The following is a 71,610-nucleotide window of genomic DNA, read 5'->3' as shown; positions in this document are numbered from 1 at the left end:
TGCGATGCCGGGCGCCGGTTCTCGCGTTACAGAAAGTGACGCGGCTTTCTCTGCCCTCGTCTTAGTTGCCTGGTGCTGCCGCGCTCCCTGCTAGCCAAGGCCTGGCTGAGGGCAGCGGGTTCAGTTTCAGGCAGGCTCCTCTGTCCCCAGGAGAAGGGAGGGCTGGCGAACTGCTTTCTGAGTCTCTGCTGGAGGGCAGAGCTGTGGGTAACCAGGTCCGGCTTCCACAGTTCTCAAACTCCAGAGCCTCTTGTGTGTGCCATCCACAGCCCCAGGTTTCAGCATGCAGTGATGTCTGGTTATCTTACCACAGCATCAGATTTGGTTTTGGTTCTTTGCAAACTACTGTTGGAATGGGAGGAATCCAGTCACAGAGGGGTATTAATGGCTGCAAAAGGTTGTCCTCAGAATCTCTAACTGTACGAAATCAGGTATCAGGGCTGTAGTTCATACAGGAACACTATGGGCCTTTGGGAGGGACAAAATATAGAAATTTCAGCCTCACCTACCTACATGAACAATTTTTTACTTTTTGCCCTACCTCCTTTGTTTCTACACACCAACCCTCTTTTTTTTTTTAAATTCAGGGTTAGGGATAGGGGGGTCAGCAGGGCGAGGACGCGCTGCCCAGACATCCCCTGGGTGTGGTAACACTCCCCTTTGGAGGCACCTCTGGGGGAATATGTTTGGGGAGGGATTGGAAGATCGAAGGTGGTGATGGGACCTAATCTGCTCATGGACTCGGGCAACAAAGTGCTCTATGACAGCCAGCCTGTAGGACCGAAGCACAGCTCAAGCAGCACTGTGGAGATTCTAAAGCAAGTTAACAAAAAGGCCATCCTTGCAGGTCCAGCCAAGAGCCCTACCTACCAGGAGGTCAAAGAGATGCCTGGGAAGTGCTGTGCAATGAGAGGGAATGGTGTGATCCTCTCTGACTGTATCTTTAATTGCATAACGTAATATTCCCCCACTGAAAAACTGGTCTGCACACCCTCAAAACAGAGACAATGGCAGGGGGAGCCCAATTCACACCCTGTCCTGGCTACTCCCAGGCCCATCCCAGGGGCCACTGGCCCATCAGAGGCCATTCTTCATGAAGCCAGAGGAGCACAAGGGCACAAAGGCAGGTGGGAACCTTAATTAAGGACTCAGAGGAACAAACACCCTGTTGAGGCCTCTCCCAGGTCTGCCCCAGCAGGGCCTAATGCCCAGTGTCCAGGTGTGAAGACCATCAAATGAGTCAACACTAGAGCACTTTTTGGACTGGGGGGGGGTTGTTGCCGAGGGGCATGGGGGACATTAGGCGGGAAGAACATTTCAGAATTACACAGAACTTACTATGAGATGTTTAGGGGAGGAACTGGAAGCAGGGAAAGGCAGGGATTGAGGTGAATTGGGGAGGAACAAGTGTAGTGTCCTATTAAGTTTCCTTCTTGCTCTTTCCTGCGATGAGAGTTCTGTATTCTGTGGATGTATGTGTGTATGGGGATCTGAGTACAGCACTGGGAGTCAGACAACATGTCAGGGCCCATGGGCCCGTGGTACAGCAACTGGAGTGAGTGCGGGTGTGCAAATGAGTGTGTGAGCACTAGTGAAGGTCAAGCTGGACTGCCCAGCCAGTAGGTGGAGTGGCCTTGCAGCCAGGGGTGTTTATAAGGGTGAGACCATGGGGCAGTTGGCTACTGGGACCCAGGGGAATCCTGGCCAGCTGCTGGAGAGACTGTAGGGTCTGGGGAGTCTCAAGGGGTGAGAGGGAGCATGTGTTCGTTTAAGGGCAAGACCAAAGGGTGGTGGCTACTGGGGAATCGGGGTGCCCCAGCAAACACTTGAGTCTGTGAGTGACAGAGTGTCCCTAAGGATGTGGCCATGGTGGGGCTGGCTGTTGTGGACCAGGGGAGTCCCAGCCAGCTCTGCGTGTTTGGGGGGCGAGGGGCTGAGGTGGTCTGTGCCAGCAATTGCAGTAGGGCTGCAGCCTCAGGGACTTGTATGTGCCAGCAACTGGGGAGAGTCAGTGTCTGAGCCTAGCTGCTGGAAGGATCCATGTTGTTCATATGCATATGTGCATATATGTATTTTCACTAGTGGACCTCCAACCTGCTCAGCCAGAAAGGGAAACAGGATGAGGCTGTTGGTGTTGTCTGTGTTTGTGTGAGGGATGTGTGTGTTTGTTTGTGATCAGTGTGGCTGGTCACGTATATATTTACATATGTGGCATATGTGTGTTCTCTTGTGTGCATGTGCCTGATGGGAATACACCCTCAGCCTTGCTACTGATGGAATCTGTGGACATGGAGCTGCGTCGGCCTCACCACTCTCAAGTGTTGGATCTGGCATGGTACATTTTCCTCCAACATATATTCTGTTTCTAAAGTTTAAAGCTTGTATCTGAAAGATTCAATGCAGACAGAACTACTAAAGATTTAAAAGCTGATACCTGTATTGGTGAGAAAGGCAATAAAGTGTGCAGATAATTGCTTATCTGTCAGAAAGCTTTACATGTATATATAAGGACTATTTATAGACTTAACCTTATTTCCTCATAAGCATTTTGAGAGAACCTGAAGAACTAGTCAATGCTTCCTTTATTACTTTCTGATCTTTAGCAGGTTTTAAAAGCCTTTTCTCTGTTTGACATAGGTAGCAAGGTGGAAGACCAGCATCTACAAGCCCCACCTTGAACTGAATCAGTGCAGTACATCCAGTTTCTTGCACAAGTTTCTTCACCAAAACACATCGGAATTTTCTGATGTTTTCCAGTTAAAGTACCGGGCTGAAAGAGCACTGGGTAAGCTAAGAGTTTCACTTTTCCGTAAAGCTCGAGGTGATGCCTGAGTACTAGGGAGCCCAGCCAACAACGTGTATTCAAAATCAGCTTTTATCTGCCCTTTCTTTTTTTCTGCAGAAACAGAGGAACTTCTTTTATGATAGGGGTACATTTTGTATGGATGTAAGGAAGCAGTCCCTGAAAAGAATGATTTGGGAACAGGTAGGTCTTGGTTTCAGGTAACATTGGGAGGCCACAGGGGCTGAATTGGAGTTCTGAGGCACAGACTAAGAAGTGAAGTACCAAAGTGAGGGATAGGGGATACTGCTGAGTGTGGAAAGGAAGTACTCAGGGCAAGGATACAGAAGTGTTGGGTTTGAAAGGAAACTGGTTGAAAACATTTGTTGAATATCTGATTTCCATAGTCTTGTGAGGGAATGGTATTTGGAGGAGCTAAGAGAAGATAGATATTTAAGGTAAGGCTAAGAGGCGTACAGTCTTTAGGAAGTGAAGCTAAATTAAAATAAATAATCTGATAACACTAGAGGCTGTTAATGTCTCTGTTCTGAGTTACAGCATGCTGTTTCAGAAAGTTTTGTCTTGAAGATATAAGGTGGTAGATATTCCTCTGTACTTCTACAAATATTGTTTCAGTGGCTTACTAATCATGTAGAAGGCGGGATGCATTTGAAAAGAAAACTGAAGGAATTGGAGGTAGGCAGGAAGGAGATTGTTACGGGGAAAGGAGTCAGCTAATAGTTAATGCATTTGAATGCAGAATCATAGTTTCAGCAGTGAGAAAACCTGATCTACAAAGAGTTTCATTTTCTTGGATCAGTTTTCACTTGAAATTCCCTGAAATCCATTTGTTGGCCATCTTTCCTGGTACGTATGGTTATTGGATCAAATAAAATCAAAATGTAAGTTTACCTACTTTATCCGTTTCTGTAATGTCTTCATTTCAGATTTGAAACTTGGTATTTTGTATTGTTGGACATTTCAAATGACAAGTGAAGTTGTGGATTAACTCCATTTACACACTGGTCTTGATTGATCCCAAAATTTGTTTTGTGCATTGAGTTGAGGAAAGTAACAGAAATTAAAGCCTAAATTTACATTATCAGGATTTGTTTGATGGTTCAGCTGGCTTGGCAAAGTGAAATGCACAGAAATGGATCACAGTATTAGGATGATATGGTTTAGCATCAGTACGTAGAGGGTATGGTCTCTATTTCATTCACTTTGCTTTGGGTCAGCTCTTAAATTATCTACCAAACCCAAGAAAACGGTGAAAGTGTGAAGCCCAGTATAGACGATACATTTGTGAGCCTCTATCATTCTTAAACAGTCTCAAAGCTGGTTTTTTTCATTACCCATAATGAAGAAACTACGTGAGGGGCGTCTGACTGCTGCTGAGCAAGCCTTTAATGAATACCAAGAGGAGGTACTTTTTAATAGGAGAACATTAAAAGATGAACACTAAATACTAGTAATAATACAATAGTCCTGTGCCAACCTTTTAAATATATAAACAAACTTGACCACTTAGGAACTGAATGCCATGTTCCTGCAGATTTTGAATGTCCTTTACTCATAAAAATGTTTTTATCAGATGTTATTTTTTCAGCTTTGGAGGCTTGTAATAAAACTAAGCCACCTGAGCGAGATTCAATGTGACTTGTTAACAGACTGGCCAAGCCACAGGTTCAGTCATGTTACTTAATTTTTTCAGTCTCAGTGAAAACCATAGTGTGAATTTTCACAGAAAACTTATTGGATGAATGCTTATTTTGTAGATGCGTGCTTTTTGAGTAAAAAAAAGAGCAGCCTAATGTTAAATCAAAACTATCGCAAAACTGTTATTAGAGGGCAACACTTCTCTTATTTGCTCAAGTGCCATAAGCAAAAAGGCTGATTTTCCTGCCTCAATAGTACCTCACTGCTAGGTATGAAGAATGTTGCTGTAATATGGTATGGATGAACACGAGGTATGAAGAATGTTGCTGTAATATGGATGAACACACTGAATTAACCTATGAGTTGATCCTTGGCCTTTGTTATTCTTCTTTTGGGACGGAGGGAGTTCCTGCCTCTGCTCTCACCCCAGCTGAAGATGCCAGAGAACTAAAAAGGGAGATGTAGGGGCAGTTGTTTCCTGACAGGAATAGCTTATGGTTTACAGCCTTTTTGTGAAATGGCAATAGTAAGAAGTATTTGTGTCAGAGCCCGATAGTCTTCTGTCAAAAAAATAAAAATAAAGTTGGCAGCAACCTATTTAGAGTGAAGGTGCATGAGAGCTACCGCACCTATTCGTGATGCTGTTACTACCAGCGCTGTTTTGCAGAGCTTTTTAATTTGTCTCTAAGAAATCAGTGAACTTCACTGAGAATGCCAGCATCTGTTACGGGATAGATTTCTCTTAACGTTCAGAATCCTTTTCTGATTTTCCAACTCTGAGGAAGTTTAAATGGCAACACAAGTGAATCTAACGGGAAAGACTATATTTACCGGCTTCCCTGATTTGTTGTCCTGACCTTGAGCCTATGTTGGAGGATATGGATTCCTTACGAATACATTTCCTCAGTTTTCTCTTTGGGGAGTACAGATGATATAAGACCTCTTCCATTCATAATGAAGTAATTAAAGACAAACAGCTTTGGTCAGCAGAGCTGGATAACTTGCATTTAAGAAGTTAGGAAAACCCATTGAAGGATTCTTATGACCAATAACATCGGGCACTAGAAAAGTTTAATGAGAACGCTAATGTGCCAGTAGTTAAAAATACAAATGGGACAAGCTGGGTAATTAAAAACCTGTCAGCCTGACTTTAATCCCAGGAAACTATCAGAACAGTTAATACATGCTTCTGTCAGCAAGTAGAGAATTAAAGGAGGGAAATATAATTAATGCAACCCAAAATAGGTTTATGGAAAACAAAGTCTGTCAAGTAAGTGCCCGTAGAAACGTGGGTAGAAATCAGTACTAAGATTGAAGCCAGAACTCAGCTGCCCTCTTCCCAGGGAAGACACTTGCCCCAGGGCTCGCCAAGCCCCCACGTCCAAACAGTCACTGAAACACCTTTCCTTCTCTTGCCCAGTGGCTGCCTGGTACTGGAAGTGCTGTCACCTTCCCAGGTGTCCCCACCCGAATGCTCCTGGTCACTGTGCATACCCCCAGGACTACGGGGGCCTGAGGGGCCGTCAGCCTGCCTCTGCACAGCCTGCACTTTGAAACACCTCATCTTACTGGTGTGATAACAGGAGTGCCCCTCGCTGGGAAGGCACACGGCCTGAATTGAAACCAGCGACATTACAACATCAGCCCTGGCCATTGCTGCCCTTCGCTAGGACAGCCTGATGGCCAGCAACTTGCGGGGGTGGTGGGGTCTTAGGCCAGGGGCTACCCTTCCCGGGGCACTGGAAGCCTGGATTTTAGAGACTTACAAAAGCCACTGTCTTCACATATGTTGGAAATAGTTACAATGATTTCACTTGGTATATATAAAAAATCAATGAGTACATTTTGTGTAGTCTAATGTTTCATCTTCCCCTGAGCATGAAAAAAATACACAGGCAGACAGTGGGCAGATGAAAACCAGCTTGTGCCTGCCTCTATCAGCTAAGCTTTTCCTACAGATCTTGCTTATCTGTATTTCTGGATTGGGAAAGGCACACAATCCAACAGGAAATTATCTACATAATCATTAACCGCTTGACCATCTGGTTAAACCAAATGTTACGTGATCTGATTCCCGCTTGGAGACTACTCTAGGACCACACCCATTGGGGCAATCCTCATATCCCTGCAAAGCGTGATTGCAGATGCCTAGTAGCACTCCCCACAGCTGATTTCTTCCACTCACTCTAAGGCACCAGCCTGCGCATTTCACTTTTTTTTTTTCCATATGTTTTTTAAATACCAAGTACAGTGTTGCAAAGCTACTGACAAAATGACAGCTGAAACCAGAGTTTCACTATGCCCATCTTTCCCTCCCCTTTTCCTGCAGGTATGCAATTTTCAAAGAGACCTGCAGAGGCTATCATTTAAACCACTTACCTTCCACGTCCTGACTTCTCTGCCTCCTGATAACCATTTTAAAACAGTGTTTGCACTTCTAAGTTTGTGTTCGTAATTTATGGCCTGCCTTTTGCCCATGACTTGCTTTATCTGATAAGGTTTAGTCACTGGATTCTCTATGCCTTGGGTCTGAAGTGTTGCAATTTGTTTTGTTTTCCAGCTGAAGATAAAGTAGCCATCTTGCCACTATTATTCATCCCAGGTTCCTTTTTCTTACATGTAAAAGACGTGTGGCAAATTCAGCAGTCTTTATATTCTGGCAAAATTGTACTTGTGAGGAAAACTCCACTTAAAGTCAATGACAGTTTGGATACAGATTTCCCCTTACTCAGTTTTTAAAAAAATGTAATTTCAAGAGAAAATATGGTTACATGGTTTGAAATGTGTAATGTGCTGAGACTTCCCTTTGGAAATAGCATACTTGTAGTCTGTAGATCAGACTTCATATTTCATTACAAGAAAGGAAAGAGAAGATGTGATTTAATTGCAGTCATGTTTATTTGCAGTTTCTATACACACTTTCTAGGTAATCAAACTTTTCCGACACATTTTTTGAGAGGGGTTCACAATGAAACTGTCACCGTTTTTACTAAAAATAAATACAAGACTTAAAGTGTTGCACAGCTCTAAAATATACAAAGGCTTGGATTTAATGTAAACTTTGAAAACATTTTACAAAAGAAACCATCTTTGCAACAATTTAAAAAGTTCGTATTTACAAATATTACAAAAATACAAAATGGATGCAAGTCCATAAACCATTGTCTTTTCTGCCAGCATGAACTGGTGCTAGTACCAAAATAGTTACACTGTAACCTTCTTAATTTTTTTTTTTAAATTCTTTAAGTCATAACCTACAGTATTTCTCTATCTGCCACCATTGCAGCAAATGCACTCAATCACTGACCTTTGGCAAAAGCAAACATATGCTTTATTTGCTACAACTATTCCATGTCCTCTATGCTGCCACAACAAAACAAAAAAAAAAAAAGAAAAAAAAAAGGGGGGAAATGTTATTTTTCAGCACACACAGCTGTATAACTTCAGAAATCATTTCCATAACATCAGTGCAAACAACGGAACAGTAGGTTGAAATGACGGTTCACCAGTTACCTGATGCACGTACTGTACCCTGTCTCAAGAGGTGAGTGATGTTCCCTTCGCTCTACAGCTTGTCCTCCGGTGCCTTAATGGCACACCTGCAACACTACGGGGGTCCCTGACATTTGTTTTCCTCTGACTCCCACGTTTGTGATGAACTCTTTTCTTCATAGTGGATTTAGAATCTGTCTTTATTTGGGTTTCAATCTGTTAAATATAAACTAGGAAATTAAACACAAGAAGAAAGACTATATTTTAATGGGATTGTTCTGTGGCCATTTCGTACATGAAGTATTGCCTCACCATTCCAGTCAAAATTTTTTTTTAGTGTGTATATATATTTATTTATGGTCTCTACAAAATCATTGATTGGTAATAAAAAGTGATATCATCAAAGTCAATTCAGCTATTCTCCTTACAGTTTTGAATGACTGTTTAACTCAGGACTATCAAACATATTGTAAAAGGGCTCCTGGTAAATTTTTTAAGGAAAATGACTGAGATGACAAACTAAGGATTTTCTGCCCAATATTTAAACTTCCTTATGTTCTCCAGAAAGTGGTTTGTTATATGCTAAACGTTTCTTCTTAAAACATTCTCATTCATTCATTTCACTTGTGTTCAGACTTATTTTCTTAACTAACCTACGAATGTGATTAGCCTTTTGTTTCCAAAACCTTGTTCCCATCACCTTTTTGAAAACTATTTTAGACTTTTAGATTATTTAGACTTTCCGAATTTGCAGCCCTTCAGCTACCACCCCTCTTCCCAACGCACATACCACATGCACAGCGACTTGACCTAGCACACCGAACGTAACCAGGCTACACAGGAGGACGGTAGGAAACCCTGAATAATATATTTCTTGTGGTAAGCGCTAGACAAAATCAGACGTGAACCTTATGGGGAATAACATTTGGGATTTTTTAAACCATTCTGACTTGCTCAGACTCTTTAAAATTGTAACAGTTTTAGGTAGAACCTTCCTCTTTAAAACACGCTTTGCCCGCTTTTAAAAACTATCAGCTTTATGCATTACATGATTAAAAGCTAAAAAAAACTAGTAAAAACCCATTTCACACATCCTGCTTCCCTATCCTTTACTTATGCTTAAAGCCAGCTTTTAGTTGATTTCTTTAGTACCAAAGTACGCTCTTTCTGCCATCCTACTCGACCTGTCCCACTGCACACCACATTCCTCCTCGCACTATTTTCTCTGCACTAACCTTTCCTCTACTCCAAACCATTTCCTACAGCAATCAACACCAACTGCATCAATTTTGGACAAAGAAGGCCGCTTTCTCTGCGTAGCACGGACAGGGCTACATCAATGGAAACCGTGGTGGCTCAAAGCCCAACGGAGAATCAGGTCTGTTAGTTTTATTCTGTTGAAAAATTAAAAGTATAAAGCGACTCACGGGTTAAGTTTTAAAAGTACATGTTCTTGCAGTTTTAAGACAAGAAAATTCAAGTAACTTCAAGTAATTCAGCTTTTATTTCCCTGCCTTCATTGGTATCAAAGCAGCTGCTTTGATTTGTCTCCTTTCCCACCCCACCCCAGTCCCCCACCCTGTTCCGCGTTTCTGGTAAACCCAGACAAGATCCCAACTGTACGTGGCTGGCACAATGAACCAGAGCTTTCCCCTTCCCAGCTCAGCAATGAATATAAATAATGCATACACATACCTATTTCCCAGCTACTTTTTCACAGTGTCATTTTTGTAAATATTTAGGTAGCATGAATCTCATCAGCACAAAGAGAAAGCTTCACTGAAAACTCATCGCGGATATTTACTGATAAATCGAAAGCGCTTCTTGCATGCTTATAATTTATTTGTTTCCTTTACAAACCAGAAACTAATTGTGTTTAAAGATTATAGTTACCAGGTTATGACCGTGTTATGCATCCCAATAGCCTAATAGGGATATGAAAGTTAAGTACTATTTCTTCTTGCATCTCTCCTCTCTGAAGCGATCCCTGCTAGAATAAAGGCCCAGGGGAGGCTGTGGGATGGGACCCTTTGGGCCTTTGCCTCAGACACGACTTTGTTCTGTCAGGAGCACGCTCACCTTCCCCACTGATCCTCACCATTACCCTCCCCGCTGCGCTTTCCAGTTAGCTTCTTCGGAGCTGCCTTAGAAAGACAAATGGTTACTTTAAGCCCATCAGAGTCAGCCTTTCCATTTCCTCACCTAAGGCAGAGAATTCCTCCTTTCCACTGCTCAACGTCGTCCTTCAGGCTTGTGGTACTGAAAGTGGTTATCGGTGGCCATGTGAATTTTTTATGTTTGATATGAAAATGGTATTCACAGAATACAGTTATTACATTTGACTTCTTTTGTCTTCTATAAACAAAGTTGTTATGAAGTAAATCGTTTGCCACATGTCCACTTTCTTGATAATTCTATTTACAAATTTTTATCAAAAATATGGTATTTACATATGTTTTCTTAATTTCTTCTAAATTTTGTTTCAGCTCATTTTAGTGTAGAAAAATACCAATCCTTAAGAGCATTTTCTCTCTCTTTTTTTTTTTTATCCTTAGGGAAGCACTACAGTGAGGGATTTGTTTCTAGATGGGCAGCTTTGAGAAAAAAAAAAACAAACCAAAAGTCACTTTTAACTCTATGGAATGTGTATAGCCTTGAAATCTACAGTGACAACAGAAATGAGAGTGGAACAAACCAAATGAAGCTAAAAGAAACCAGAGCAGACATTGCATATCTTCCTACTTTAGAAAATGTAACTTAATAAATAGCTACAGCTGTAGTCCTCTGTTTCCCCAGCGTCTTACAAACACAAACACATTTAAGCATCGATATTGCCCTGCAATTTTTTTCTTTTTTTCTTTTTTTCTTTTTTTTTGACTGCTACAGCATTGGCCTCTTATATTCACATCCTTACAGAGCCCCAGTGGTGTCAGCAGCCCGGCCCTGGCACCCGTGCAGCCTACGTTGAGCTCTGAGAAGACCGATCATCGTGGGGGCTGCCGTCCGAGTTCTCTGTCTCTCCTTCGGAGATGGCCTGCATCGGCGTGTTGTACAGCCTGCAGCGCACGCTGTACCGGCTGCTGCTCGCTGCTGGTGGTGCCCGGGAGCGCCCCACTCTCGAAGATGCCGACATGGGAAAGCTCTTGGAGGAGAATCCTTCTGCGTTGACCCTGGGGGAGCAGGGAGAGAGCGGGGACAATGCATCGGGGCTCACCGCGGGGGGAGACTCCTCTAGGCTTTGAGGGGCATCCGCCGTCAGCTCTCCGGGAGACTTGGGCAAAATAGGACTTTTCAGAATTTCCGTGGCAGACATCCTGTAGCTGGAATCAGATCGGCTGCCCTTCTTAAGGAGCAGTAATTTAAACTCCTCATTGGATGTGTTGGACTTTTGGCATTCCTTTTTTTTTTCTGACTGCTTAGGGTAGTGCCCACACTGCCGGCTGGTGGCATGTTGCTGGCGGGCAGTGTGCTGCTGGCAGGGGGCTGGCTGCTAGTCCCAGATGAACCTCTTAATCTGTTCCTTACAGAAAGGTCTCCAGAATCCTTTCTCCCAAGAACTTTCCTTTTTGATCTGTAAAAACACAAAACAACACTCCTTCATATATTATCTTTGTAGAATAACACTTAATGTTGGTCTGGAGTTTCGCAAATTACCGTGCTTTCATGTTAGTTAGAGTTCTCGTAATTCCTCTATCAAATATTGGAGACTAGCAGTGACTAACAGCACTTGAAGCTGTGATAGCTCTTCTGCAATGAATGAGGCACTGAGCCACACAGTCCCTCTCAACCTCACCCAGCTTTTCCAAAGCAATGTGTGCACAATCAGCTCTTTACAAAGATGACAATGCATACAGAGTCTTAGAATCACAGAATAGTTTGCGTTGGGAGGGACCTTTAAAGGTCATCTAGTTCAACCGCCTTGCAATGAGCAGGGACATCTTTGACTAGATCAGGCTGCTCAGAGCCCCGTCCAACCTCACCTTGTTTCCAGGGATGGGGCATCTACCACCTCTCTGGACAACCTGTGCCAGTGTTTCACCACCTTCAGCATAAAAAATTTCTTCCTTATACCTAGTCTAAATCTTCCCTCTTTTAGTTCAAAGCCATTACCCCTTGTCCTATCACTATATGCCTTTGTAGAAAGTCCCTCTCCAGCTTTCCTGTAGGCCCCCTGTAGGTACTGGAAGGCCACTAATAAGGTCTCCCTGGAGCCTTCTCTTCTCCAGGCTGAACAACCCCAACTCTGTCAGCCTGTCCTCATAGGAGAAGTGTTCCATCCCTCTGGTCATTTCTGTGACCCTCCTCTGGACCTGCTCCAACAGGTCACTGCCTTTCCTGTGCTGAGGGTTCCAGAGCTGGATGCAGTACTCCAGGTGGGGCCTCACCAGAGTGAAACAGAAGGGCAGAATCACCTCCCTTGACCCGCTGGCCACACTTCTTTTGATGGAGCCCAGGATACAGTTGGCCTTCTGGGCTGCTCTTAGGTAACAATAATACTCAGTGTAACCTATTCAGTATCAGAAATCTGTAATTTCAGCTGTGATTGCAAATTTCAGCTGAATACAAAATACTGTCACATTGAAGAGATGCCTTCTCGTCATTCTCGCTACAACGACTCACTGACCAGAACAGAGCTAGTGGGCAGAAGGCAGGAACCACTGCAGGTCGTTTTCACTGGAGACACATATGTTTATGTTAGCGAGAACGGCCTGATGTTTTTATCTGTAAAGCATCCTACACATGGCATGGAGATACACACCAGAACATAATGAAGCGGCCTTTCAGAAAACTAAACTCATTAAACTAAAGAAGGTAGTTTCAGGACATTGACTAACCATCCCGCAGCTATTGTTAATGGGCAACTGTGCAGGGTTGCATGTTACCATTCCCCATTGCCGCAGGGGTAGGTCACCTGTGAATGACTGCAAACAGATCCTCGGTAGTGCGGGGTTTGTTTGGAGACACAAAGACGTCCTCAGCGTCAGCCTGCAACTCCTCACTCAGCGGAGACACGATGGACTCGTCGCTTGGAGAAGACTCTTAAACAAGGAAAGAGGCCATGCCATGAGTCAGACCCCCACCACGCTTTGCAACAGCACCGCCCACACGAGGCACCAGCTCCGTTCACAACCGAGTGGCCAATACCACCATACAGACTTTATCCTCTAAACATTGTGTACATTGCATGTTGGAGCACATAACGGGGGCACTGCTAAGGACTGAACCCGGGGTCTCCCGTTTACTGTGTGGCTGAGATAATAAGGCTCCTCTGTACCCAGGGTTAGTGCTCCTCCCTTTTCTCTCTTCATCTGAAATGCAGCACAATGGAGGCAATAAACTTCAGAGAAGTACACTCTGAATACACTGAAAAAGCGTAAAATATCTTTGGGCTGGCTGGCCAGCCAGCTAACAGATCGTGGCAGAGGGGGGCTCTGTCCTTAAACCTATATGCAGATTTGCGCCTCCAGCCTGCTTCTTGACTCCACCACTGGTCACGCCAGAGGGCAGGTGGTAGGGTATAACACAGAAAGAGACCACCACTGACCTTTCAGCGAAGGCTCTTCCACGCCGCCCGCCGTCTCGTCCGCCCTGCCATCATCAGAGGCACTTCTGGTTGGGATACCTGATGCGATACCGCTTTCCTGCTTGCAACTCACTTCGCTGGGTGAATTCGCTGCTGCTGCCTCCACTTCGTAGCCAATATTCCCAGGCACATGGTGGCTTACATCGGGTTGGTGCTTAACCTGATCACTGACAGCCGCCCCCTCAGCTTGACTGGGGCTTTTGCCCCCAGGCCCGGCTTCCAGCCTCCCCTCGCTGCCTGCGGAGAGCTCCAGCTGAGCCTGCGCTTGCGGAAAGTTGTGCTCTGTTTCTCCTCCCTGGCCGGGTTTCTTTCCTTCGTCATCACCTACAAGGACAGCTGAGCCCTTCTGAAACCCATCCGCGGAGACGGCACACGTCTGATTCAGAGTGCTCTCCGGCAAGCGCTCAGAGGCCAGCTGTGTTTGATCCTTCCCGGGTTTGATGTCAACCAGACCCACGCCTGCTGAAGCTACAGCTTCTCGCTCGCAGCTATTCTGCCCGCTGAAAGAGGAGCTTTTCTCTAAAGCCGGCTTTCCAGGTCCCCCTTCTGCTGGGGAAGCATCGATGTACGACATTATGGCCTCCTCTGTGGAGTACTGGCGTGATACTGGTTTCTTAGCTAAGAGTGGCCTCATTTTGCCCAGAGAAACATCGGTTGCCATCAAGGCGGTCTCCTGTATGCAGAGCAGGTCTGGGGTGCTGCCTTTCTGTTTCCCCCCGTCAGGCTTGTTGACTGCCCGCAGGTGGACAGACTTGAGAACGGAGGGCGTGATGGCGAGGGCAGAGGGAGGGCTGGGGTGCAGGGCTTCCCCGACGGCGCTCTGCTTGCCGTGGCTGAGGGCATGCAGCTGGTGCCTGTGAGCGAAGGGCTTGCTCAAGACGTTGTGAAGAGCACTTAGGTCGAGGTGAGTAGGAGGTATAATCGGAAGTTCGAGGTCTTTGCTCACTGAGGCCGTGCTGTCTTTCGGGAGCGGCTGCTGCAGCGACGACTTCCTCTCCGGTACTTTTGGCTTCCTCTTGCTCCCCCCTGGAGACAAGGGTCCCGAAAAGAAAGCCGTTGGAAAAGAAGAGGTGGGTGTCTCCGACTGGCTGGAGTACCCACTGGAGGGGGAGGCTAACCCCGCCAGCTTCTCAGGGGAGGCCAGCTTAAATTCGTTATCGACGGAGGGGAGGGATGGAGTGGTGGCTCGTGACCCGGACTGGGACGTCTGGGATTCGGAGCTTTCCGGTGACTTGATGCACTCTATGACTGTAGTACCCGTAGCGGTGCTGGAATTGGACAAGGACCTGTAAGGATCGCTGGATTTCAAGTCGTTCAGAAGCCAGAGGTCTGCATAGTGAGGTTGTTCAGCACCTTCGTCTTTAAAGGAGGGGATATCGGCGGTGTCAAACGGAGTGTCCTTTAACCCACCGTCACCCTGGTTCGCCCAGGGGAGCTCCTGCTTGGCTGGCAGGTTGGGGCCTTCCACTCGGGAAGGTGTGTTTGAAAACTCAAGAGGCAGCTTCATCTCCCTGGCGGTGTGAGAGACGTGCTGCCCGCCACCGATCTTTGGTTCTTTCTTGTCAGGAAGGTCGGTGCTGCCCTCCGATTTCCTCAAAGACGAGCTGCGTTTTGGTGGGGCTGGCTTTGCCTTTGGTTTCTTCAGCGAGATGCTCTGCCGTCCCTGCTTCCTGTGGCCTACACACTCCTGCCAGGCGCAGTCAGCCAGGCTGGAGGTCACGCTGCCGGTCTGGCCGCTCTCGGAGCCCGCAGCTGCATAGTTGCAAATATAGCTTTTATTACCCTTGAGACCGCAGTCAAAGTGCATGGAGGTATAGTATCCTTCGGTATCCACAGAAAAGTGTGAGCTAGTGTCTGCCTTGTCAGAGGGGGTCTTTTCGAGGAAGCTGTCGTAGGTGGCCATGCTGGTGAAGCTGGGGCATCCCAGGCTGTCGGCCTTCAGGCGCTCAGGGCTGAAGTCCTGGCGACAGGAGGCGTCGTGGTGATGGTGCAGGTAGTTCCACTCGCTGTCGCTCGTGTTGCTGTTGTTGGGGTCATCCAGTAAATCTGCCACGGTGGAGGTGAAGGAGCTCGCCCTGTGGCCCCTGACCTTGTCCACGTGGTCACCAAACTGCTCTGTGATGAAGACGCTGGAGTCCTCGTTGGCATTGGGAGCGGTGTTGAGCGACAGCTCGGAGTCACAGTGCGAAGAGCCTGTCAGCGGAGGAGAGGCGGCAGGAGGAATGGTTTCAGACGTCTGGGAAGGACACGTGGAGCTGCTCCCACTCCAGTTGCCACTGGAGGACTGGTGGTCATCTTTCTGGTCCATGTGGCTGCTGAGCAGCACTCCTGCCGTGGAGATAGAGTGAACAGGGCTCCCAAAGGTGTCCGAGTTGGACGAAATCTCGCAGCTGCCTGAATCGGCCATCCTTGACAGCCGTGACCTCCCCCTCTCACCGATGCTGTGTTCGGGGCTGTGCAGATGCTGAGGACAAGTTAAACCAATGGGCTGGTGCTCTTGTGAACCCTGCTTGCTCAAGACCTCCTTCCCCTTTTTCGGGATCCTCTCCTGGCCGGCTAGGAAGCGCTCTGCTTCGTACCCTGCACTCTTGGTGGCGGCATCCTGATGTCCCTCGCTGGCCCTGGCGCCCTCGCGAGGAAGGCTGCGTGAGCGGATGCGGTTGCTGACAGCGGCAGCGAAGACGGCATCCCCGTTGTCCGCCAGCACCAAGATGTTGCCGGCGGAGTGCGAGAGGGAGGCGAAGACGCTCTGCCCCCTCTGGGCGCGGATCCGCCGCCGGGAGGGAGCAGCTATCAGGATTTCTTCCGTCTGGCACTCCGAGTCCCGTGTCCCCGACCTCCTGCTGCTGGAGCCGGAGAAGTCCGGGTTTGCATGCACAATCACATTGCGCTCTCTCGCCACCGGCGACTCGTCTGAATCTAGGACACACGGAAAGCTGGGTGAGTGGGAGTCAGCTCCACATTTCCTGGCGCGAGACGATCCGCGGAGCAACCCAAGAAGCATTATCTGCTGTATTCTTTCTTTTTCTAATCTTGCTGAGCATTGGACCAAATTTAACTTTGCTATAAAGGCAGACCTCATCCCGGTGAGGCAGGGAAATTCTCCTAGTCCTGCAATGTGATCTCAGGTCTCCTATTTCTGCAATGTGATCTCACACAGAACTGATCTTGCTGTGGTAAATATTAAGATAAATATTAAGTTTTCAGTTTTTGTCACTCTATTTCAACTAGTTAAAGGCAGCTTTCAGGAGTGGCTGCTGGACAAAACACTCCCTGAGCTTCTAAAAGTAATTCTATTTTGACTACCTGACTGTTCAGAATTTCCATTATCTGCTTCTTTACTACCAAGAATATTTGCAAGGCAACAGGATCTTTCTTTCATAGGTTCTCTGGTTGCTTATTCCCTATGATAAACACATTCCTTCTGCTTCCCATCAAGTTTCACAGCAATGGACCGAGATACCAGAGCCCTCTTCAGGTGCAGATGATGAGAAATAATGATCCCGTTAGCTTCGTTTTGGGTTAATACCAATTTTACACTGGATTTCCCCTCAACCAAGTTGCTTCTAATTTACCTGGGACAACAACTGAGGTAAGCCACTCAATTTTGGGCAAATATCCTTGGCAATAAAGAATGAAAGGAAGGAATCAAGGGCAAGTGTGATAAATAAAAGGAACATTTAGCAAAGTTTTCTGTAGGGTACCAGCAGCTGTCTGCAAGATGGATATCCAACTGCTCATCTGACTGAGTTATCCGGCTGTTGTGACAGCTCATCATCACTTTGCTGAGCAACATCTGTCAGTTCTTTACCTTAAGCTCCCCTCACACAAGAAAAAACTTTCACTTAATCTAGTTACTTTTTATGCACGTAACTATGGGTTCATAACAGAAATAAAATGGAAAAAAAAAGAACTGATTAACATTTACACAATAAGAGCTGAACACGTACATCTATATTACTCGGTAAGGCCCCCGGTCCATCAAGGCCATATGGAGTAATATAGCTTTGCTTACTGTAGTAAATAAAAAAAACCAAACCACATCATTCCCAAACTCCACAAGCATTTACACTTCCGAGGTTTTGTTTCTTTGGAAGGCTGGCTAACAGCTCATATCCCTGCAATTTAAGTTGGTTAGAAAGCTATCTACGGAAAATTTGTATTTATACTACACCTATTTCTTGTTGCACTCTTCTGGGGATGCCAGAGATGGTTTTCCTCCTCCTCAACTTTCGTCTCCGCTGTAGTACAGATTGTGAATGAACAAGAGAGCAGCGAATACTAGCCTCTCTGTCAAAACCAACTCCTGCAACCCATAAATAGGTCTCATTAGCCTTTAGAAATAGTAAACAAATTTTCATGGCTGGAACACAGTGGAGGTATGTGAGCTTGGATTAAGCCTGTGAATAAACATAAGGGAGCCCTTATGTAGCTCTTATGTAAATTGTATCACAGTATATCACAGTTTTACATCTAATTCCAGCTCCCCCTCAGCAGCCTGGTCTGCCAAAAATAACAGAAGGAGTAAAAAAGAAAAGAAAAGAAAAGAAAATCAGAAAGGAAAATAGAGTTGAGAGCTCTTGGTAACAGGGCATCTTTCTTATAGCTATTTATCCATCTGTCATAGCGACAATGACAGTAACTTGTCTGCAGAGAATAATCTGTTCAGCTATAGCCTGACTTATTTTAAGCAACTAAGCATAAGAAAACAATTTAAGGTTATAACACCATATTGCAGTAGTTGGGTGCTTCTTAGGAGACCAATATGCCAAGGGGGCTACCATTTCAAAAAGGAAGGAGACAGCTAAAATGGGTCCAAGTCCCCGTGCAAGTTTAGAGAGCATTCGTCATGATGATCACACATGGCCAAAGGTAACATTAATGGGCAGCTGCTATTTATTTGTGTGCATCAGTAAGTGGCCTGATTTTCCCAAGTGCTCAGCACATGGCGGGATGTGTGGGAGTCCACTCTGAGAATGGGGTCACGCAGTCAGTCAAGACCCTCAGTTTGGATTTAGGAGCCCAAGTTCATGGGCACCCTTATTTATGACCACGGCCACACAGAATAGGCAGGAATTCCTCATTTTCTTTATGTTTCCATGGCATTAGCACAGGGAAGCGTCTTTCACTTTGTTTTTTACACTGTATCGCCAAAACAAAGTTAAAAGGAGGCCCACCAGAAGACCAGTGCCCATCTGCGCTGGCTTTTCACACAACTGTACACCTGTGCTCTCTAAAGTTGACATGGGACAGGTCAGAAAAAATGTGCCAGGTCCATAAAAACACTAACATAAGGATTGCTGGTACAGTGGTTTGTAATCTTAAGAAAAACAAACAAACTAAATCAAACAAAAGGAAAACAACAAAAAAAAATCCTGATAAGAAGCTCTATTTTAATAGCGTATAATTATAGAAAACATAATTATACACAGACATACACATACATATTACACTACATAACAATGTAAAACATTAAAAAGTAACTTTCTTGTAAAAGTTCTTCTTGAAATCTACTACAGTGAAATAGAGGCTTCAGACAGATGTCCTGTAACCACCAATGCCCCTGGAATAAGCAGAGGAAGAACTTTCTTTAATATGGAACGAAAGTGCCGTAAACTCCAACAACAGTCATTTTCAAAAAAGTGAACATTTCTCAGGGTTGGGAGAAGCTTAAAAAAACAAAAACAGAGAACTGAAAGCAAACTCTTTGAAACAAAAAAATCAATCAGTCAGCATGATTGCTGGTTTTCCAGCAACTGTGAGTTAGCCGAACATGCTCTGTGTGCCAGATGCACGGGGGTCATCTCCGAGAGGAAAGTGGAAGAGGGTAGGTATATCCTCCCCGTGACGCATACAAATTATTCCCATTAGTGCTAATGAGAATGATACACATAAACATCCAGAAGATTACATACCATTCTTGATCTGTAAAACTGATCAGTGGGAATTTGGTTCCAATGTATGGCAGGTGGAGTCTAGGCAAAAATGGCTATTACTGGAAAAGTTAACATTGGTCCCAGACCTAACTCACCTCTGAACTGCATTAGGTGACATTAGCCATGTTAGAAAGCTTACAGCAGCAGTCAGGGTCCTATAGTCAATCTAGAAAGAGCATCATTCAACACCAGCTTTACCTCATGGAAATGTGCCGTACTATCTATGACTTTCCGTGGGGATTTCTACTGGCAGTGCCCAACCTGCCACCTCAACCAGCCGGCTCCCAACCGGCAGGGTCTATCCAGGCAGCTCTGCTGGGTGGTGCTTTCCTCCCATGTGGCCCTGGTTGGCTAAAATCACCATCCTGGTGGTGGGGACACCCGCTCCTGGCTGCCACCTCCCCGTCTGGGCAAAGCTGGCAGCACGGTGTAGTGTCACCTCCACTGCCAGCGTGGAGGGCAACCAGGACTCCGCTGCTGTCACCAGGAGTATTCATGCAGTTGATGGTGGAGCAGATGGGGATCACTGTGATGCTGTAGGACAGATGTGCTGCAAGCCCAAAAGCCCAGAGCCCCTCGGCTGGGGGCTGAAGGTGGACTGTGGGCATACAGCCCTCCCCAGCACCGTGGTGAACCCCGCAGCCGGTCTCGCAGGAAGGCTGGGCACCATGGATAGACACAGGAACGAGCAATGGGATGTGAGGGGCTGTGACCCCCACCCCCCTCCCCCAGTCACTGCGAAAATACAATTAAATACAAATATTTTCTCTGGGGGATGAAGGCTAACTGAAAGCTCCCTGTTTTTTTCCTGATTGTTCATATTCAAGTCTATAATGGTGGAAATCAGCCAACTTTGTGCTCTTACATTAATCAAAACTTGGTGCGAAATATTAGTGAGGAAAACTCAGATCAACTTTATGTTTACCATAGCCCTCTGGAAGGAGAGAAAGAGAAAAAGAGAAAGAGAAAAACAGCCTGATTTTTGATTCTGGAAATAAGTCATTTATCACATTTAATAAGTGATATACCTGCTGCTTCTATAAACAATTTCTCTTTCAAATAAATCTAGTCAAATGTATCCAAATGTTATAGAAAGAAAAGAAAAGGCCATTACTATACCTTCAGCATAGCTGCATGTAAAGAGATCTCAGAGCGATGGTTTGCATGCTACACAGTCATACCTCGCATGTTTAAAGCACTGCAAATAGTAGCCTACATTCTCTAGTTTCTCTTCTCCTGCTACACATGATAATCATATGATTAATTTTGATGGCTTTCTGCATTATTTCAGTCAGCTACATTCAAAAAGTTATTTGAGGTCTTTGTAAATACAGACTGTAGGTTATATACACAACAAAAGTACATTGTTTATACAGAGAACCAGTGTTATGTTATACTGTATAACATGACTCCGAAAATATGGGCCAAATTAATCCTAGATGTGGCTTCAGTGACTCCAACGGTCACACATGAGGGATGAATTTAGCCCACTGTCTTCCAGAAACTAAATCCTCAAGCTAGGGTCTTTGACCCTAGACTGCACAATCCCGTGACTTCAAATAAATTAAACAAAATAAGTACTTGACCTCCCTTGAACCATGCAATAAATACAAAAAGAAATAGAAGAGATTTGTACCAGTGACATTGATGGGGATAATGCAAGAAGAAATCACTTGGGCATCTTGTTTCATTTTCTCCTCTGGAGTTGGGAGAGGTAGTGCTTTACTCCAATTGGTTTGTTTATCCAGTGTAGAAGGGATATTATGTATTGGATTTTTCGGCCTCTGCCCTAACATGACATCTGTATCTTCGTCCTCTGGTGGATGGGACTGCAAATGAATACATTCAAAATCAGTGTCTCCCACTCCGGCACACGAGGCTAATTTTGAAACAAAGCAGACATACAGATCAGAAATCAATTACAGGGATGCAAGGAGGAACTGCTCTAGCTAAGTCACACAGCATAAGCTATTCTCCAATGGAAAAATAACATCCTGCTAATAGGAGAAAAATACCTCAACATACTGAAAACGAGTCAGCATATTCACAGTGACATTTACGGAACATCTCCTCCATTTGTGGGTAGCTGTTGCAAGCGTGCCCTCAATTACCACCAGCGTTAGACATGTGGGTCCTCATTTGCATCCGCAACCTTCGAAACACCCAAATCCGCTAATTACTAGCGAGGACTGGCCCCATATAACCATTCATCGGAGGACAAGCATCAGAAGGCCCAAAGTTTTAAAGAAGACCCCTCCGTACTTCAGAAAACCATTTGCATTTCATTTTTACAAACTCAGACCGTGAGCAAAGAGAAGTTACAGCCACCCAGCAGCTACGTGGTGGGAAGCGGCAGGCGTTAACAGTGCCAGGCTGGCGGGACAGTGGCCAAAGTGAAGCGTAGCCACCACCAGAAGAAATCCAAAGAGTTATTTAGAAACCATGCACATTTTTACAGCATGCTATGAGAAGCGCTAGATACAGAAGATAAAGAAACGGAAAGAAAAGTAAACGGAGTGGAAGAAACACAGATGGTTTGTTTTCTTTTGGAAGAAACAACAAATCCCCCAACAAAACCCTGTCTCGCAAAGCTGGTATAATTTCATCTAGTAAAAGAGAATAAATTAAGCGTGTTTCATGTGGCGCTGACTACCCACTTGGGTTTGGGAGTCTCTTTGTTTGCAAAAAAAAAGTTTCTGTTTTGTTTGGAAGGGATGGAGGGGAGAAACACTTACCTTTTTCTGCCTAATTTCCCTCCCTTTTTCCATTAATACATTCATCTATAAGCTGTGACAACTCTTCGTCCAGCCCAAGACGTCCGTCTGCCTCTCGGTTTTTAAAAATGAAGCGCAATCCCTTTCAGGCCGGCTTTCTCTTCAGTCCTGAATTCCCAGCTGCTTAACTACCAGCCTTCCCCCTCATGCCTGCTGTTTACACTTCATTTGCCAGTTTTAGTTTCGGTAGCAAACACGGTGAAGATAAAATATTGCTCCCCGGCTCCTTGGCAGGGCGTTGAGCAGGCGGGTGTTGAACACCGCAGCATCACCCCTGGGCTGCCATTGTACTTCTGCCATTCCTCCGCCCGGGCTCCTCACAAATCCCGGGGGAATTAACCGTCTCAGGCTTGCCAAACAGCATTTACGCCCTGTCCCCAAAAGCATTTAAGATCTTAACTCGGCAGCTACTATTTAAACGGTTGGAGGGCACTTACTTACCTTGCCAGCGTCACCTCCCGCAGCACCCCCAGACCCGAGACAACACACGCTTCCTCCTCCTCCCACCCGCAGAAAAAACCCTTTTCCCACGTAGGATTTCAGTCAAACATTGCAGCCTTCTTTCTGCCTGCAGCTTTTGTGCCGATCCCCAGCAGACGTGAATAGCTCGTATAAACTTCAAGCACAAAAGACTTTGTTTCCTGTCTATCCCCCCAAAAAAAAAGTTACATGCATGCATGCAAAAAAAAAACAACCCTTGCACACACGCACAGGGACACACAGACACACACACACGGATGCACACACACACACAGAGGCTGCATTTGTTGCCGATTCCTCCCCTGGATGACAATGAAGCCCTGGACAAAGCGGGCGAAGTGACCCTGGCTGCCAGAGCTCCTCCTCTCCCAACAGTGGCATCACCAAATGGACAGAGAATAAGTACCCGCTGTCGTGCTGGCATTGCCCCAACAATTTCTTACCGTGTAGGGGAAAAAAAAAAAGAAGAAAAGGGGCAGTTTGGCAAAAACATTGCAAGAGAATGAAATGCAATCGCTAACGCGATTGAGTCTGTCCCTGTTCAGGCCTTCTAAAGGAGGCGATAGGAGGAGGCGGCCTCGTGGCCACGAGCTCCTGAAACCCATCCAAGATGAAGAATGAAAGAGGAGGGGAGAAAAGAAAAAAAGTCATTATTGTGTCTTACTGACATGAGAAAAATAGAAAAGGCTTCTTTTAGCACAGTAAAGTTAGCAAGTGAAAAGCAAGCAAGAGGCAGGGTTAGGATCTGGAAAGGAGAAGAGTGGGACAGGGCTGTTAGTTGAGGATTGCTTGTTTTTCCAGTACCTTTCTACTCCAGGGGGTCATGTGGCAACACTCAATTGGGGAGGGCGAACGGGTGCTGTTAAACTATAAATGTGAAATGTAAAAAAAAAAAAAAAAAAGAATAATAAAAAATTAAAAACATACACAAAACGTTTCTGGTAAAAGCACATCATTTTTGTCGGATAAATTAGCATCAGAGGCAAAACAAGCTGAGACTTCCACCCTATTTCCTACTGATGGGTTTGTTCCCCAGAACAGAAAACTTCTCTACAAAATGCAGCTCAAGCAACTGTGCCCACAGAGTGGTTTGGACCCCTGTGAAGTCTGCACTGATTTTTCTTACTTGGATTAGACAAAACTGCAGTGAAATTGGTTCAACCTCCTTGTACAGACATGCTTAAATTGTCCCAAGAATGTCTTGTATTGATTTGGTAACTCACACTGTGTACTGCCTGGAGCTGAAGCAGTGCAAAGTACGTATCCAATTACATTATAAATGATCTATTTCATAATATAAGGGAAATTTTTTGCATGAGGTATTTAAGCAATATAAATAATGCTGGTCCTGGGGGTGATTTATCAAATACATTGATTTCTAAGGTTTTCTGATGTTATCATTACATCTCTAAGGTTGTGACCATTGTGCCAGGGTGACAATGGCCAATTGGCTTTTTGTCACTTTTTATAAGGCTTGAAAGGAAAACCAGCGATGACCACAGTGTCCTGGGTCTCGCTGAATCCCTGCATCTCCGAAATCCTCTGGTGAAACTGGGTGGTTTGTTGCAATGTCCTGTTTTCAAAACCAAGGAATGAAGGATGACTTCTTTTGAAATAGGAAATAAAACAGAAGAGGAGATAAAGAAAGCAGGCCTGTTGATCACACTGGAAAGCTCTAGCACATGTTTCTCGGTGGGGGTTATTATCTCCCCCTGCATTAGTTAGCAGACCTGCCAAATAATCCTATGAACGTTTTTCCTCTCAGTCATTATCAATACTGCTCTGATGGATGAACCACAAACCTGTTTGAAAGACTTTGCATTATATGGTCTTCTCTCAAAAAAAAAAAAAAATCTGTGGTGAATCTCAAAAGGCCTAATTCTCCATCTTGTCCTACTCTCTTCCTAGATAGGCAACACCTCCTACTTTGCCCTGGTCCCATGGGCAGGACTAAAACCTCAGGAAGCCTCCAAATGAGCTGCCCATAAGCTTTACAGGAGAGCAGAGGGGGGAAATCAAAAAAGGTCTGTTTCCAGTTAACATTTCCAGCAGGTTAGTTTCTACCCAGGTCAGTATACAAAACCAGTTTTTCCAAGCTGGGAAAAATCCTTTATTACAGGAGAAACACCTCTGTTCATGCAACAAAGGCTGTGGAGATACTTAATACATCAACCAGTTCAGTCTACTCTTCAGATACCCAAGGACGATTTCACCCTTGGTCCCCTGGCCGAATTTCCAGTTACCTGCTATGAGCAGATCGACTGCAGTTAACAGGATCAGGCTTTGAACTCAAATTCAACTTCCCAATGGAAGGTGTCGGAGGATCTCTGGGAAGGGTCAAGACAGGGGGAGACAAATGCTGCTGAGGCGACAAGAGTTCAGGATACGAAACTCTTTGCCATGTCCCACAAAGGCCTGTGATGGTCCTAGTCAGCGCACAAGGAGAAGAGGACGGGAAGGACCTCCTACCCCAAGCTCTAAGCACAGCTACATGCACAAGCCACTCAGGGGCAAACCTCCCCAGGAGAAACAGTGGCACCTCGACTCTGGTCTCAAGTAAGGTCTGGCTACACATCTGTCTGTCCTGTCTGTGCAGGGCTTTCCTACCTCCCCTGTGTGCTGCTCTGCCTGATGCCTCTGAGAAAACACCCATCCAGTTACACGTACCCCCAGCCATCACTTGATGTGCCGAAATCTAAGGTCCCTGTTTAAGCACATCAGGAAAAACTTCTTAGCTAGGTTCCTACCATGAAGAGGTAGGACAAAAATGGAGGCGAACAGCAAAATTTCAGCTCCTGCTGTCAGCAGCGCTCCTGAGAAAGCTGGTGCCACAGCTACCTTGCCAAGGGGTCCCGAGGTCACCTACTGCCTGTTCCTGCACGGTGCCTGCTGCTGCGCAGCCGAGGCATGCTGGGATATAGCAGCAGCCTCAACATTTCGACACCTCCATGATGGGGGAGAGAGTGAGCTGCTGCTCTTCAAATGTTCTCGTTCACTCAGAAGACCAGAATATCTCTAAATGTCCTGAGTAAACACACAATTAAGCAAGAAATTATTATTATATACCCAAGGCTGTTCTGGTTTGATGGGCAAATCTGCAGTTAGGCAGTTTTCAAAGTGAATTTCCTTTGTGTGGGTGTGCTTGGCAAATAGCAACGGTGATAATCAATCTGTTAAATACAAAGCCAGAATATTTTAAATAGGCATTTTTCTTTAATGGGCTAAGACTGCTTTGAAACCAAACTGGTGCGTAATTGCTTGAATAAGGATTTATTCTGCAGTCACGGACAAATGAGAGCATCTTTATTTTCTCAGCTATCCCATCAACTTCAGTTGCAGAGGTGCCATTGTGCTCGTGAAACTGCTTTGCAGTAAAAATCTTGGTTGCATATGCACGTGATCTGATTTCTCAGTGCTCTGTGTCTCTTCAATGTGAAAGTCTTTGGTTTCTGTGCACTACAGAAAAAAAGCCAGATGTCCAAGTCTGAACCAGTCAACAAGGCTTCCCCCATAGAGGAAGAGAGAGCAGCATTGCTGCAGGGCAATTCAGCTCACCTAACTTGGGGTGAGATGAAGCACCTCGGAACACTCTCCCCGCTGATTTTAGGAAGAGCCTAGTGTTACTTGCAGGTGCCTAAGTCAGGACACATGATTCACCCTCTTAACGAATGAAAATCTTAAACGCTACCAGTGCAGTGACAAAGAAGCAATTTAGCAGTCGACAACCTCGCTGGCCTGACAATTTATGGGCCTGCCCCATTTACTGTCCCAGAGCTGAGATCTGGAGGAGGAAATGAATGCGCCAGGAAAGGGACAAAATGCCACTTAAGCCCCTCTTCTGTTTTCCAGCCCCCAAAGCTTTGAGATGTTGTTCGGGATCTTCATGACATAAGGGAAGACTAGTGCAAGAAGCATCATTTGCATTAAATCATGTACCTAGCCTGCCTTACCTATAGTGATAGCATTACTGGAGATACTGGGATTTCAAAGTTAGTGCACAGGGCGTATTGAACACAGTGCAATGATGAGGGGAAAAGCATAAACCCAAGAATAAAGAACAAATTTTTCTTCAGGTAAAGATGTCTCAAGAATGCTAAAGCCTCATCAAGAGCATTTATCCTCAACATGTTTGTCAAATTTAGGCCTGGCTGAGTTGATTCCTTCCCCTTCAGCCGTGTTTGACCATGTAGACAAGGTGTTATCTCACAGGACATCTCGGTGGCTGAGTCACAACCCTCAGCAGCACAGGACCGGTGCTGGCAGTGCTGACATAGCTTTGGCGAGGGCAGGAGGCAGCTAGCAGCACAGCGGTGTTCTCCAGAGGATTATGTCTGGCTCCTGCTGCCTAAAAGTTGCAGGTAACAAAAAGTATACGGCATTGATATTATTTCTGACTTCAGGCTTCTATAGCACCAAGTGGGGGAGATTTCCTTCCCAGGATGACCTTATGAATAAAATGGGTGATATCCACCCAAGCAGAGCATCAGCATGAAGCTTCAGCATCAGCAAGCTTCAAATACGGTCCATTTCCAGCAGCAAACAGAACATATATATGCAGGATGCTTTTACCCTACATGAGCACAGAAATAATATGTAGTTATTAACAATACATCGTGACTTCACATTTGAAAGCAATTATTCACATACTGGAAAGGTAACACATAGAATAAGTGTGAACTAGCGTTTAATCCCGCATTTGTGTGAGTCAAGTACTGACTCCTTTCTGTGGCACTGGGTGAAACCTCCCTCTTTCCATTTCCTGCTGCTTCATTAACTCGCAAGGAGTTAAGGAAAATGGTATCGATTTACATGTTGGAAAAATTAAAGGTCTGGTAAAAGGAGAAGAAACACTAATAAAAGGTTAGCAGCTCTCCGGTGTTTTCAGAGCACAGTTGACTACTTAATTAGAAATTAAAATTCGTATCTGTATAGCAGCTTTCTTATGCAGTCAACTGATGCTGAAGAGAAAACAACGGGAATACTTCTGGTCATGCTATTTCTGCTGTAAAACACAGCCCTGCTTACCTGCTTGCTCCCAACATTTATATTTCCATATGTTTCATTCTCAAGTTTTTGTTTTACCTGCTTGTGGGTGTTTTCTTTTCTTTTGGAGCATCACAAATGTGATCTGTTAAAATACTGACAATCCTTTAACGATTAATGTACTGCTCCAATGTTTTGACAAGATAAAGACCAAAATCAGATGTGTTTTCTGACAGAAGTCATACCACACACGGCATTTCAGCAGAGGAAGGTACAAAATAATAATCCCACGATACAGGGTAATAGGTATTAGGCTCATTGCACAAATAGCACTATACAAGTTCATTCTGATGAATAATGCCAGGTAGGTTTTATTTTTAAAGTTATGGGCAGGATTTGCTCACAGAAAGTACATAGCCCAGCTTGTGCCTGGCCCTCAGTTATTTTTTACTGAGGCTTTGTACAGTTTCAGCACAAAACTGTCTGAAAGTTAATACATTCAGTTGTGTTTCCCTTTCCTGTACAAAGCACGCTAAGGCAGACCATAGAGAATATTTTTGAAATGGCAGGAATAAATTACCTAATGCATTATTTTCTCTTCACATTTGCTCTAGCTGAGGTCTCAGGGAGAGCCAAAGCCTGGTTGGAAAACAACCTCCTGCTTCTTGTCATTTAGATTTATCCCTCGTTCTTGTCCCTTAGATTTCTGCTCAGAGTACAATTATGAACAAACGGACACTGAACTTCATCCAATTGTGAGTGTGAATTTCCAAATATTATTAGTTCATTGCCCAATATCTCCCTTGTTTTATTATAACAGCTGTGTCAGGAGGGGTTTGAGAAAGTATCACCCCATGACATTCTGAACTTGAGCACTGAGATTTCAGAGCCTGGCTGGGTGGACATGGGGAAACCAGAGAAAGTAAAAATGCAGAGAAAATGACAGAGGAGGCTGAAATGCAGTTGGAATGACACAGCATCTTCACGCTCACTGACTGGCCTCAGCAGTGCTACAGGCAGGGTTGTCATGGGAACATGTGCAAAGACTATTTCCCTCATTTTCCCAAGTCCACACCTTCCTCGTACTCTCCTCAGATTATTTTGGTTGTTTTTTTATTTTTATTTTTATTTTTTCTTCATTGGCAAAAATGCCTAAATGAATGATACTTATAAATGTGTTTGGTTGTATAGTTCTTCTGTGCAGAGAGAGACTAAGTGTGCTAGAGTTTTTCAGCTTTAAAAATGAATGACTGGGATGGATAGGAAAGAAAAATCAAGTCTGCAAATCATGTCTGCCCTCAGGAGGGGCATGGAGAAAGGGAATGAGGAAGCAGTGCTCACTGTTTCTCACAGTCTAAGAACTACAAGGGACATGATGAAATTATGAGGTATCGGGTATGAAACAAACAAAAGATACGTTTTCATACAGATTGTTGAAGTCATTGTCACAGGATGCTGTTGAGGCCAAAGGTGTAAATTTGCTAAAAAAATGATTAAATAAGTCTCAAAATCAACACAAACAGGTTCCTTGGTGGCTGTTACTCTGTATTTGATCTCTGGCTCAGGAGCTCTGTAACCAATTTCTGTATGAAACTGGAAGGATAAATCATAGGGTAATATATGGCATAAATCATGCCCTGTTCTTATACTTTTTCCTGAAGGATCTCCTTCTGGCCTCTGGGCTAAGTGGATCTTTCATCAGATAAATCAGGGCAGTTCCTGGAACAAGAGTAGACTATAAAGCTAACTCCAAACTTGTCGTGCCCAGGACACAAAAGAGCCTAGGACACAAAAGAGCCTATGACACAAAGTCATTTCTATTTCTCTACTTCTTCTCCATGAAGAAATGACCTTGTGATGGATCAGTCCAAAATGGCCCTTCAGACCCATTTACACTGAAATTAGTCGCTTTGGACTTGAATTCATTTGGTCTGTCTTGCAATGTGTGGGACTTTGGCATCTTCCTCCCTGTAAAAATAGTCATGCTTAAAAGTGAATCTTCGTCTGTTGCGGTTGATTTTCTCTAGCTTTACTCTACAGTATGCAAGATCTTTGGAAAAACTCATAGCCACCTACTTGGTAGCAATTAAACAGCAGACAAAATGGACCAATGTGGAATCTTTGGCTGGTCTCAGACATAGGTGATCTGTTTTGTGGTAGCTTTCAGTAGTGATAGTTCTCACAGGTCTCAGTAGTAATTTGGACATTTCTCAAAATCAGGCTACTTATTTCAGTGCCTTAATGCAAGTGTTAAGATAGTCAAATTGGAAAAATCAGATCCTGTAACTTTAAAACAATTTCTAGCTTCTCATTGATCCCTTGCCTAATTTATAAGAAACAATCCCTTTCCTAATTCATAAGAAATACAGAAAGGGGCTTTTATTGTTGTTTAGTATTGCTTTCACCAATACCTTTCCAGTGCATCAGAAAAGTGGAATACAGAACAGACTGCTCTGCCACGAATAAAAATTCTTGTGGGATTTAATATCTTGAGTTCATTGACAAATAGATGATACAATCAACTGGAATCAGGTATCGAACATTACCGACAGCCCCTGAAGCAGATACGCATTTGCAGATGTCAAAAAGCTTATGCCAAAAAGGGCGAGCTAGCCAATAACAGCACTCTCAACTTTCTCTTGTAATGATATCATTAAGTCGTGAAGGCTGGCACAATATCAATTAGTTATTCATTGTTGTAGCGTCTTGTAAAAATCCCCAAATAACCTTCTGCCAGACAGAGCATTCATCTGCAGCTTCATCGTGCCTTGTTCTCTCTTTTTACAGTTGCCCCACGAACAAGGAGTTCTCGTAGAAATGGGTCGAGGCACTTTGAAGTACTCTGGCCTTGGCATATTTGCAATTACCAAAGCAGAACATCGCCAGATGCCTTGAAATCGATAGGACGACAACCTCCAAGCAGCTCTTGTTTCCTTCTCCTCAGGGGAACACTGAGCTTGGTCAGCTTCCAAAAAAAGGGCCCAGTATGGGTGGGCACAAAGCTTAGTATTTTCCCTCTTGAAAAGAAAAAGGTGGACTTGCTGATAAAGCCAAGACATCTGCATTCAGCATGACTTAATTCTGCCAACTAATACAGGACTCAGAGGGTCGCTCGCTATTTATTATTATTTTGTGTTCTGCAGATGGAAGTAATGTCTAAAACATACTGGTTGTTTTCCAAGCACAGCAAGGATTCAGGCCCTGCGCCACTGAGTATACGATTTCAAAAGACATGCCTTGCTCCCTATCTGATACTAGCTAAGAGAGCTTTGTTCAATATACTGTCCAAACTATTATCCGTAACTAACTCTGATCCATAACGGGGGGTCACCTCTCCTTTACCTTTCAATGACCCTACAATAGCACTAGCTTTGATGATGACTTACAAAGAAGTAACAGGTAAGCCTGTTTCTCCTTTCTGTCTTCCAACTCTTTTCTATCTATCAGGATATCTTCTTTCAGTTGAATCATAAGGCCTGCAAATTTAACCAGTTCAAAGCCTGCAGTGCTGGTGATGCTTGCCTTGAAATTACGTGGATAACCAGCCAAAAAGCCAGAACAGTTTAACTAATCGAAACCTGGTCATGCATTTTATGCTTTCAAATGAGAAACAACTTTTTCTGTGGACTGACTAGCTGAAGTTTTGGTCCCTGGACAGGTGACTCCTTTGCCATTACAATATTTCCATATGGTTAACATAATAGATTAGGCTGAACGTACTTAGATTTTTAAGCTAAGTAGGTGACGATTCAGTGACTACACACTTATACTGTGCTCACAGGTGTAGCATCTCTGCAGATGCCAATGTCCCTATACCTGCAGATGCAGGGCAGATCTACCCCTACACTGAGGGCTGGCATTAGGCATATGCATCACTTAAAAGTCAAATCCGGGGCTGATCTGTGGAGTTTAAGCTGGTTTGAAGAATGCAATGGCTCTTAGCACAGGGTGGAATTTAGCTACTATGGCACTTTCATGGGTCAAACACCCAGAGGAACAGAGGTATCAAAGTTCTGCTGAAACTCATGGGAATTAGGGACACAATCAGAGATAAATTTCTGGATCTGGTGAGTTTCCTTTAACAATGATAAATATCATATTGTCAACACTAATTTGATTTCAAATTAGTGCAGCGGGGGCAAGTCAGCACAGACATACAGGACCAGATCTTCAGCTGGAGTTCTTGCTTGGCTGGCTGCAAGGACATGTGTGAGAAATGAAGCATCTGAAAAAAACTGCATGGAGGTGGACGCAGCAGAACAGGACCATTGCCCATACATACGTGGAAACTGTAGTTCCGTGTAGCTGGAGAAGTGCTGCTGAGCCTATCTGCACCCATGTGAGCCTCAAGCCAGCACTCAGAGCCCTTGAGTTCTTGGCTTCTGGCAATGCTAATGCCAGGGCTGAAATTGCAGCACTTTCTGAAAATACAGGAGGGTCCTGGAAGTGCTACCTACATCAGGAGTGGAGAATGTGAAGGGCTGTCGAGGAGTGTGTGAACGACTGCATATGTGTGCTGGCCACAGGCAAAAAACAAAAGGTTCCTAAATAGAAATGTGCGCTCTGGGACTGGGTGATGGAAGCTGCAACCTGAGTTATGCTACTGATGAGTCTTTAAGGTCCGCTCTATTTTACCTGCACAGGTTGGGGCAGGGGGTAGGGGCACTTGTGAAGCACCGTCACACTTAGGTCCCACAATGCTAATAACGTGTTGGTGTATGATAGCCATAACGACTTACTGGTAGCAAGTGCCGGTCCTTTATCGCTTGCCTCTTTTGACTGCAGATCGCAGGGAAGGGAGGAAAGGGGGGAGCCACCACAGCGATGGGGCCTTGGACTTTTTGCTCTCTGTTATCACCTCGGCTTCGATGTTCTGTTTTGGAGGAGAAAGAAGACATGAGTCTTTTAGAGTCTTAAAAACATGTGAAGATCTCTATTAACAGCACAACAGAGATGCGGACAGGATGTGGACTCCAAAGGTGAAGGTCCTCCTCTTCCCCACTGACTGGTACCTATGATCCCTGTTGCAACTGAAGGGGAGGGGCACTTCCTGGACATCCAAGCCCCTGGAAGAACAACGCTCATACAACACACCCCAGTGTGTGCACTGAAGCTGTATTCTCCCCAAATGGGATTTATACCCTTTATCCCAAGCAACAAAGGAGCTACCTTCTAGGTGCTTGGGACCCGAGGCCTGATTCCCAATGGGAACCTGCGGCTCCTGTTGCCCTGAAACGTTGGGATGCAGTAACGTCTGCACTCTACCCATATAAAATATATTCCTCTGAGGGAAAAGAAGGAAACACAGCCCCAGGCAGGATTTCCTTCCCTGGCTGCATGGCAGCACCACATCCTCAGCATTGGCTTGATATCATGAAGCAGCAGCAGCTGTGTGTCCTGGCATGGAGGAAATCATCCTGGAAAAGTGAAGATCTCTCCACCCCAGGCCCAGAGGAGACTTCCTTCCCCACGGGCTCACAGTACTCAGTCCTTTTCCAGCATCAGTCCCATCTCTGAAACATTCCAAGTGAATGGAAGAATGCTCATGGACTTCCCATCTCTAATTTTAGGTGACAGTCAGATAATTACTGTTTGCACGAAGTGCTGCTGGAAGGGGATGATTGATTCACCTGATGCACATAGCTACAGTCCAGCCGACAATGCTTGCTGCTAGCATAGCTGTTTTCTGATCTAATGCTTAGTTTTAATTACTCCTGGTTAAGTAGATAAAGAGATAATGAAATTCTGATTGAAGAAATAGGTCAGGCGCAATAAACATGTTTAGGGTAAATTTCCGATTATAATTTCACTCCAATATATGCTGTTATTTGCAAAATAAAATAAAGCAGCACATGCCACGCTCCCTGCTGACCCTGCACACCTGCCATTAAATGCAGAGGGCAGGAAGTTGCCAAAACTGAGATTTGTAACTTTAAAACGATGAGGCATTTTCTGACAGCTGCCTTCCCACGCCGCTGTCAGGATTTCTCCTGCCCACAAGATGGCAGGCAGAGATCAGCCTGGTCCTGGGACAACTGCACAGCAGAACTGTGGAGAACAGAAAAGCCAACTTCTGCTCTACTCCCAGCACTACTCTGATTGCAATTTGGCTGTATCACTCTTTGCGGTGCTTTGAAGACATACTGCACCCACAGCGTGTTCCTGAGCTAAAATCTGCAGAGAGGGTCAAATGCAGTAATTAATTGGAATGTTTATCCAGCCAACAGATGCTCTGCAGATCCGAGTAATCGATTATTATTATAACCTGATAACAATAATAAATGAACAAGGCCATGATGGCTGTTGGTGCAAAGCACTTCCAACACAGAAGGCTGCTACTCAACATTTTAAGGGTGACCTGCATCGATTTTCTCCTTCCTTATGGCACAGAAAAAAGACAGGCTTGTTTGCCTACTTTTACTTGCTTCCTGGGAAGAATTTTCCCTTAGTTAGGTCCCCAGTGAAAACAGACCTTCCCCCATCTGTTGCCTTCCCTGTAGTGTGCTGTTGTAGGACCATCCAGACGTTGGCACCTAGTAAATTCCCTTTATGGCAGGGATCCAGGAGCCTGGTTATGACCTCGATTGCTCCCACTCCCTCCCTGTGTTGCACGATCCAGTTTTGAGGCTACAGGTCTCCAGTTTGTCAGGTGACGTCAGGAGGTGTTCCCTGACCTGGAGCAGGGACACCTGCCTGACCCTTCTAAGTTGTCCATGGTATCACCAGGCTTTCAGCTGCCACCCTTGAAGGATGCAGGTCTCCTCCAGTATTGTGCTCGGAAACACCACGCAGACAGCTCAGTTTCTTTGGAGACTCTGTAATACCACTGGGCTCCAATTTCAGCCCTTGGGAAGTTAAACCTTATCTGTCCTGGAGCTGAGGCATTGTTTAACGTATGTTTAGCAGAGGGAGACAAGATGGCCTTGCTGAAACTCTCAGTGCCTCTATCCTTTTGGGATCAGTGCACAGATTTGCTCACACAATTGAGACATACCCACTTTAATAGAAAAACATATAAACAAAGAATGTAAAAAGGAAGAGTATGATGTCCTTCTCAGCTCTACTCTAGTAATCATAAACAAGCTGAAGAGGGGATAAGTCTTTTCTACCGCTAAAATTACATCTTCAGCTTTATTTCTTCACCTGAGTCTCTAAGTCCCAGTGAAGACCAGTGCCCACAGGCCTGTGCCTGTGGCTGAGCACCTCACTGCTGCCTGGAGGGGACTGTGGTGAGGTGTCATGTGTGTGGAGATGGAGACAGAGATGATGGAGGTGGAGGTGGAGGTGGAGATGGAGATGGAGACGGAGACAGAGATGGAACCAGAGAGTGCACAGACACCTACCTCTGCGCAAGGCTCGCAGATGCTGCTTGGCGTGGTGGTGCAGCTCCTCCACACAGGGCGGTCTGGTGGAGGGGAGGAAGATGTTTCTTTGCTGATGCCAAGGTGCTCGGTAATAGACACTCAGTTTGCTCTCTGCATCCAGGTTGGAGACAGCTGTAGGATGAAACCAGAGTGGAAGGTAAGACTCCCAGTCTCTCTTACATCAACCTAGCCGAAAAGCAAAGGCTCTCCCTTGGAACAGCGGTGCCAAGAACAAGCACTGCGGATGTTACAGCACCTCTCCTCCCACCAAATAACTGTGACCATTATCTTCTCCGTGTTTCCACACCACGTTACACCACTTAGCATTTAGACAATGCCCTTTTGCCAGATTGCAGATGGCTCTATACAGGCAAGTAGGTGCAAGTCTACTGTATTGGTGTTAAATATATGGACTGAAGGGATAATCATTTTATGGATAGCAAAATGAAAACGCAAAGAAGCTATGCAACCTTCCTACAGCAACATTTTGAGCAAGGGCAGAGGAAGGAATGGGTCCATTCTCCTGCCAATATGCTCTTTCACTGCATCATGTTACACACGACTAATTTCTGACACAGGTTGCAAGCTCGTTGCCTTCCAGTGCGTAACAACTGAGATTAACTGCCTGCCCTGCTGAGCAACTCTAACTGTCATCTATCAGAAGAGAGAGGGACTTCCGAGGGTCGGAAAACTTCAATTCCTCTGCAGAGAAATCCCAGAAGTCTGCCTCTGAAAGTAACATGAACCAAGTCCACTAAAACTTTGAGAGAATTTCTTGGGAGCACTGGGACCTGGGGGAGACATGCCCAACCTCAGTGTAAACAGTAGCCAGTTTTCCAAGGGACTAAGCAAGAGAGGAGGGCCATGGGGGAAGCCAGCACTCTGTCCTGGCTGGCCGCTCAGAGCAGGCTTGTCCCACCTGTGCTCAGCAGCCCACGTAATGCAGCAGAGCCCATGGCATGTCCTCAGCTCTAGCATTGGCTTTGCTTATTCTTCTACAGTCATAGATAGAAATGGTCACCTCCTCCTTGTAACGCCAAGGAGCTGCCTCAACTGTTTTGCTTACAGGACAATGCAGCACGATGCAGGCAGGCTCCCTCATGCACAGGAGGAAGGGTGGTGGAGGTACCTCCTGGGGTTCCTTCCCAGCAAGGAGCCAAAAGGCCAGCATGCCTTGAGTTGGTCCCCCCACTGGCCACATGCTCCTCTCCTTTGCCCTCATCTCTCTCAAGCAGGGCAGTATCCCCTGTCCCCGTTCTCCCTCCCATCTCCCCTCTCTGGCAGGAGAGCCTGGAGGAGCTGCCATGAGCAGAGCAGAAGCGGTTTCAATCTCAATACGGTCCCGCGCAACACTGATGGCCATAGCCCTCTTCCACAAAGAACATTATCAGGGATTTGTAACTCTGTGTTACTGACCCAGCCTGTGTGCCAGCCCCCTTCTCCAGCCTCCACCTTGTCCACTGAGATGATGAGTATTTTGCAGCCGGGGCCTCCCTTTACATTGCTTTTACCACTCCAGACAAGGGCAGCCCCCAGCCCTTGCCCAGCAGGGCCCTCGCCACTCCCACAAAAGAAGGAGAAGGGACATGCTGCTGTTGTGGGACACCACTGAGGGGGAAGCCGAGCCAGAGAAAGGGGTTGGTAGCAGGACGTCCACAGCAGTATGTTGTCTCTAGCCATGGAACTAGCATGTTTCACGGCTCCCATCTACTTTGCATGCTTTGCACTCTCTGACCTGCAGGAGCAGTCGCCCTTTTTTGAGGGGGATCAGTGCAACGTACCAGAGAGCTGCTCTCTGGTGGACATGCTTTGCTCTTTCTGGTTGTGTCACTTTCCTTAATGCAAAACAACATTCACTTGGGCTGAAGGCATACCAGTGTTTTGTATAGAGAAAGAAACTGGGAAAGTACAGTAGGAGAAGAAGAAGGAGGGAGCAGACACAAGGGGAGAAACCCAGGAACCATACTGCCACGTGCAGGATGCTGACAGACTCTATCAGTTTCCATAAGAAAAAAAAATTAGTTCACAAAACTTTGTGGGTGTCACAATGGAAGTGGTAGTATAACGTGGTGATAGACCTGCTGAAGTTTGGGTCCTCAGAGCTTCAGCACCACTGAAGGGACCCCAAACTTTGTGTCCACGAGGCAGCCTTACTGTGCCTCTCAGTGGATTTTTGCAGGTGAGGTTTCACTCAGGTTATAGCATGTTTGCAGTGCTGCTCCATGTGACTGGCCATGGTGTCAGTGCAAGGAACGGCACCAGAGTGAGAAAAAAAATGAGTGATAGTAGGGGGGTTTGTAGAATGAATGACGGCAACCTGTAGGTGTTTGTTCATCATGAGAATTTACTAATTAAATTATCAACATTGTAATAACATAATGTTGCCAAATTGCAAGTAGAGCTTTTGATGGCTTGTCTGTCTGTCACCACCACAGTAGGTGAATATCTCACTAGCATGAGCTGATTTTTATATTTCTTTTACCCCTTGAGGGTAAAAGAAATATATGCACTATGTCTATTTTACAGACAAGGTGTCGAGGCACAAAGCAACTTGCCCTGATCCTGTTCTGAGCCGCACTGCCTCCTTGGGAAGCTCATCTCAGGACAAAAATTTTTAAGTGATAGTAATGATACCCCACCCATTCTTTATATTGCTGAGGATATGTGATATTCATGATCACAAATTGTACCCTGGAGGCTAATGAAACGGCAGGCACAAGCAGTTCCTTCCTACTCCCAGAAAAAAAACTGTCTAGACTGCAGCTCTAGTAGTTGTCTGTGACAGAGCTCCGTAAGTGAGTCTAAAGTTTTACCTACTTATGAAATGTTCAGACATTTCATTAGCCTAGAATAGATTTCGCTGCAAAAATTAACTTGTAGAAAGCTCTTCTGGCTTTGGCAGCAGAGTTTTACAAATAAGAAGAGTAGGAGTTGGGTTAGTACACTCTGCATGAGACTTAAAAATGAAACCAAGCTAATACAATTCTGCTACACACTTGCTGGTGTAGACACACGTTGCTGTTCACAGATAAAACAGATCTCTTCCCCATCCAACAAGTCTCCCTTAGCCGGCAAACCCGGCGGAGCTGTGTGTAGTGCTGTACCGGAAGAAAAATAGAGCACAAATACATTGCTTATCTTCAAATGATAGGGCACTAAGAAGCTTACAGAACCCTGTGCCACGGCCCCAGCCAGCGCACATCTGTATCTTCTTGCCTCTCCCTGCAGGAACTCTGATTCACTGTGTCAGGGAATATGCCCCAGTGACACCAAGAAAGCAGAAAGATTGCACAATACGCCCTGAACTGAACGGTCCTTTAAAATACTCAAAAGCTGGAGTGGATTTTTTAGGCGTTCCAGAATAGAAACTAAAAGAGCTGGCAAAAAAGCCACGAGGGGATGAATGTTCTCAGCCTGCGGTGGGGGAGAAGCTCAGAAGGAGGGAGAAGCGCCGGGTAGGGTAGAGGACAATGCTGGCCCAAGGACAAATAAGTATAAACCCGCCATGAATGCAATTAGGCTGGATGTTTGAAGAACAGCATCCCAACCTCAGAGCAGCGAAGCTCTGGAAAAACCTCCCAGAAAGGGGAAAGAGAGGGAAGAAGCTCACCGGTAAATAAGTGAGCCTGCACCGTTTCTGAAGGGAACTACCAGGTGCGATTTCCTGCCAAAATAAAGGGACCCACTTCCACTTCATTCCTTGCACATTGTCCTTCGCGCATGCCCCTCCATGTCCTTTGCACATTGCCTGAGCTCCTGCAATGGCATCTCGCCTGGCCCCCACTCTTTGGGCATGCGCCCCTGGGAGCTGGGCACCATTGCTACGAGCTGAAGAGGATGCAACCGCGGGAGCGGACTGTGAGCTTTCAGGACCACTGCACATCTAATTTTCTGCACAGGGCTGAATCTCTTACCTCCACTAAAAGAAAAAAGCCAACCCTGTGGCGGGGAATTCATCAGTCAAAGACCACTGGACTGACAACCAGAAGACCTGTTCAGTCAAAGCTTCACCATATACTTCTGCTCAGAGCCTGGGTTAAATATTAAGATTCCCTATGTCCTGGTTCTGTAATAATGGGGATAAGGTATCTCTTTCAGCCAGCACTTCCTTTCACTCGGTGTTTTACACTGCAGGCTGTTTTTACAATGCCGAGCCTGCGCGTGGCTGTAGCCCCTCAGCATCATCATAACACGCATAATAAATAAAGCAGTACAGAAACTGTAAAGCCACAGTCTTTAAATTATTAACAGCTGGACACCACAGTGAATGAGAAAAAAAGCCTGTACAGATATAGGAAATGCTGCACTTCAGGCATCAGATATAGATTGTTAATATATTTTTAGGGTGCGCTTTGATCAATTTAGAATGTACAAGTGAATCATATAAACTATCATGTTCATTTCATTCCTGAGTTAAAGTAATTGTTTTTTTGTCTTGTGGGATGACAAAACGACAAGAGACCATTTAAATGGATTCTCCATTACATTCTGCGGATCCATTAACGTTGGCTGGTTTCCTGACAACCAATGTCAAACAGACATACACTAATGGCTGTTCTCATGAGAAGATTTTTTGAAGGATTCCAAATAGCTGTTTTATCGAAGTTGATCGTATTTATCATTTATAGACCCTTCTCATCTTCTCATCCTCTCATTCACTCTCCCTCCCTCCTTTAGCAAAGCAGAAAAAGGATCCTGCTGTAGCAGAGCTGGATGTGGATGCTTGAAGGTTGTGCGGCTTTAGAGCACTCAGGCGTGGTTGTTCTAATAATAACACCACAAAGGCCAAGCAAGAAAGATTTCTGCTCTATTTATTTGATAGATCCAGGGGGTTCCCCTCCCAACTCCGTCTGCTTCTCTAGACACTTGCCTCCCCCCTCTGCAGCTCCTTCTGCTTCTCAACTTTAATATTATTTTTTTCTATATTATAGCTGCCAGTAGGTGTTGGGGCTGGGGGGAGATAATTTCTTATATTTCCCGTTTCAAAGAGAAAACACAATTTGGTGTAAGGTGTGAAAAAGTGTGCAGCCCGGAGGGGGTTTGAGCGGCAAGTGAGGATGGTGCCTACGTGCTAAGAGACAAAGCCCAGATCTGTCACACCATGAACTCCTGCACAAGCAAAGTTGAACCGGTGGCTGCCGAATCCTTATTAAAGTATCTGGATTCCAAAAGACAAAATGCACAATTAAAAAGGATCAGACTAGCAACCAAGCCTATTCTAGAGCCCAATTACTCTTATGAGAGGCTCTAATGACCCAAGCCCTTTGCGGGAGGCAGAGGAGCTGGGGGCTGTGCACCCAGTGAAACTCACTGCTTCTCCCCACCGCGCCGCAGGGATGCAGGATGCTCTTGAAGGCTGCCATGGCCAGCAGCACCATGCCAGGCTCTGCATGGGAATCCCTTTTTCTCCAGTGTTAAGGTGGTTTACCTGTCATTTTAGCAAATGCTGTTTTTTCTAGCCATTCCATGTAAAAATGGTGACTTTTTTCTTGTGTGACTCCATGTCAAAAGAAAGCTGTATGTACACCCAGTTTTGCATTAATAGGCCTATGCCAGCAGTGGCAGAGTTCAACCTAATCATACTCTTCCACACCTACTTCCCAGGTCAGCAGTGAGTTACTGTCTGCTAAGTTTGTGTGCAAAACATCACAAGAAAATGAATTCTGAGGAAGACCAGATTATCTCAAAGACTAGGCAGTCTGGCAACACATCCAACTTCATCATGCATTTTAGTGCATAAATGTTTCACTGAGGCAAGCGCTGAGTCTGATGTGAATTTTATTTATAGACCTGAATGTCTCATATGTATGCTTCCCCCAAGTACTCGTGTCTCCACTGTAACACCCAGGGGGTTTAAGCCTACAAGGCTGGTAAAAATCTACACTCACTTCTCTGCTGTACATGTCCCACATTTTGTGCAATGCATCAGCAAGCTCAGTACTTTCAAAGCAGCTCCCTCTGCGGCTGCAGCTTCACAGTGACGGCACGCTGGGTGCCGGGGCTCACCCAGCAGGGACACAGGCGCCTGGAGCTCCTCGGAGGTGGGTCAATCACTCTGCTTTCTACAACTGTGCTTGCACCCAACCACGCACGCACCCAGACGTTTCCCCCAGTCCTGACCTATTTGCCAACGGCAAACCCAACCAACTGGAAACTTCCCATCTCACCTTTATTAAGGACTGAAAAATGCCCATGCAAAGGGAGTGTGTCGGCGTGGCTGCTGCTCCTTGCAAAGGATCTTGCTACTGGTTCTTCAGCATTTGTCACTCCGCTGAACAACGGCAACCTCACCATAACTTCAGCGACTGTGCCTACAAGCACGGGCACACACACAACTCCCTTCACACCTCCAGTTAAAAATTCCCAAGTGACTGGAGACAGAAACTCAGACAAACTCTGATGCCCTTGGGAACCCAGTTCACCCTGGCAGGGGCAGGATGCCATGCTCTTTCCCCACCAAGAGGAAGTGATAATTTCTGTCCATGTCAGTGCCAGAGCAACACCTGACAGTGATGGCTTTCTCTTCTGAAGCCCTTTTGCCAGGGAGGGGCATCAGATAATGGGAACAGGACAGGCACTCCTACACCTTGGCACTGCAGCAGCTACTGAGGACCCTGCCTGTGCTTCCCTGTCCTCCTGTCCCCCAGCAAGCTGGTGTGTAGTCCAGCTCCCACAGGAGATGTGAGAGTTGATGAAGGTCCCACCTAGGCCTTGGCAGAGCTTTCTAAGCATGCTTCTCACGTAAGACAAGAGATGCTGAACTCTCAGTGAAATAGAAAACTGCATGCCAAAACCCCTGTCTCCTTTTCCTCACTGCTCCTGTGCATCTTTGGGATTTGTTCAGGATCTGGATGAGATTCCCCCATCCTTGGTCACGTCTTTTGTTACTGCTTTCCTGGTGCAGTCTGACATTCGTGAGGGTGCTATTCAGTGAGGACATTTCCCTTTCAGGCCTCGCAGCACCAACTGTCACAGGGCCTTGGGTGACTGATGCCCCATTTTGGGTGGTCTGCTCCTCTGTTACTTCTCTTGGGGACACCACGCTAGAAAACACGGTTTGTAATGGCTCTGCGCATCATTATATCTTATTATTGCTATTACGAGGGCAGAAACCCAAATGATTTCTGAGGATTTTTTGCCTTTTGCAACCTGAGTCCAGGATGGATGTGAGGAGCAAACTCCAGCAGCACAGGCCCTGAGACATGGCCTGGGCGACCAGTCTGGACCACATTTGCCCTGCCACTGGCGCTTGTGCATGCAAATCAAAGCCAGCGTGACTGTGTCTACATGGGCTGCAGCTGCCCTCTGGACAAACACGAGGAGAGCCATGACAAAACAAGTTAATCCTTTAGCTACGTACGGGCAACAACACGAGCACAATTATTATTGTCTGCGCTCATGGATGGATAATTTAGCAAATTCTTCAAACTCAAGCAAAAGGGCAGAAACCTCACTGGCAGCAGAAACTGTTGAGAAAGACCATGATCTTTTATGCTCTTTTATTGTTTTATTTCTTGCCAATACAGTGAAACTTCTCACGTTTTAACCACGGTTTCTAAGCATATCCCTGTGACGTTTTTCTGCCCTCCATTATGCCACACATGGAAATAACAGCTATTCAAGAGAAAAATGGACAAGTGGACAAAACCCCATCCGTATTTGGCAGTCAGCTATCTGGAAAGATTAAAATACTGGAAAGCATATGATTTGAATGTCATTTCCATGTGCAGATCCTTGAATTTTGCATTTACCTGCTATTCAGTTAACTGGCACAACAACAGACATAATTCAAGAGGGCTGGGAAGTGTGTGGTTCTTATACACGTAAGAAGATTAGGCTGTTAAGCAATATGCACTTATGTGAAGAGTACCACATGCTAATCCTATTCTTGGCTTTGCTGCTTTCAATCACTGCTGGCGGTGTTTGAACATATTTTTAACTGCTTTTCCTAACTCTGTCAAATAAGTTACGGTGGCCAGAATGGGACTTGGTATTTCAAAGTATTTCAAAGCTGTCACTGCAGGATAGACAATAACCTCTCAGAAACACACAGTATTTCATACGTTCAAGCCTTCATTCCTGTGAAGCTTCTCTCGCCAGCTATTTCTTCCTCTCCTTTTATTCCTGTTCTCCAGTCTATGTTTTACACGGCTGGGAGAGAAATATCTTCATGCTTTCAGCTACAAAATAGCAGCAAACATAGTGACAGACAGCAGGTTTCTGTTGGAGGGTTTCATTAATGGAGTTGCCCTTCTCACCCAGGAGAGGTGAATGGCATTTTTATTTTAGGTGCACATGTCTACGCATTATACATATCCATGAATATGTGCAATTGTGCGTACGCCCCCACCCCATCACACCCAGGTCTGCAGCAAAGAAATCCTCCCTGGTGCACATCTCTCCTAATGCATGGTGACAGAAAGTACTGGAGGGAGTGCAACACACTTATCTATTAATAAACATCTGAAATGTTCAATAATGTATGTGTAGCTGTGGTGTTTCTATGGTCCTTGTTCAGTCAGAGATAGCAGGAAGCCCATCAGGGAAAGCAGGTTAGTAAGCAAAAAAGAACACCACCAATAAGGTTGGGCTTTATTCCCAAGACAGCTGAACACGTGTGACTAGACAAAAGTTTTCTCAGTTGTGTATGCATAAAATTAAACATTTAATCCAATTCTGCGTCTTCAGAGACCACAACCCAGCTGGGAAGTGACTCATGCTCCAGCTAAGTGAGTGGAAGTGATACAAAAGGCAGCATTGGTGTTGCCTGCAGGGCAATGGGAAAGAAGGCAGACAGCACGTGAGTCCTGCCTGGCAAGCTTAAGGTTGCCGTCAGGTCAACTATTCTGCAGGATGAGTCCATATTCATTTCAGTTTGCTACCATGCTCCATGAGAAAACAAAAAGCTAATTAGCCAGTAAAACAGTGAAGGCACAAACAGTGTTAACGAAAAAACCCAAACCAAATTAGTTTAAGGTTACTGGATCTACTGGTAAGGAGGAACTGTTATGGCAGGGATGATAGGACATCACACACATGCACACACATACATGTGTTTGTGTAGACACACCCCAGAGCATGTAACTGAAATCAGTGTCTCAAGAGAGCCCTTTCAATCCTACGTGCTTAATTAGTTGAAAGCACTTCTTTCAATCTGATGCACTGTCAGTGCTTGTCAACAGATTTCTTCCCATGTTGACCCTTCACATTATTCCTACTCTCAATACGCAGCAAGATAAAGTCTCTTATCTCCGGCAGTGTAGTGTGTGGTCTCTATAAAACACTTTGTAAGCCTGCTTTTAGACATCCTTTGCAATTCCCCCTCACTGCTCTGCTATTTTTCTACTATACTGACTCAGCCCAAATCACTACTAAGCTTGCCTGAGTTGCTCCAATGGGTCACCAGAACGCTCTGCCTTTTATCACACAGAAGTCTGTGGTTCACTGGGATGATGGTCTCAAATCAGTCATGCTGATTTCACGTGCCAGCACTCAAGAACAGACCTTCCTTGGTTAATGCTTACCTTCAGGATCTTGCAAAAACAACACCCGCACGTTCCTCAGCCTATAGACATTTTTGTGATAGGTCAAACAGTGTTTTGGCAGCGGTTTTAATGTATCTTGCCTATTCTCCAACTCAAAACATTAAGTTCCCTTGCATATTTCTATCTGAACATTTACACCTAAAGTGGTCATTTCCCAGTAACAGCCTTTTCAGTCTATGCTGAGGATCCTCTTTTCAAGAAGAGCAGAGGCTTGCACATTAGAGCACCTATTTCCACATCAGCATCCACAATACAAACATCCTTTCCACATTTGTGAGCGTGCAGCCCAGCTGTAAAACACTGGGAGCCTTGAAAAAGCACTCTGGAAGATGACACTCCACACAGAATATGCTGTGTTTGGCATGTTGGGAGATAAGATTCAGATGACTTATTTCAAGTACAGCACATATATTTCTGTTTTCCTTTAAATCTTCATAAACTACAACCTTCCATAAAAGCTCTAAAAGTTAGTCACCATCAATCTCCATGCCTTCTCCATTCGGCTCTCTGAAGTGGCATTTGGCATCAATTACGCCAACGGTGCTGTGATACACGTGTCTGTCTCTTGGGCTGCAGATCGAGGGCACCAACTTATTTTACACAGGGCATCAGAAGGCCATCAGCGGGTGACAGCGTTTTGTTTACTACTGACCTACCCTTCATTCAAGGTGACAACCTGTAAGAAAAAAAGCCCTTTAGCCCCCCTGCTAAATCTTGTTAGTCCCTGATGTGGCTCCCCATGGATAACGACAAAGTCACTGTGTTGGAAGGGCAGCACATACGCTGTAGCGGAAAAACACCACGAAAAGCAAAGAGCAAACCCAAACCAAAGACACAGGTTACATTTTGTATCTCGTATAAAAGCATCGCGGATGTTTTCCTGTGAATGACTTTCCTCACTGGCGTGAGTTTGACCGTCTTGCCTTCACCAAACCCCATGGGGAAGACAGTATCTGAGGTCAGAAGCTGCTCCCCAGCAACAAAAAACAAGACCGAAGAATTTATGCAGACAGTGAACAAGCCGGGACCCTCTTCCCTTCCGCTGGCACCGCACACAGGCTGAGAAATCAAACCCCCAAAAGTCAGGAACAAGCCATGTGTTAAGACTAACGACGGTGGTTCATATTTCACACTTCGTCCTCCCCACTCGTCTTTTTCAGCGTGCTTGGCTAGATGCCCTGAACGCTGCTTAACTGCAAGTTGAGGTAAGTAGCAACAGTTTCTTCCAATTATATTTAGTAAATACTATGCTACTATTGCTACCCATGTTCCTTCAAATTACTCACAGGCATCTGGGGGAAGACAGAAAGTCAATCATCTCAGAGAGACCAAAGGCAACCCTTTTTTTTCTTCCCTTTGGGAAATAGTCTTGCCGCTCCTGCCGCTCCATCAGTCCTTTCTTGCAGAAGGACTGAGAGACTTGGCTCTGTCTCAGGTCTCTAATTGCTCTTGAGGTCATGCCTGCCCCGTGAAGCTTCCTCCACATAACGGCAAGGCAGCTTCTTTCTTGGGTCAGGCAACAGAAAATCATGTGCACGACTCCATGAGGTTACTCCCGTGCCAGCCTGACGGTGGCCCAGGGATGGCTGGGCACAGGGGTGCAGTTAAATACACGACCAGTTCACTGTGTAGCTCCTCTGGGCCCTTTCAGTAACATTCTTCCCTAAACTCAGTGAATACCCATCAGCATCCCTCTCAAATGTTCCTTCTGGTCCCAGCCTCCCAAGTGGTTCACTTGAAGCCCAGTTTCAGACAACTGGCTGTGAACTGGGCTTGCGGAGCCCCCAGCCCACAAAGGGGCTCCGGGCCAGGAGGAGGAGGGTCCTATTTTGGCACTGACCAGCAGTATCCTTCTCCAGTCCCACTTCCGACAAGACACTTGTGTGAAACATTAGAGCGAACAGGGCTGTGAGGGTTCAGAGAGCCATAAGGAGGAGATGTCTGGGAAGATTTCTGCCCCCTCCCCTTCTATACTTTCTCAAAGGAATTGATTTTAATGAAGAAACCTGCTTAGGGATGGATTCTTATTAACCTTGCAAGTCCCTTCCGCCCTGCCCAGTGCTGCCCTGAGGGGGGCTGCTGCACTGCCATAGCCGTGTCCCAGCACCATTCCCCGCTGGGGCTCCAGCTCCTACCCAGGTATTGCAGCCTCTCCCCGCCAGGTTTTTGGGCTCAAAATTAGCCTTTAATCCATAAAGCACAGACATGTCATGATATATGGCATGGACTGTATTACTTACAGTACTTGCTATTCACATGTATACAAAGCCACTGAGATATACTGGATTACTTTTTAGAAGGAACCCATCCAGATAGTGTTTGGAAACTGTCTGTCTTTGTCAGCAATATTGTATACCTGGACTGCAGGATGAATAACTTATGTCAAGATAAGTTATTTTCCCGCTGTTGTTGTTATTTGAATAACATATTCTCAGCTTGCTCACCCTAGGCACTAGTATTTTTTCTGCAGAGTTGCACTGTTTTTTTTTCTACTATATTTCAGATCCTTGCTTAGCTATAATGGTCCACAAGCCTCAAATATTAAAAGCCTAGTTTGCAAATCTAACCGAGGTGAGCACTGTTAGCTATATCCCCTCGTACGTCACTGCAGAGGATGTAAACCCGTTACCATGTCAGCTCGGGAGCCCCTACAGCTCATGCTAACCCCCACTTCGAATTGAGACATCATGGTTAAAGGCAACTAGCACACAAAATGCAGCATGAAAACATTTAAGCTAAAATAAATTTCAAAACATTTTCTTCTTGCAAAGGGTCATAAGGTGTTAATAAATATCGTAACATAGACTATCCTTTATTGTTATGGCTAGTATAGCTTTATGAGCCAAAACCATATCCTATTGTTTGTACTCACATTTATGTTATTAAGCCACATTATTTATGCAGAAAACCTAATTGAGTTCTGATGGGATTTCTGAAAAGCCACAACTGCTGAAGAGCTACAGGGTTTGTCAGATGCTGCAGGGGTGGGGACCACTCTCTGGCGAGAGTCTTCATCCAGAACATAATAGCAAACAGCAAATTCTTGCACATTTGTAACTCATCTGTCTTTGTGCACGCATTGGACTGAGCACAAAGTAGTTTTCAACACATTGGCTTTGGCACAGCAAATGCACGGAGTGGCAAACAATTGTGCAGTTAATGTACATATAGAATGATTACCTTTTAAGTGTGGGCAGACAATTTATTATGATCATGTACTGAGTACTGCACATGAAGAAGAAAAACAGAAGGTGCGGCAAAATGGGTATGTTCCGCTGCATCCAGTCAAAACCAGAGCAGAAATGTCATGTGTCAATGCCTACTGGTAACTATCAGAAATACCACTGCGGCATGACACTGGCTGCAGCACTGGACAGGAAGCCTTCAAGCTCTCAATTGTAAACAGTGATGAAAATAAAAATAAAAATAAACTGCAGGAAATAAACTGCAGGAAAAAAATCTGCAGGAAAAGCAATTAGACCAGGAAATACTTTCAGGAAAGGAAAAAGGAAAGGAAAGGAGGAGAGGAGAGGAGAGGAGAGGGCATCATCATTAAAATTATCATGCAGAGAGTGTAAGTAAAAAATGGGGCCGTCAAGTAGCAAACAGTGTTTGACCTTAATATATCACGTATTGAGTGGAATGGTGAATGGAGGGAGAGAGCACTCCTGGGATGCTTGGATTTGTTCACGGGGAGCAAAGTTGACAATATTTCCAAGCATACAGAAGCAGACAACGGAAAGCAATCACAAAAGCAACTTTCCCCAGGAGAGATTTGTCTCCCTGGAGTATTTCTGTAGCTAACAGATAGGCTTCTCGCTGATTTTTTGAGTAAGAATGAGCCTCAGAGAGTTACAAATACTCCTCTGGCAGAGCCTGTGCCCCTCTGTTCATTGTGGCAGGACCACGAGAAGGTGGACTGTGCTGCGCCAGCGTGTCCCAGCGCCACTGGGCACCAAGAGGGGAGATGCTGCCTTTACAGGGGAGCAGGGTCGCCTGCTTGGAAACAAATGTGTGTCTGCGAAGCTACGGATGGGTTTCTGTGTTTACTTGTTGAATATATTTCATGGCAAAATAAAAAGACAAATTTGGATGACAGCCAAGCAAGCTAGAAAGGTGACTTTTAACTCAAAAGGTGAAGGACTGCCTGAGAAACCGAACAAATACATTCATTTTTATGAAGAGGGGGGTAAACACGCTCAGAAATGTGACACAGTAAGTCGGAACAGGTATCACATTTTGCTGTCCTTGCTCTGTCCTTTCTCAGTCACAGCTCTGTCCAACTTCTCTGGCCCCTTTGGCTACGCTGGGACATCAGGTCTGGCCCTAATTACCTCCCTCCCACTTTACTGCCTCCTCCTCTCAGCCTCTCTTCTTTCTGTGTGGATTTTCCAAGCGGCATTAAAAAAAGAAGTGCTGGAAGAGGTGCCAGACTGCTCTAGAGGCTGAGATGCTCTACACGCTGCCCAGGGAAAGGCAGACGACATCCACGGATATACCCCATTCCTGATCTGGCAGGATGCTGTCTGGGGGGAGGTGGCAATCAATCTTCACATCTTGTCAACTCCCGTAGCATCTGTCAGCCCAGGGGGAGAGGGAGCCACCCCAGCCAACTCTTTTTATAATATAGATATTGTTCGTTAAGACATTTTATATACAAATACAGATCAGTTCACAGCCATCTGCTTATTTTCTATGTAGTGTCTGAAGTATCGTAAGGGTGTTACAGAGAATATGAAAACAAGCTCTCATCCCTGCCACTAAGCTTAAAAGAAAAAAAAAAGAAAAAAAGAAGAAGAAAATATAGGAGTTGGTATGCAGCGAAAAGCAAAGAAATGAGAGAGCATTTTCAAATGGTGGTTGCCTGGGCTGCTGTTGTTTGGAGATGCAATTTGGCCTGGTAGGCTGGCACATCCCCGCTCTGGCCTGAGGCAAGTCACCTCCTGCCCTTCAAAGCCATCTCTCAGCCTCCCAGGCACCTCCTGGCCCTTTCTATCTTCTTTCCACTTTCGTGTCTTAAGGGCAGAAATCATCCTCTGCACTAAGCACTTACACATACAATAACAGGCCCCGCATTTCATGTGCTACTCCAATATTATCTTATTGGTGGGTTTGTTTAATGTTATATTCTTCCAGATGAAAGTAGTCTTGCTTATCCCCTGCTAGGGCATGCTCTAAACCTTTGCTGATGAGCTGAGGTTTGTATTGCCCAGGCTGTGGTTTTGGACCCGCAGGCACCCGCAGCACAACCAATCCCTGCCATTTACAAGCAGCTCCAAATCGCAGGACTGGATAAGTAACGGGTGGTTCATTATTCAGAATTAAGCTGCCATGGTCAGTAAAGAAAAAAAGAGCCAGGCTGGTGCCCTGGTTGATTCCCACCGGAGCCCAGACCCACACAGCACAGGGAGACACACGGATTCACTGACAACCTGCCAGATTCATTATCCCTCAAGGTTTTTTAACCACTGCATTTAAATCACAGCTAATTCTGATAAATCAAGATTGCTTCCCTGACTTGCCGGTTTGATAATTTCATCTTCATGTTTGTTCATATTAGTAAGTATTGATTTCCTGTGGGATGCAGTACATCTTCAAGTTGTGAAGCGACAGTGAGGTCACTGCTTGGCAATGTTTCTGTTACACAGAGTTATTTCTGATGTTTGGGTATTGGCATACTTAACACACTTTGATCTTATCCAAAAATGGGATTCTATGCAACAGCACAGAAGAAAAAAAATCTAAAAAGTGCAGCCACTACTTACCTATGAAAAAGGCACGTAGGCAAAGATTAATTTGGATGCTTTTCATTCAGGTTAGCCTTTTCCCCATTTATTAGCATCCTGATTCCTTTTGTCTTTGTAATATTTGCGTAATAGTAACATTTTACAATTACTGCAATGCTTCTTCACTTTACGAGGGCCAGAGCAGCCTCCCCACAGTTAGTACAACTCTCCTTATTTTCTGCAAACTTTTACATGTACTTCTAGGATGGAAAAGCTACAGCAAAACTTCAGCCTGTCAGAAGAAAACATCTAAACTTTGAAGATTGTCATTTTAACCCAGAAAACAATTTATTTTGCAGATACTTCTACAGGACAGTGGAATAATTTTCAAGCCTTTAGGAAATCCCTGTTCTATCACTACTGAAGTTACAGCCACATCCATGATAACTTAAGACCAAGGGAAATATTTGCTAAAAGGTACTCATTTTCCTTCCCCTTCAATGCCCTTCTATCTGTGGACACCCAGTGAGCGTAGGATGATGTTGCTCCAGAAGCACTGCAGCTAGAACAAAGCAATGATAACCAAAGTGCCACACATCACTCACAGAAACAAGCCTCAAAGTAGGGTTGTGGGCAAGAAACCCCTTTCTCATTCCATTCATGACCCACTGAGACAGATATGTGCCTGGAGCTGAGATTATTCAAGTAATCCCCAAGGTAACTCTTTGTATTCAGACATTCTTTTTTGGGGGGCAAACTGAAATGAATTTGTTGCCTACCGCAGAGAGCACAGCTTTGCAACAGCACTGTTGCTGCCTAGTCCGTGACGATTCATTCATCCCAGCAGGGAGAAAAGCCTCTTTGTCCAGCCAAGTCCCCACCCAGACCCCTGCGAGGCAAAGCCCCACCGAACCACAGCTCAAAATTTTCCAGACTTGTCTTTTGGCTGCCATCGTTACCAGCCACGTCAACGGAGGCACAGATCATCAGGTAATTACTCCCCCTTTAACGTGATGAAACCAGGGAGATTTGGGGCTCACTGTCCATCAGGTACATATCTCAGAGGTACCTAACATTTCCAGCCAGGTGCCTAAGTAACGTAACACTGGTTTTACAATTACAGCTGATGATGACCAGAGTTTCATTCTGAATTTTGTATTAGCAATCTTCCATTCGGGACAGACGATCATGGTAGGTCCCTTCCAAATGAAAATATTCTATTCTATTCTATTCTATTCTACCCTAACCTACCCTACCCTACCCTACCCTATCCTATCCTATCCTATCTTATCCTATCCTATCCTATCCTATCCTACCCTACCCTACCCTATCCTATCCTATCCTATCTTATCCTATCCTATCCTATTCTTTCTACCAACATGACACTGAGTGGTCATGCTTCATGCTGCTATTTTTTCATCTAAGCTTCAAATTCACAGTATCTCCCAGCCTGACAACTCTGCATGCAGGAACTCTACATGTAGGTGTTGGGAGGTCCCGAGCAGGACAAGGCAGTGTATTGCACACATGAGCTAACTAACCTACGGAAATAATTCAGGGTCTAGCTAACTGCAGCTGTGTTATATGGGGTCACTTTCTGCTCTCAAACTATGAAGGTTCTTTGGGTTTTAACACAAGAAAATGACTTTTGTCTCTCTGCAATACATTATACTGGCAAAGTGGCTGCAACCACGCTGACAGAACTGTATTTTAGCAGTTAGCCTACTCCTCACACCCCCACATTCATCAAAAAGACACGTTTCACTGATAAATGGTAGTAATGGCTGTGGCTGGCACAGTTTTACTGGTCAAAGATCACACACACTTTTCAGAGCTTTGTCCCATACCTTTGCGCAAGCAGAAATGAGTAGTGAGGAAAATGAGGTTCAGTATGTTCATTCAGACTTGTCATGGGGAACACAACCTTTTAGGTTCAGACTATATGAAAGGGATTTAAAAGTGTGGGACTCTGCTGCACTACAGTTTTTACTCCTACCCTCGTTGACTACAATTTTTTCCCCTTGATCCTTCATCCCTTGAGCTACTGAGTAAATACGTCTGCCCAGGAAGTATGAATTTCCACTCAGCAAAGCTGAAACCGTTTTCCTGGGGTCATAAGCTCTTCAGGGTTGTTTTGTGTACCAGACCCTATTCTGATAGCCCACAGACCACAATTCATAATATAAATACTGTTTATTGCATCTCTTGGAGGTATCATGAACTGTACAGTGCCTCTATTTAAACACTGGCTGCCAGTAGATGAAGGCAGGGCTCTGCCTGCCTCCAAAAAAGTTTCTGATAATCCCGAGGAGACTTCACCATGACACTGGCACCAGACACAACCGGGGACCTGCAAGGTTACTAGGCCACGGAAACAACCATTTCCTTCCTCCATTTTTCAGCTAAGAGGATAGGACACGGCCACCCGCTGCAGAAAACAAGACCACAAAGACCAAAATAGTTGCTGTTCTCCTGCCTGCAGCACAGCTACGGCACTTCTGCACCTATCATCCCTTCTGCTGAGGCTGCGATAAGGGTCTGGGTTCCTTTGCTCTTGCTCCCGTTCCTTTCCCAACTTGCTTGGAAAATGAGCAAGGCTGACTGAAAGGATCAGGGCAGAAAAGATGACTTTGTGAAAAGTTACCACTAGTTGTAGGTGTTATGAAGAGGCACGGTAGAGCACGCAGAAGAAAAACTGAATGTAATGTCAAATTCACACATGCAGTAAGAGAGACCCCATGCAATCTCAGAGAATAGGGCTGGAGTAAAACAGACACATCAGCCAGCCGCTTAATAGGGCAATGCATCCACATTGGCTAAACACTTTTTGGTACATTTATGCAGTGATGTGCATCTTACAGGTTTATCTATTTTTTAATTTTGCCTCATATGAATAGGTACCCGACACTGCCAAGGCAGGAAAGGACAGCAGTCAGTCATACATTGACACAGAAAAAACTCGAGATGAAAGATTTTATCAAACCTGGGAAAATCAGTTTCCTCTTGGGTACTTGCCGAACTCCTCCAAAGTTGAAAGAGTAAAAAATTACCAAAGCGGGGTTTAGGCTGTAAGACAGAGGACATTCCTGGACTGTCCCCAAAGAAGGAGGACTCAGCCTTCAGTATATGCCAGAACTGGGGATCCCGAGGCACATTTCCAGGATGAACGCCCTTTTCCCAAGGCCCTGCAAGAGCCAGGCTGGAGACACCAAGACAGCAACCTAGCCTCTTCCCTGGTCAGTCTCAAAGCTTACAGCAAAGATTTGGACTGGGGCACAACCCTGAAGTTTTAGCGTTGTCCAAGATCAGTGCCACATGTTCATACATATTACAGAAGGAGAAAGAAAGCACATTGCTGCTTTTGCAGGTTGAATTTGAGAAGACTAGGAAACTACCATTTAAGCAGCGCACGCCTCATGCTGAAAAGTCCTTTCAATGTATTAGGGAAGGGGCTGACTCATTTGTCTCGTATTACAGCTCCAGTGTCTCCCATGGACGCTGCCTTCCCAAAATGCTCATTAACCCCAGCTTCCTGAATCACATCTGCTCCACCTGCCATTCAAAATGCACTGCCGTAAGTCAAGTCCCTTTCTCACAGATCATGAAAAAACATCTTGAGAATAAAATTTAGTCACCAAAAACCTGGGAGGAATTCAGACCAGCACGGAAGTAAAACCATTCACTTTGATGAAGCTGACATCCCACCAGAACTTTTTTTTTAAAATTGTTATATGAAACATTCACTATTTCACAGTTAATTGAAAAAAAAACCCCATAAAGTCACAGAATTGTTCTGATCTGTAGTAAAAATACAACCATGTGCTACAATTAAGTCCCTAAACCACTACTGAATAGAGTAGAATAATTATCGCAGGCTGACTTCGCATTTGGGGTTAGACATTGAAATAAAAAGGCTTTGGTAGGGCGGAGGAAGTCTGGGACAGACTAAGTGAAGGGGAAAATAGATCTTCCCCTTGCCAGCCCCCCTTTACCATGCCCCTATTTGAAGCAGGCTGGAGCAGAGCTCTAGCAAGGTGCTAACACAAACCACCACCGGCCTCGCTGCTGACCTGCGGCACAGCAGAAACGCCGGGAGACCGGCGTGGGTTACCGGCTCAGGGCTGAAGCGTGCCAGGAGCGCCGGAGACCAACCCCTCCAGAGGTCTGCAAGTGCTTCCACAGCACAGGCAGTAAATAATTCCTTGTCAGCTGGCCACATTATTGAATAGCAATAACTTTCCGTAATAACTAATTAGTGTCACATAGAGACCAGACACTTAAAAGAGAGAAAGTGCTGTAGCTCTTCTTCCTTCATTGGATTGCAGTGCTGAGGTCAAGCTTTACTCATCTGCTGGACTGGCACAAGAAAGCACCCGCATGTGAGCCAGGACCTTCCCTTTGGCAGCCGTGGGTTGAATCAAGCGGTTCGTCACCTCCCCCAGCTCTACGGTGCCGTTACTTCTGTGGCCATCCTGCCTGGACAGCAAGCTCTGGTGTAGTTGCTTGTCCCACGCTCACCCCTGAGACCTCCTCCAGCTCCTGCTCCCCCGTGGGGACCTGGCTTTGCCAAAGGAGGCTCCCAGCAGCACCCATCTGGGGCTGGGCTCACACCGCCCAGGAACGGGCTCCCTCCTCCTGCAAAGGCTCCTTGGCATCCCCAAGACCCAGGGAAACCTCAGGGAAAGTTTATTTTGGTGGGGTCAATAACGCAGGCATGGTCAGCACTCTATTCCCCCACTTTTCTTGCGTATCAAACAGGGGGACATATCTGTGTCGCTCCATGTCGAGCATGTCGCCTTTTCATTCATAAAAGGCAGCCTGTATCTTTAATCACTTTGTCAGAATAATAGCAAAGAAACAAGCACTTGATTGCCTGTGTTATCAGACACTATTGGAAAAGTCTAGATAAGGATGCTGAACAACCTTGGCTTATTAGTATTCCACATGCAAACGCTTCCCCATAACCCAGAGTCATCTGTATCCCGGCAACCCTTAAAATTTCATTCTCACTGAATTGCCAGATCTTTATCAAAATATAATTACAGTCTTAATTTGGAAGATAAATTTTGATTGCCTGTGCTGTGCCAAAGAAAAAAAAAATTGTCAGGTACACGAGAGATGAGGTACAACTGTGAAACGTGAATCTGCATATTCTGACATTGGTGCATCACCTTTCCTCTTATCAAAAGTTGAGCTGTGATAGCTAGCAGTGAGGTTATGTAGGGGTAAATAGGCAGGGACATGAAAAACCAGTCTTCTGATGCCATCAAGTGAAATTTGCGCTAAAACCAGGGAGGAATTTGAAATCTGCAGCTGCATACGAAGATTATCACTATTATGAAGATTATATACTATTATCATTATGAGGTGAATGATGTGCAGCATTGCTGTGCAAACCTGGAAGAAAACACCGGTCCTTCCTGAAACGGGAGGAGATTCTGCAGAACTCACCTCTTCTCCTGCTGCTTTTTTCCCCCCTTCAAACACTGGCAGAAATCAGCAGTGTTTTATAGTTATATCCAGAGGGTTCTCCAAATGCAAGGGTCACAAAATGGCTTCAGATTTCAGCAAATTGTTCTAGCGTTCTTCTTAAACTTAACTGTCAGCTTTTAAAAGCACTCTTAAGAACAGCCTTTGTGGTTGATTCATTCTCGTAAGATCTTCCGGCATTAACAGCTTGGCTGTTACAAGGCTGAAAAGGGTGCTGTTTTCCAGCAACGATCCTAGAGTCATATGTATATAGGCTGTCAGCCCCTAAACACCTTGTGTCTGCACACTCCATAGGGCACAAAATAGCTCTTCCTTCACTTAGGTGCCTATGTGAGCCAACGTCTTTTATTCCTCAAAACGACTGAAGACATTAGAATTCGTGCATGTATCACAACAGACCAGAATCATCTGTTTTTACTATGTGCTCTTACAGTGGTATGTTATATTTGATCCCGCTCCCACCTGCAACAGACGCGGAATCAACCCCTACATACAATCGTATGAGGATACAGTTGGAAATCCCATCACTTCAATGGAGCATTATCACCAAGGACATACTGCTGTGTGGGGAGGTACTCTTCTACCTTCCAAGAATTGATACGATTGCAAAGATTTTTCCAAACTTTAACAGGTTAAAACCTAAAGAAAAGGTATCCCAGAGGAATGTAACCACTGTCTGCTCTACCAACAGAGCCCAAAGGAGAGGAGACGGCCTGGCAGGCAAGTCATGGAGGTTACCCAGTTTCTAACTTATCAGACTACAGCAGTAGAAACCCACTTCAGTTTTACCCTGTTGAAATGCCGGGGGGAAAAGATAATTACTTGGATGACAATAGCATAAACGCAATTAGACGCTTGACCTTAGTGTTTCTTGGTCACATGCACAGAGCTGAACTCATTGCTAAATTTGGAATTGGGAAGTTCTTCTTCCCCCACCCCCACCAAGTTATTTGCACTTTCTCTGCAGCCCTGGTAAGGATCCTTTCCTAGGACAGACGTAATCTCATCCCTTGAAAGTGATGTTCTCACCTCCTGGGGGGGCCTTTGGGTACCCAGCCTCAGTCCCCTTTGTTACCTGCTTCTGTAACTTTGATCACCATTGCATGCACCATAAAACACCTCTTTGACACACTTGTTAGCTTGAATTCACTCCCATGGAGCTTATGTTGTCCACCCCTGAGAAGACCATGCGAGGTGAGGACAACTGCAACAGTAGTTAAACTCTACCACATAAACGTACAGAAGGATTACACTGTAGATTGAAAGCCATACTGTGTTACAGTATGAAAAATGTGCTTCCTCGTGGGCAGTGGTAAACTACATTACTCAAGTGAAGTCTGTTTCCTTCATGCTCCACTGCCCCAACCCTCTCCAAGAGACCACACCAAACCAAGTGCATTTTTGACCAGAGTCCCGTGTAAGCAAACACAGCTGCTAACTAATGATAAGACCCAAAGCTCACTGAAATCCAGAGAGATACTGCAGTCACTTCTGTGCACTGGTTACCATTTCCTAAAAATCATGTCCATCACTGACACAGCAGTGATGCTTTTGCTGACAGTAGCAGTAGGAAGTTTTATAGCTGAATGGATTCAGGGACTGAACCCCTCTTGTCACTTTGGTGGTAGGACCTCAACGGGGCTAAGTCATACTGCGGTAGAAATGGAGGGCAGGAAGGAACCACGAGAGAACTGCCTGGTCCATGACTTTTCCAACCCTGAAACACAGCTAAAATGCTATAAACAGCAAATAAGGCACCCACCCCCAGAGACAGAAGACGCTTACTATAGTGAATTTTGCCTGATGTGTGACCAAACCTGTCCTAAAAATGGCAAAATGCTAAGCCAAGTGTAATTCCATTGCTCTGAAGTGGACTGAGCATTTCTAGTCCACCCCAACTTTATTCTTACTTGTTCTTATAAAGCCTAAAAAAAAGGACATCCCTTAAGCTCTGTAGGATGCCTGTCCCAGTGCTTTATTTCTCTTTGCGCTTGGAAAGGTCTTCCTAACCTTCCCTGCTGCAAAGTCAGCTGGTTCCTAAGGGGAAAGGCTGCAGAAGCGGGCACACTGGCTGCAATCACATGCAGCTCCCCTCTTCTTTGGGCAGCGGACTCCATCTCTAGTGCTGTGAATTTGCAATCACTCACCTCAGATGAACTGAGCTGAGACAAACAAGCCAGAGCTAGTACCCTGGAATACTCCAGGCAGGAGGCAGGGGGAATATTTGAGCGCCCAAAGGAGGAGGATGAAGTGATGCTTACTCCAGATGCAGAGTTCTTCGCTCTCCTCTTTTAGATGCGCTGATTTCCTGCTGGCGAAGGGTACCACACTAAAATCAGAGGCAACCAAAGTTGCCTACCCACAGTAGCAGATTCAGCCTAGCACTAGAGAGATGGAAAGCTTCCATATGCCATGGTGACAAGTTCAGTACAGCCTCTTATCCATCCCCTCCCCCTGCCAGGCACACTGCCCCCACATCAGCACTATCAGTGAAGGCAGGCATGCATCTGGAGGAAAACCACACTGACATGAACATGTTGTTTTGAAAGCCTGGCTTTTGGCTCAGAGTTACATATTCCAACACTAAGGCTAACATTGGGAGGACTGGCAGAAGAAAGAGGTTGCCAGATTTACTCTCCCTCTGCACCATGGTGTGTTGCAGGGGGAGGAGTTCAAAATGGCCCCTGTGACAGCTGCCAGCATCTTCAGGACAGCTGGTAAAAGAGAGGCTTATTCCTCCCAGATACTCTTCACTGAGCTCTTTCCCAGGGTGAGAAACGGATCCCCCAAGCCTTTATCATCAGCAGGATCCTCCTGAAGGACCATTTCCTATGCAGAAGGTATCACAACGTTCCCGTTTCTCTTCCGCCTCTTTCATTCTCGAGCCCAGATCTCCCAGCTTTGAGCTCACAGTTGCCATGATAGGCTTACAGCAGAAGGTATTTGGCTATCACCTACATGGCCCAAGTTCCTAGTAAGTAAAACTGAGGTCTGGCTTCCTCAGCTATCTTAGAAGTTCTCCTGGTGAGAAGACAAGCAAGTCTCACCATTGGCAACTGGGAGCCTGGAGAGGATTGTTATGAGCCTTCCACAGCCAACAGAACTCTCAGCATTACAGCCTTTGCCTTCGGACCAGGCAGCACCACAGCAACCACAAACCTAAACTGTGCCAGTGATACCAGTAGCTGAATACTTGGAAATATAAACTGGGGATGCTCTTCCCCGCCTGCCATTTTGGCGACGACACTTTACCCTTGATGGACCTGCCTTGAGCACCTTATCTATCTAAAACTGCCTTGACTGCTGCTGCTGCTGAGATTCCAGGAACCGGCGAGCAGCATAACCCTCTGTGCTGCCGATGTCCACGGTGCAGCCTGGCAGCCCACTGATTTCCACGGCAGACAGCAACAGGGCAAGTGCAGTGGAGGGAGCAGCAGGCAAGTGGTTAACGCATGCCGTGAAGAAATATACATGCATACACTGCCCCAAACAGCCAGATCCTCTCATGTTGACATTTTCCATTCAGTTCCACTAGAATTAAAACGCTCATAATAAAAACCTGGCAATCAAAAGCAAAGAAATTGTCACCAAAGCAAGATTCATTTCTATCTATATCGTTGACCAGAAGTCTTTCTGCCTCTTACAAGCAACGTTAAATGCCATCCATTACAGCAACAAATGCCAACCAAGTCCCTTTTTTTCCACCTGTAATTTTAAAAGTACATCTCCCGTGCAGAAAGCTGTGTGCTTGGCAACCTCTGCATCTCCCCTCCTGACAAGTAGCAGAAATGCTGCATACTAAACTCTCTCCTGTAATGACATGGATTCCCACACCAAAGACAAATTCTAAAACTACCCAGGCAAAACTTCAAATAACCTGCAAGGTATTTAACAAACCGGAGGCAAAAGCTGAAGTCAAACCCTCAAAGCATACAGAGAGAGAGAGAGAGAGAGAAAAGAAATGCCCTCTGTTTGACCCAAAATAAAGGTCTACCAGAACAGTTCTGCATAGGAAAGAAAATGAATTACCATTGTGGGGACCCTCAGTCATTTAGAGTCTCCAGTCAAGGCTGAGAGCCATTCTGAGACTGCAGGTTTTTCCTCTAACTTCACTCCCCAGCTCTGCGAGGAACTAGTTAAAAATGACATCACTGCTCATACTACCCTCCTCCCCCTCCCCATTCACTTGCTAAAAAAGCTGAGGCTGCTCCTCTCCCCCTGCATTGGCTCCAGATTTGGTCCTTGATCCTTGCCAAGTTCCCGGTCTGCAGTTGACCGTGCCGGGTGGGTGTCAGTGCAGGACGGAGGATGCACCGTCTCTGCATGCTCTTACAGCATCCCCGCTGGCACCCACTTGAGAAATGAAATAGCCTTTCCCTTAAGAAATCAGAAGAGGTCTAACCTCGCGATGTATAATGCATTACACAGCCAGCTCCCCTTACAGAAGGCAAACAGTCTTCCTCTTTGAAGCAGGAGGGAGAGAGACCCTCCTAGAGGCTCTGCCTTTTCCCTCGTCTTCCTTAAAGGAGAGGACCCTCTCTGTGGTTTGCTGCATCCTCCTTGCGTTAGGACTGCAATCTATCTTTTCTTTTTTTTTTTTTTATTTCCCTCCCCCTGAGCGTGACATCATCAGACACCAACTCTACTTCTGTAATAAAAAAAGGATCCCGAGCAGAGCTACCTGGGACGAGGTCATCTGGAGGACCCAGGCGATGCTGGCTCCTGAGCAATTGTCGCTTCTTACAAAACGCTCCGCTCTTACACAGTGTCATCGGGATGTAATAACCCTGCGCTTGCTGCGGACCAGGATGCCCAGCTGCCGGGCTGAGATCGCTCTCGTTACCATCCCCGCTGGCTCCACTGGCATCGACAGTGAGCAGGTACCTCCGGAGCGCTCCCCTGGTACCCACGACTCCCCTCGCAACTCCAGTTGTTCCCCTCCCCTCACTGCTGGGAAGGATGCTGCAGCAGAATCCCTCGGCCAGCACTCCCAGCTGCTACAAAGCAGCCAGGCTGCGAGCAGGCAGCGCACAGGCTCCCAGCTCTCCTCCGCTCTCCGAAGGTTTCAGCCGAAAGCATCACAGAAGGGAGCCTTCACAAAACGCTCTCACCCCCGACTGATGGCTGCGGGAGACAGCAGCTCATGGCCGAGCCGGGGGCCAGCCCCAGCGCAAGGCCTGTTTGCTGCCGAGGGCGCCCGCCGCCTTATTTTCCCTCCCTGCCTCTTCTCTCCTGGGGTAGTGCTGGGGCTTGTGCTGAGCTGGCACCAGGGTGGACGGGGTGAGCCCCGCTGCCGCTGACGGGGTGTGGGACGGACGGTGGCTCCCCGGGCTCCGCAGCCTCCCTCACACGCTCCCGTGCTCACGGCGGCGGCCGCAGCACCGGCAGGAGAGAGGAATCTGTGTGTACGTGGATATGTATAACATATGCTTTCCTATACCTACTATGTACACGGAGAGCTACACGCAGATACAAACACAGACGTGCGTCCTGCATCTCTCAGGGCTAGCAGCAATGCAGCAGACGTATCAAATATTGCACAAGTAACAGGACCGATGGGAAAAGGCTGCATTTGCAAACATGCTCAGAGTCATTTGTGCACTACCTGCCTATACAGGCTGCACACAAATACAACCCTTGCTGCTCTGTTCATTACAGGTGCATATTTGCCATAGAGCTGTGAAAGCTTCCCAAAAGTCATGCAAGCTCCTCTAGGTGTAGTGATGTGCAATGCACATGTCATGTAAGGGTACTTCTTTGCACACTAGAAATGTCTTACATGGGGAGACCGCAAAAAGTCTTTCAGCAAGTAACCCCCCAGCAGCCCTCTGAATTAGGAATGTGCTGGTGCGTTGGGTGCCATAGGAAATCCCTGCTAGGGACAGGGAGCCAGCAGGAAGTTGAAGGATGTCAGTCATAATCCTGCCCCAGGGTTTATTCATAACTCCCTCCCCCTTCTCTCCTTCTTCAGAGCTGTGTTTTGCATGCGGGCTGGTAACACATTCACATCAAACACCGGAGCGCTTCTAAATGAGCCAGGGTTGAAAACCAGACGTCTCCTGTCAGCTGGGACAGAAGAACATTACCCACTCAGCAAAGAGCAGGTGGTGTTACCCTGGGATGGGATTCCCACTACGGTGAGTCTGCCTCTCCATCTTTTAGCAAGTTCATGGCCTTGAAGGTCCTTTTCTCCAAATCACAGCCCTGCCAGGCTGCACACATCTGCTCCGGGAAGGCAGCAGGCACAGGCTTCTGGCACGAGCAGGAAAGAGCCCAAGACTGAGGAGGGATGGCTCTGGTGGATAGGGATGTGGGGACCATCTTTGAAGCTCCTCCGGTGTGAACCTTCAGGTAAATACAGAAGAGCGTGTCCTCTGTCACCACTCATTAATCAAACCTCAGTTTGCTCACCACTCTGATAGGGCTATCACAGTCATTAGCAAAGGGGGATCCTACGTACACGTAGCAGCATCAATAACATCTCTGGAGTAAGATCGATTATACATCATATACTACATCAAAAGAGAAAAAAGCAGAAAGTGTGCCAATTCACTAGATAAATCTCCGTACTTCCCTTCTGAATGAAGTAACTGTTTAACCCAGCTTCTTAAGGAAAAAAGGCAAACCTGCTGCCTGTCCCCTGCACCCCATCCCTGTAATTTTTGAGTTCCCTGCCCAAATTTGCCAGAATAATTTGATTACGTTCTACATAATTGCATTCCTCCAAGTTTTAGGTGTAGAAAAAATAAAAACAAAACAAAACAAATCAGTGCTGTCCTCGCTGAGGACAGCCAGCTAAAACTCATCTATTGCACTCTCTCCTGTGAACATACTGGCTTTCTGACCCTGGGCTAGTAGTGGTCCCCTTGCCCTGCGAGAGGGAAGGGTGTCCTGTGGCTCTTCTGAGAAGGCAGAGAGCATTTCAGAGAGTAAAAGACAAGTTGACAAATCTACAAGAAGTCCTTACTTTTTGGTTTTCTTTGATTAATGGGACAATTTGTTTATTGTTTCTGTTTTCTCTTCCTAAATCTGCTTCTCCCAGGTGTGTCAGCACTTTGGAGGTCAAATGCATATGTACTTTAGTCCCTGAAAAAAACAATGAATGTCCCCTTCTCATTTTACTTTGGTTCTCCTAAGAGATGGCATTGATTTTATCTGTAGCCAGGAGCATTTGCAGACTGCCGACTGGTTATAATGGCTCCCAAACCCAACAAGTTCCACGCTCGTTCCCAGTCATGAGATGTTTTTGCAGGAAGGCAAACAAACCCGTTCCTGTAAGAAGGAACAGGCTAACAAAGTGCGGGACTGGGAGGGTGGAAAGAACCCAACATAAATAAATGAGGGCTGAAACTACATCCAGAGTTCCCAAACCTCCCGAACAAAGAGGAAGAAAACTTTCCAGCCAGAAGAAAGAGGAGCTTGCCCACCTCTCCCATCATTTCCCCTCCTATTATACTGATATTAACTAATAGTTTCACTTGGCAAATGCAGATTGTTTCAAGTATTTGGGTGACTGAGTTGAAGATCAGTGCTCAAATAAATGAGCACCAAGTAGCAGCACTGCCTTAATGTATGCATTTCAGTGTACCTTAGGGTATCTCCAAAGTAAATGGGGTAGAATATCCTCCATACTATATGAATTCTCTACTTGCCTTAGCAAACGCACCTCATTCATGATTTCCAATATCCTCTTTAATCCAGCACTATGCCTCCCACGAGCACAGTTTAACAAATGTATTGTATCATATAAATGGGTGTTTCCCATTTTGAGAATCATTCAGAGGTGAGCTGAGAGTCCCGGACTACTTTTCTGCTTTGACCATTCTTTAAACGCAATCAAGTCTGGTAACAGACATGAAGAAGTCAGCAGATGAATGTCACACATCTACATCCTCTGCTATTTTTAACATTACAGAGTGTACTGAAAGGAAGAACTGAAAGTCCTCTTCTTTAATGATGTCCCTACAATTTTCAGAAATAATCCAAATTTTAATACTGTTTCATTTCAACCCAAACTGTTACAAAGTAAATTAAGGTCATGGCTGTCTGTCACTTCCCCAAATTACTCTTGAGTAAAGACTTCCCTCAGCCAAATAATATCAGTCTAAATAGGAACTCAGTCTCTCCTGTTTCATTAACCCAGGGAAGTTTCAATTTCAAAGCTGACTTGGACTACATAAAAGTTAGCTTTTAAGCAGAAGCAGTGTGAATACTTCTCCCTCCCCTCTATTTTACCTTCTCAAGGAAAGAAAGAAGAAAGTAAGACCCAGTACCAGTTCTGCTGACCTGACACAAGAGGAGGCAGAACAGTGTGGCATTCCTCTGAGACGAAATCTCAATGCCATTTTTTCATTGCCTATTTTCCTTCCTGCTCCACTTGACTACGTGGTTCCCTTAAAACCAGGCTGCTCCAGCCTGCTGCTCCCATTTCACAGTGTTGTCCTTGGTGGGGGCAGCTCCGAGCATCCCAATGACAATTCCATTGACCCTAACTGGGGTTAGGCTTCTCATTCAGTCAGGCCCTCATACACAGACATAGCCCAGCATGGTGCTGCTGGAAGGTGAGAAATGGAGACAAAAAGAAGAAAGGAGAGCGAAATCTGGAAGGGAAAGACACGAGGGAGGAAGGAGGGGGGCTATCACCACTTTCCACGGGCCTGCCACACGGTTCGAATGGCAGCCATGCACCAGGCACATGACACAGCTCATGTGTTCACCGCGTCACCTTTGCCGCACTTAATTCACCACTGCTGGATTTCATGTCCCCAGCAGGCAGTGGCCTCAGGGACAGGCATAGACCTAATTCCAGCTTCCAAGTCTTCACGCCAGGCTCCTCGCAAAGGCGGGTGTCAACTTTAACATTCCCCTTTTAAGCTTTTAAAACTCTTAGGGGAATAGCCCTAGCACAGCTATTCCCTCTTTCTTTTACTTGCATGCCTGAAAAGCCCGGCTGCATCGATTGCCTGTTCCCATTTTGGCCCTGACAGCCAGACCAGGGTCACTGCAGCCCCATGCCGGGAGCTGGAAGCAGCATAGGACACGGGAAGGCCTGTCTCGCACCTCCCAGTTCCTCTTAACCCTGACCTTTCCTGTCTGTGACTGGACATCCCCATCTACACTCTGCTGCACGCTCTGGAGCTACAAAGTGACTGTTGTAAATTCAGGCAGCTGTTGACGTCAGGAGAGGAGATGCAAACTGGAGAGAAAGAGCAGTAAAAGATAATTATACAGGAAAAAATATTTGTACTGTAATACAGAAAATGCAGCGTATGTTGGATGTGCCGGGCTGAACATTTCTGAGGAGGCAGGAGGGGAAGCGTCAGAGTTGGCGCAGCGCAGAGGGACGATGGGAGGCAGCAAACACGCTTCAGGGTAACAGTGTCATCTCTAAAGCCTTTCCTCTTTTGCAGTACCTGCACTCTGGGTTAGTCTTCTAGCTGCCATCCTTGTGAAATGGGTGTTACTCTGTCACAAACAACACAAAACATATTGCAGATGCTTGTAGCAATGAAAAATACCAAAAGTAAAGTTCAAGAAAATGCAAGTGTTAATAACTACTAGCACCACGCCTGGAAGCGAGATTGCCAAAGCCCAGAAGGGTCCAGATATGCACTTTACATCAAGAAAACCACTTGGCTTTGAGAATCTCAACTCCCATTGCACTATACTAGGGTAGAGGGAGGTCTCTTGGCATTTGGGAGGCAAGCAAATGGTATTTCTAGGAGACAAAACAGCTCATGTATTATTAAAATAATTAAGAAATAGAAAACAATGAAATGCAACAAAGATGCATCTTGAGGTTTTTGGGGATAGCACTTGGAGTATATCGCCACCCAATGGGATTGGATTCCACTATCAGGTTTCAGACCATTCCCCATACCCATCCACAAATGCAGGTATGTTCATGTGGCCACGGACCCGCATTCTCACCCTCACTGAGTATTATGTTGAAACCAGAAAGTATCAGACTGATCATGTACTCATTGTGGTTCTGTTTCTTAAAAGGCTGCATCAAATAGCAGGCATTTTTCTCACACATCTTAAAAAAAAATTTTTCAAGGCTACAACGTTATTGACTCAAGGCCCTTTCATAACATCAGCTCACAAAGCACAACTCTTCTGCTTGCTACAAGCCAGGCCTTTCTTATATTCAACTATATGTCCTATATCCTGTCATTTCTCAAAACAGAATTAATGAGTATCTGGTAAAAGACAAGTACTGATCCTCCACCAGTTCTGATGCATACCTGTCCTTGGGGACAAGCACCAGCGCCACGAGGTAACTTTCGGCTGAAGCACCTGCAAGGTGCGCTGCGAGCCTTGACACCACCTTCACAGCTGTCCTTCTTGGTGTCTGCTGGGTCACTGCAGCCCCATGCCGGGAGCTGGAAGCAGCATAGGACACGGGAAGGCCTGTCTCGCACCTCCCAGTTCCTCTTAACCCTGACCTTTCCTGTCTGTGACTGGACATCCCCATCTACACTCTGCTGCACGCTCTGGAGCTACAAAGTGACTGTTGTAAATTCAGGCAGCTGTTGACGTCAGGAGAGGAGATGCAAACTGGAGAGAAAGAGCAGTAAAAGATAATTATACAGGAAAAAATATTTGTACTGTAATACAGAAAATGCAGCGTATGTTGGATGTGCCGGGCTGAACATTTCTGAGGAGGCAGGAGGGGAAGCGTCAGAGTTGGCGCAGCGCAGAGGGACGATGGGAGGCAGCAAACACGCTTCAGGGTAACAGTGTCATCTCTAAAGCCTTTCCTCTTTTGCAGTACCTGCACTCTGGGTTAGTCTTCTAGCTGCCATCCTTGTGAAATGGGTGTTACTCTGTCACAAACAACAAAAAACATATTGCAGATGCTTGTAGCAATGAAAAATACCAAAAGTAAAGTTCAAGAAAATGCAAGTGTTAATAACTACTAGCACGGTCACGCCTGGAAACGAGATTGCCAAAGCCCAGAAGGGTCCAGATATGCACTTTACATCAAGAAAACCACTTGGCTTTGAGAATCTCAACTCCCATTGCACTATACTAGGGTAGAGGGAGGTCTCTTGGCATTTGGGAGGCAAGCAAATGGTATTTCTAGGAGACAAAACAGCTCATGTATTATTAAAATAATTAAGAAATAGAAAACAATGAAATGCAACAAAGATGCATCTTGAGGTTTTTGGGGATAGCACTTGGAGTATATCGCCACCCAATGGGATTGGATTCCACTATCAGGTTTCAGACCATTCCCCATACCCATCCACAAATGTAGGTATGTTCATGTGGCCACGGACCCGCATTCTCACCCTCACTGAGTATTATGTTGAAACCAGAAAGTATCAGACTGATCATGTACTCATTGTGGTTCTGTTTCTTAAAAGGCTGCATCAAATAGCAGGCATTTTTCTCACACATCTTAAAAAAAAAATTTTCAAGGCTACAACGTCATTGACTCAAGGCCCTTTCATAACATCAGCTCACAAAGCACAACTCTTCTGCTTGCTACAAGCCAGGCCTTTCTTATATTCAACTATATGTCCTATATCCTGTCATTTCTCAAAACAGAATTAATGAGTATCTGGTAAAAGACAAGTACTGATCCTCCACCAGTTCTGATGCATACCTGTCCTTGGGGACAAGCACCAGCGCCACGAGGTAACTTTCGGCTGAAGCACCTGCAAGGTGCGCTGCGAGCCTTGACACCACCTTCACAGCTGTCCTTCTTGGTGTCTGCTCCTCTTCTCCCCCTACATCCTCCTTTCCACAAACAGGGCCCTGGCACACAAACCAGACTGTGAGGCCAGTTTAGGCAATTATTCTCGTTTCCCATACTTTTAGTACTGGTTTTGCTGCAGCTGTAGCAACTGCGCATGTTGGAGATAACAGGGGCAAAGCTTCCACAGCTGTGTCAGAAGATTTTAAAACTTCCCAGCTGCTCCTTAGGCCAGGTTGTTTTGTAACTAATGCCGATTATTTTTAAAATCAGAGGCATGTTTGGAAATATCAGGAGGACACATTCTTTTTCCCCACCCGAGTTTCTGCATTTAAATTGTCCGCTATATTTTGGGGACTTGTGCAAAGACTTAAAAGGTGCAGCATTTCAAATGTCACAGATACATTCACATACACACGCGTATGTATATGCGTGTAAAGGTACTACATTTGACTCAGTAGTGCGTCGCCCCAACACCAGGCGTGAAAGGACTGAAGCACCCACTGGAGCAGGGAGCAGGGCCGAGGCAGGGCTGCCCCGGCACCCACTGCTCTGCTCCCGCAGCTCCGGGGCACTGCCTCCCAGGGGGATGCTCCCGTCCCGCGTTACGTGGTCACCCGAGGGAGCGAGTGGCCCCTTCCTCTGTATGTGGCCATCCAAGCACAGGGAGCTTGGTGGCAGCAGTAACACGACAGACAGTGCCTCACCTGTCCTCGCTACCTGGGCTTCCTGCGTGGGGCTTTAAGGAGCATCTTTGAGCATCTTTTTTTGCACCGCAGAGGGGAGAAGCCCTCCTGGACGCATTTCTCTGTAGCTCCAGGCTACCTGGGTGCACAGCCCCTGGGTGGCCGACCAGGAGAGACCCTCCTTGAGGGCTCCCCGCTCTGCCCTGGGCTGCCCGGCTGCACTGGCACCAGGGGACAGGCAACAAGCAAAGGCCACCGGAGCTACATCTGTTTGCACCTTGTTTATAAAAGGCCAAGTCCTAAATAAGCCATATGTAGCAGCAGCTACAAATTATCAAGGTACTCGCTGGTGAAGATTATTACAGGTTTCTGCTCTTCTTCCTACTATGATTACAGGGTGCTGCTCAGCCACACACATACACCACACAAGCAGCTTTTAGCCTCGTTTCCTACAGAAACAAGTGGAATGGGATCACACTACCTGCCGCCCACCCATCCGCGCATTTCCCCCCTCCCCAGCCACCACGGCCCCAGGTTAAATCCACACAGGGTAGGTGACACCGGATTGCAAAATAACAATTCAGAAAATTCATTTTTCTCACAGATCGAAGAAAGGATGGGATTTTTCATGTCACTCTCACTTAGTGAAAACTACTCCCCCAAGTCTCCAGCAAGGCAGTGACCATAACACTCTACCTAGAGCCCAGGAGACACGGGTGCAAACTCTCCTCGGAGGGAAGTGATGCTCTATTTCCTACCTATGAGAACAGTGTGTCATTCACTGTGCAATACACTACTGTGGCATTGTTTTTCAACACTGATCCTTGTTTGTGCTAGAGCCTCAAAAACTAGTAAGAAGAAATAAAACTTTCTACTCACCAGGACATAAAGTTTCTTTCCCTTAACCTAATACATCAGGCTATGAAACGGAATGGAACCTGGATTGCCCTGGAACCGAAAAATAAAACCTTGAACTGAATCTTGTGTCCTTCCCCAGGTAACAGGTACACTTTTTACCTGTTTACTAATCCCACTATGCCATTGCATTTCCATGCCGCCCCGGGGTGACAGCGTGTGCAACCCATGCTTTCAGAGAATTATAATGTGGTTTACGAGTCTTATAATGATAAAATATGTTGTAGCAGGATCAATATATTTGCCTGTTGTTGTTTTTTTTTTTTTTATCACCAGGAGCAGTGTGAAAGTGTTTTTAAACAGGAATTGTACTAGTATAAATATCTCTTGTGTTCATAATGTACCTTTCACTCACAACTCTCTAATTAAGAGATGTGGGTATGTGGCTCCGTTCATTTCTACGTAATCCAGTAATGCCTTGACTGCCATGCTATATGGGTACCAACTACAAAATAAGGATTGCAGAAAAGGATCCTCTCCCTTCTTTTGCCCAACAGCGCAAAATAGATGATGACACATCATCTATTTGTCTGTCTGAAGCCTTTGCTTAGCCACAGGTGATCGTGCTGGGCTTCTTAGAACGGAGCCCTGAGTTATCTGAGTTTTATTTTGTAACTATATTATGTTTATTGTCTCTGGGTAGCGTTTCCAGCCTTCCCCATCCTTTTTCACTAGATTTTCTCCTTGTTTATTTCAGAAGAACTACTGACTGTGTCATAAATATTGATGTTTGACTTAATATATTTTGCTTTTAGCCTGGCAACTCTGTATTTCTGCTTGCCAGGGCTTTGCTTTTCAAACAGCCAAAGACACAGTTGTTATAATACAGATTAATAACTGCTTGGAAAGACTGTAAGGTTTTTCAACATGAATAGAAATACAAGTCACATTCAAGTAACCTACTGCCTAAAATAGTAACCATGTCATCGTCGAAGCACAACTTGTATCTGAAAAGCCTGCAAACCATCGAGCAAGAACTGCCCTATTCTGACCTGTTATAAGAAGGCAGAACTGCAATAAACCCATCGTATTTATCATGCGCTTTGCAGCAAGCTCTACCCACAACCCCAAATAACAGCCTAGGGAACTATCACTCCATACTGACTGCGTTGGTACAAATCACTATTACTTATCTAATAATTAATATCACTTGATGGAAAAGGATTGAGGAGTCTGATTTTCAGGGCTATATTTTCAGCGCTGCCTTCTTGCTTTGATATCGAGTTAAACCCTGAAGATATATCTGCTGAATTTTACTGACAAATTACATTCATCATCTATGTGCCCGTCTTGTCAGACTCGGAGATGTAATACATATTAAAATACTACACATGATTTTCCTGTTAGAGCACTTAACACATACCACTCTTACATACTGTGTTTGATTTCCAAAATCCAAAACAACGCGTTTAGTGACCCCCAGGGAGAAGCCAAGCTATGGGATTAGTGACATCTCTAAGCAGTGACCACAAAAACAAGAATGCAACGGGAGTTATCCCCAAGTGAGTTTGCCATCTGCTGCCCCCGGCGAACCACCCCAATTCCTTTCAACACACACGGAATTTAAGACGATCGTGGGAATTCTGTATTTATTCCTCTATATCCATTTGCTTCATCTGTCAGCTATGAAGGAGTCGATCGTCATTTGCCCTGTGAGCTAGGAGCGCTATATTCGTGCTACAACCAGAAAAATACCAGCCTGCGGCGGTGGGGCTGAGCCATCCGTCTGGAGCTTGGGGCTCTGCTGCAGAGGGCGGCCAAGGAAGTGGCAGGAGGAGCAGGGATGGACATGGTCATGGCAAAGGCCAGGGAGAAAAGAGCCTGGAAAGGATACTTGCGACCCCGTATTTCTCAATCTTATCGCAGTTGGCTATGTGTCTCTAAAAGCTATGCCTGCTACTGAAATTTCCCTTCCAGACTGAAAATGGGAGGAAGAAAGCACCGGAGGATGCGTCTTTGATTGAGGGACAAGGTGTCTCTTCTGACAAGCTTTGACCGCCTGCTGCTTTTAGCTAAAAAATAGCTTAAAAGGCCAGTGTCTGTGCTTGCCTTGGTGACAGTGAGAGGGGAGAACAGTTGTATTTCATTCCCGTTTTCATCACTGCTTTGGGAAAATGAAGAGAGGGACGTACATAATAAAATGGGAGAGAGAGATGAGTTGAGGTAATTCCACACGGTACCCATAACAGCCACAAACAGCTCAGAGGAGGGAAAAAAGGAGGAAACCTTGAGCCTTCAAGTCCTGGAAATGAATGGCTGCTTTTTTTTCAGAGACGAGCTGCCTTAAGCCCGACTCCTTTATAGGAAAGGGAGACGGGCCATGACAAAGCTTTCTCCACAAGAGGCCATAGTGGTCACCTCCAGCTGGAAATGGTGCAGCAGTGAAATCCTCTCCCAGACAGAACCAACAGCAAGGTGCCCAGTTGCACCTGGGCAAGGCCAAGGCTGTGGACACCCCAAGTGCCTTCCATATACCAAATGTCTGAATCG

The 71,610-nt window shown here is 45.6% G+C and overlaps 1 protein-coding gene across 1 annotated transcript; it reads right to left on the bottom strand.

The window, feature by feature from the left end:
- Window positions 1-10,892: 10,892 nt before the first annotated feature.
- Window positions 10,893-60,587, bottom strand: NHS (Nance-Horan syndrome (congenital cataracts and dental anomalies)). Its single transcript, XM_009884793.1, is given in 10 exon segments — window positions 10,893-11,323; window positions 11,326-11,504; window positions 12,846-12,972; window positions 13,479-16,436; window positions 17,692-17,823; window positions 21,090-21,282; window positions 23,512-23,574; window positions 32,430-32,563; window positions 35,034-35,186; window positions 60,497-60,587. Coding segments are annotated over 10 exon segments (4,461 nt in total).
- Window positions 60,588-71,610: the final 11,023 nt, after the last annotated feature.

This window comes from Charadrius vociferus, unplaced genomic scaffold, assembly GCF_000708025.1.
Source record: "Charadrius vociferus isolate BGI_N301 unplaced genomic scaffold, ASM70802v2 scaffold200, whole genome shotgun sequence".
NCBI lineage: Eukaryota > Metazoa > Chordata > Aves > Charadriiformes > Charadriidae > Charadrius > Charadrius vociferus.
This window is presented reverse-complemented; position numbering and strand designations above follow the sequence as displayed.